Here is a 60948-nt window from a genome sequence, read left to right as displayed (position 1 = left end):
AATTGTCAAGTTTTTAAACTAATCATCCTTCTCATTAACATTCAGGATGATTATGTCCATGGTTGTACAATAGGTAAGTATGCATTTTGATCTCAGAGGGCCCTCATATAGTGGCATAATGTATTATTATCATTGCCTCCACTACCTTTCCTCATACATGCATACCACCTTTGAGGACATGATCGACATGAATTTTTGGAGATCATTGTACTTCCTACGATGCATGCTGCATGTGCATCCTCCAGATAAGGAAAAGATGATATAAAGAATATTAGGGCCATCAAGCCTTGCTAAAGTAGATTCTAGGGACAAAATGTAGATTGGGTGGGAGAGGATGTTAACCCCATTTTGGGATTAACTTAGCATCTCTCCATTACATATGAGAGATAGCATTAAGGATAGAATGTAGATTAGGTGGGAGAGGATGTTAACCCCATTTTGGGATTAACTTAGTATCTCTCCATTACATTGAGAGATAGCATAATAAATGCCATGAAAGGACACTCTAAATGTTGTAATTATGAGAATAGTTGGCTATGCCACAAAACTATGTAATTTATAAGCATATAGCTCATCCTTTATTAAGTTTTGGGCACCTAAGTGTGAATAAGGTCCAGTTGTATAAATAATATTATTCTTGTAATGCAAGACACAATCCCCCTTTGTTCCCAATTGATCCTTCTCTTATATCCTTGCTCTCTTGTGTCTATGGTGTGTCTGAGAGAGAGTTGAGAGGAGCAAGAGCTACATTTCTAGTGCATGTTCCTCTTATGCTTGGATCCTTGAGTGTGAGAGTAAAGAGGAGTGAATGTTCATGTATAGAGAATGGCGACCTCATTGGTCACAGATCGAGGAGGAGGCAAGAGAGTGGTGCTAGCTACCACTAGAAAAGCTTGGTTCTACTAAGATACAAGATTGGATTTTGGCAAGCTCCCAATGACGTTGACCTCATTTTGCGCTCATCTCCGAGCCACTAGAATTTCCATCAACAAGATAATTCCTTGCAGAAATATCAGGCATACCAAGGGGTTCAACCACTTTCTCTTTGCCTGTATGTGATGTACCAATTACATTTCTAGGACTAGTATTATGACGCGGCCTGTCACTCCATGGTCTATCAATAGAACTGCTAGATGAGGACTCTCTTGGTCCACTCAATGACTGTGATTGCTGACTTGCATTCTTTGCAACCATATTTCCACTTACATCAGCCCCACAACATCTTTTTCAGTAGCATACTAGATACTCATCTCATCAAATACAACATCCGTACTTACCCTCAATTCATGTGTAGCAAGATTATAACATCTATATCCCTTTTTCTCAAGGGAATACCCAATAAACACACATTTTTCTGCCTTTGGATCCATCTTAGTACGCAGCTCATTTGGCACATACTCATATATATGTAATACATCCAAAAACTTTCAAGTAATATAAATCGGGTTTCTTTGCCAGTAAACTTCTCCTATGGCGTTGCATCATGTATGGCTACAGTAGGAGTCTTGTTCATGATATAAAATTTTATAGACATAGCCTCAGGCCAATAGCTATGCAACATATTCTTCTCTTCTACCATCAATGCCCGTGCTATCTTTGCAATGTGCCTATTTTTCCACTCAGTAGCTCCATTTTTCTGCAGAGTGTATCTACATGTAAACTATCTCTGAATGCCATTCTTCCTCAAGAAATCAAAGAACTCATTGGAGAAGTATTCTCCTCCTCCATTTGACCTTAGGCACTTAACATGCTTTCCTGTTTGCTTTTCAACCATCACTCTAAATTCCAAAAAATGAGGGCTTGCTCATGGGTTGAAAGATGTCCTAGGCTAACACATAGCTGTACATAGCTGAAGGGATGCCCTTAAACATGTTGCCTAGGAAATATCCAAATATATGTATAAATTTGATAGTTCCACGGACTCATATAAGTTTGCAAGTGTTTAATCAATGTTGTGACGCTTTTGGAGATATTGACTGCCTGTCTAAGGTTCATGCTTTCACATTCTACTGCCAATCAATGGTTTACAACACTACAGCCCGAGATAAAAGTCAATCTCAGAACTTTCAAGGCAACTTTCATCCTCCTCAGGGGGGGTGTTCACTTATAAATATGTAAACGTAGCACGTGGGTTCAAGAGAAGGGATTTTTAAGATCCCTTTTTTACACCTTTTTTACGTACAAAAGGGTACCATCTAAAGAGGCTACTCACATGTTAAATAAAAAAAGGGTATGTTTTATTCATGAAAAATTCATAGATAAGGGATTTTTTAAAATAGGTGTTGAACACACATGATACACGGGGTGTTGAACACACATGATACACGGGGTTTATTTATAGTGAACCCCTTGAGCTTTCATCTATGGGTTCTAGAGGCAACGTCAGTGGTTATATGCATCATGTGAACTTTACTCAATTGACTGGAAAATTGAAGAAACCTTATGATATTTTATCCTTTGGGTTCTATGGGTAGTAGAGGCAACGTCAGTGGTTATATGCATCACGTGAACTTTACTCAATTGAGTGGAAAATTGAAGAAACCTTATGATTTTTTAAAATAGGTGTTGAACACACATGATACACGGGGTTTATTTATAGTGAACCCCTTGAGCTTTCATCTATGGGTTCTAGAGGCAACGTCAGTGGTTATATGCATCACGTGAACTTTACTCAATTGAGTGGAAAATTGAAGAAACCTTATGATATTTTATCCTTTGGGTAGTGTTGGCATCCTTTCACTTCTTGCGTATTTATGTCTTTATTCATAAAAATACCCCACATGCCAAAAATAGTTGCGCGCTTATGCATGGGCTTTCCCTTTACCAAAATAGGAGTTGTTTTTACTAAAAGCTAAGATAAATTCTTCATATGTAAACCACTAAAGGAAAAATACATAAAGAACCCCAAGGGCTAATTCACATACAAACAAATTAATAGTTCCATACCCAAGTATAACAAAAGTGGGCGGCCAACACTAACTAAAATACCAAAATCATTAGCTATTCTGCCAAAGCCAAAATACTAAAAATGAGAACCTTCCCAGTAATTATTCACGCCAAATCACCACCATCATGTCCCATCCATACACTTAGTTCTAACCATCATGTCCCATCCATACACTTAGTTCTAACCATCCCTAGATTCATATATTCTACACATGGAATATTTGGAATCACCCAAGTGCCATGCTACAAACATGATTTGGTGGTATGGGACATCTTGATTGATAAAAAATGAAAACATGAATTTATTTCATGACAACTATCTCTTAGGAGTCAGAATAAAAGGTTGAAGTCATAAATGAGATGATTCCAAAAGACATTACTATTGGGGATACGTCATATGCGATCTCTTAAGGTCATAAAGAAGGTCTCTAAACTTAGGTAGGACTTAGGGTTTGTACAACCTTTCAATCAAAGAGTTTTGATCATGGACTTGTGTTAGTGGAGTTCCATGCGAACTCACATGTACACAAAAAGGAGACATGATAAAATCTCTAATTCAAACTAGGCTAGAAGAAATAAACTTCTACATGTTTTTCTTCCAAGAAATGGATAAAATCTATGGCATAAATTTCATTGAAGCTTGTATAAATACCTTCAAAAGATATTTATAGTAGGTGTCCGTCAAACTGGAGGAAGGCAACCTTTTGGTCATATTTCCTCAATTACCATATAAGTTTTTTAAAAAATAAGTCTCTAATAAGTTTTTCTTTTAATGTCTCATGATGGAAATTTTGCTAATGGTTCCACCATCTATTGATTTTAGAAGGTCATGGCTCGTGGTTTCGCAAAGGAAATAAAGGTACACCCATACATACGCCTTTACACCCTTGCATAAAAATTATGTTTAAGGTTTTGCACCACATAAATTTTACTCCACAAACTTTAAATTCGAGCAAGAAATAGAGCTTGTTCTTAGTAAGGCACCACTCTAAAAGCCTTCTGAAATTGCTCAGTTTTTGCTTTGGTAAAACTTCCTTTCTTTCTTTTTGTGGGATAACGAAGGCTTTGAGGCTTGTGTAAATATAAGATTTTTAAAGCTTACGTAGTAGATAAATTATAAGCTTTTAAAGATTCTAATATTTATAAGATTTTTAAAGCTTATATTAGTAAGCTTAAAAAGCTGCTGCTTCTACTCCCATCGGCGGGGCCAACATACATCAAAAGGGAGAATAGAGAAAGGGGCGTATAATAATATAAACTCTCTCTCTCTCTCTTTAATTCTTCCTGTCTAAACCACTAAACGAAAAATACATAAAGAACCCTATGGGGCTAATTCAGGTACAACCAAATTAATAGGTCCATGCCCAAGTATAAAAAAAGTGAATGGCCAACAATAGTACAAAATATCTCCTAGTAAATACTATGGCCAAAATACCAAAATCATTGTCTATTCCACCAAAAACAAAATACCAAAAATGAGAACCTTCCTGGTAATTTCTCACGCCAAATCACCACCATCATGTCCCAGCCATACTGGCTTTCGAGCATAAAGCTCATCAATCTCACCAACCTATAGGTTGTCCATTCAAACACATTACACATTAGCAAGACATGTTGAAGTCACACAACAACACATAAGTATTAAATCCAACACTCAGTTCCAGCCATCCATAAATTTATATGTTCTACACATGGAATATTCAAAATCACCCAAGTGCCATTCTACGAACATAGTGGTAATGACGCGTCCCCAATTAGCCATAGAGGGATGGATGCCCAAACTATAATAGTATTATCCAAATTCATGAGCCTCATGATGATGCTTATACATAAGGTTTATGCATGAGGCTTATGAATAGGCCACATGCATGAGACATATGCATAAATCCTCATGTATAAGTCTCATGTATAAGGCTTATGCATGAGGCTTATGCATTAGTCATCAGCCTCTATGGATAGCCATTAGAGAGCTATGCATCTCTCAAGAGGTGGCCATATGCCTCCTGCATTTATAGTCACACAAGGCTAATCCCTAAATCTTGTGCATTAGCCCACGCGAAGAAGTCTCATGCATGAGGCTAGTGCATAAGCCTCATGCATAAATCCATATACATAATCCTCATGCATAAATCTTATGCATAAGCTGCATATATGGGGCTTATGTATAAGCTTATGCATAAGATACATACATGAGGTTTATGTATTAGGCTTATGCATATGGCTAGTACATAAGCTTCGTTTATGTGGCGGCTTATGCATAGTCTTATGCAGGCTATGAATGCATAGCCTTGTGCAAGCCATGAATGCTATGCATTTTATGCATGAGAATAAGGCTTATACATTAGTCGAATGCTACCTAGGCATGTCGGTAGCTACTGACATGCACCAAGATCTCCCATTATGTGTCGAGTGCTGCCTAAGCATGCCAATAGCTATCGACATACCTAGGTAGCTTCCAATGTATGTCACATACTACCTAGGCATGCTGATAGCTACCGACATACACCAGGATCTCCCAATGGATGTCACATGCTACCTAGGCATCCCAATGCATGTTGAAAACTATCGGCATGCACTCGAATCTACCTAGGCATGTCGGGTGCTACCCAGGCATTCTTGTAGCTACTAGCATGCACTGGGAGCTCCAAATGCATGCACTAGGAGCTCCTAATGCATGGCAAGGGCTAATTAGGCATGTCGGGTGCTACCAATGCATGCCGGGAGCTCCCAATGCATGTCGGTAACTACCAACATGCACTAGTGTGATGTTACACGTGAAGAAGAAATAGATATCCCAACAATCTCTGTAAGTATATTGCCTCAAACTGTATCTTACCTTTTAAGAAAAAAATAGTTACCTTATAACAACATAAAATAAATGTTCATTTGTTTGTATGTCTAAATCTTGAAGTAGAGGACTACCTCCCTACGCAAAATGAATATGATTCTACATTACAATGGGGGTTGGAATCTCTTTTTGAAATGGTGCAAGACGAAGGATGGATTCTTATTTCTAGAGGCCATGCTTGGCAAGCATGGCAAGCAAGTACATTCCTAAAACCAGAACCTCTTTGTTTTTCCAAAACTAATTTTCACTTATGTTAGTTTTATTGTGTTTTAAGATCATGTTACTATAAACCATGTTACTACAAATGTTACAAATTTGCAAGCTAGAAGAAATGAAAATGTGAGAGAAAAGTGTGGAGCTATAAGGGATAGTAATAATAGAAATGCGTGAGATGTGGACACCTCGATGCAGCTCCTAACTCCATAGATTTTCATTATGTTTTATTTTGTATATGACCTTTTTGGACTCATACATTTATGTAATTTTGCCAAGTATTATAATATAACTATAACATTTGCCAAGTATGAATTGAAATTATCTTTTTTTTTTTGCATTTGTAAAGTTAAATATTATATATATATATCGATGACGAGATGAAGATGAAGATGAGGATGATGATTAGTCATTCCTTTAGCTTTATTTTGTATATGGTTAAAGCCTTTATCAATATTTTGTAATCATTTGAACTCGGTGAAGATATGTTTTTGTTAATGTTTTTGTCCTCTTCTTTCTACTATCTCTTTATTTTAACAAAATATGGGACAAACAACTTTTTTTAAAAGCTGGGGTAGACTGGGGAGTTTGTGAGAATTTCCTAGTCTATCGGAGCGTTTTTTTTTTGCTGGTTTATTTTCACTACTAGGCAACATTTATAACAACAAAATAGCGTTGCCCAGTAATGTTATTTCATTTCTCAGTTGCTAGGAGTAACACTCCCGCTATAGTGAATATAGCAATGTTTGTAGCAACGAAATACCCCGACATGTGCCAAGGCTTGTAGTTGTAATAACGCTGCTATAATGTCATTCTATTATAGTGTCTTATGCATGTTCTTTATGCGCATAAGAGTATACGATGTTGGAGCTTTATGCATAGAGATCTTAGAATAAATTTGTTATGGTCTTATGCCCAAAAGCATAGAGATCTTATATCTATTTTGTAGTTAGCATACAAACTACGCATGAGAGCCTTATGCATAAGAGCATATGATTTCTATGTATTCTATTTGTATCTAGCATAGAGATTACACAAAAGAGATTTATGAATAAAAGTATAAAATCTCTATGCAGTCTTTTTGTATCTTGTATATAGTGCTTATGTATATGAGCTTTTCTATAGAGCATATTTTGAAAGAGTTTGGGATAACCGCCTTCTCTCCCTCTCTCTGATTTCAAGAAAACTCGCAAAGAGAAGATTTTTGTGATGGATTTCCTACATGATACATGGATGGAGGGTTTTCGCTCTGGAATTTGGGCAAAGTAAAAATAGAGGAGGGCCTCACAAGAGGGTACACATAGAGAAGGTGTTTTGATGAGGGCATGTAATAAGGAATCCTTTGAGTTTGGGGTGAACTATACGACGTGTGCTTCATTCGCTAATGACACGTACAAGGTAGGAGGGATTTTTGTGATGGATTTATCTCGTATGCCTCGATGATTTTAGTGGTAGTACAAAGAGAGAAGGAGGCTCACATCGTGAAACTATATTTTTAATGAGGGCATGCTCTAAGGAGATGGATAAGGAGGGGATTATGTGTAGAGGAGGCCTAAGAGGTTGAGATGTAGTGCAATTGAGACAAGGAGTAGGATGGACAGGAGAGCACATGAAACATGATTGTGTAGTGGAGGAGGAGGGTGGGGGTGGGGGTGGGGGTGGGTATAAGAGTAAGTCTAAGATCTACACCTTAGGTTAATAATCTATGTGACTAAGTTCATACTATTCTTAGGTAGCAAGTAAGAATATATTGTGAAAAAATGTGATATTAAGCAAGTTTTAAAACCTAGTTACACAAGCGAGAATTTTTTAGCCAATTACTTTAGGAAACAATGTTATAAGGAGGACTTCATGGCACTTGTAGTTTATTCATGAGAGTGTCTATAAGTTGGGGGCATGTAGTTTATTCACTAGTGTGCACAAGTAGAGGGTTTTTGTGTGGACTTTTCTCATGGGAGGGCAAGCCATAGATTTTAGTTAGAGTCCAAACAAGACAAGTCCTTACAAGAGAGTACACATAGAATAGGTGTTTTGATGAGCAAATGTACCTATTCAGGAGGGAGATATGGGTAGAGGAAGCCTTAGAGGTTGAGGTGCGGTGTAGCATGGAGACGAGGGTACAAGGAACTAGGGGTATATACATCAGTTTAAGAGTTGATGCGACAGAGATCATACTCTCAATTAGAAGGTAAGATTATATTCTACAGATGTGATAATCAAATTTTAAACACAATTGGCGACATTCATAATCTGTGAGCCCATTTAGTATTTTGTAAGAAGATAATGTCAATTATTGAAATGCCAATTGTAGTTTATTCACGTGTGTGTCTCTCTAAGTTGGCGGCATGTCACTAGTGTGCAGTCCAAAACTCCTTCATTTGATCACACGTGCTATACTTACATGTTTTTAGGTGAACCCCCTTAGACAATAGAGGAGGGTGGAGGTGTGAGAAGGTGTGGTAGAGCAGTCCAAGGTCTACACATTAGGTTTATGATTGAAGTGGGTGTGGTAGTGCAGCCTAATGTGTAGTCTAAGGTCTACACATTAGGTTAATAATTAAAGTAGCCAAGTTGATAATACTCTCATTTATCAAGTAAGATCATAATTAGAAAAATACAATAAACAATTTTGAAGACCTAGGTACACAATCGACAAGGTTGATATTATCAACCCATGTAGTTTTTAACCAATTCTCTAAGAAGTTTTAAGACCTAGTTACATAATCGACAAGAAGGTTGATATTATCAACCCCTATAGTTTATTATGTAAGAAAACAATGTCACTTTTTAAAAGCAATTTATTATTTAAATGCAATTCATACCACACATTCATGCCACTTCGACGTTATTCATGAGAGAGAGTGTAGAAGTTGTCGATGTGTGGTTCATTCACTATAGTGACAAACTTACAAGGTAGGAGGGTTTTTGGTCATGGATTTATCTCGTATGCCTAGATGATTTTAGTGGTAGTACAAGGAGAGAAGGAGGCCTCGCATCGTGAAACTATTTTAATGAAGACGGATAAGGAGGGGGGTTCAGGTGTAGTGCAATTAATAATTGATGTGACTAGTTTATTCATGTGTGTGTCTCTCTCTAAGTTGGCGGCCTGTCACTAGTGTGCAGTCTAAGAAAGGGTTTTGCCGACGCTGGCAATAAGGCTTTCCACCTCACCCTTGTCGATGCCGAAGGCTGTCTCTAGGACCTCCTCGGGGAGGGGTGGGTAGGCGTCGAAGAGAGCAGCGGCAAGCTGCGAGGTGCCCGGGTTCTGGCTATTGAGGGCGGAGATGGCGAGGGCGGAGTGGTCCTTGTCCGGGTTGAGCTGGAAGTGCACAAGGCCGCGAGGGAAGACAAAGAGATCTCCGGGGGCGAGGATCTGCTCAAATAGGGTATTGTTTGGCGTGGCGGTGACGAAGCCCACCTTGAGCGTGCCCTCTGCCAGGAAGAGCACCTCGGTGGCGCGAGGATGCACGTGGGGCGGGTTTAATCCCTTGGGGTCGAAGTCGATGCGGGCGATGGACAGGCCCTGCGTGTTGAGAGCAAAGAAGTTGGCTGCACTGGCCAGGTTGACGGAGACGCCCAGCCCTTTCATAGGCTTGGAGCGATGCTCAAGCATCGTGAACTTGAAGTCCGCGGCCTGCACATCAATGGCCGGCTTGCAGGTGAACCCGTTGAGGGTGATCATGCTGGTGTTATCCGCCACACAGAAGTCCTGCAGAGGGTCTTCATCCGCGGCCCTGACGTCTAGTATGAGCGGAGACAGCATCACTGCCAATAGAAGCAAGCTGCTGCTGGCGGCTGCCATGGTTTGTGGAGTGTTGTGGGGAATGCGATGATGCGATCAGGAGGGAAAGCTGTGAGCGCTGGGTATGAGTATTATAGGGCACTACGTACTCCGATCCTCACGCGCCTGTGGTATTTATGCACGACGACGTCCGCCTCTGGAAAGAACGATTCTTATCCGCTCCAAGAAGGAGTCCATGTGCATGCACGCAGTCGACGTTTCCGCTGTCTGATGACCTGCCGGAAGGGAGGATGTCACAGCGATTGACGTAGTCTCCTACCGCCCGTGTCAAACCGATGTTGACATCCGCATTCGAGAACCTTGTGATGATCGATGACTGGGCACTGCTCTTCTCTCCTATGTCACCGGACATCCGCCTCTGGAAAGAACGATTCTTATCCGCTCCAAGAAAGAGTCCATGTGCCGCTGTCTGATCCCGTGCCGGAAAGGAGGACGTTCAGCGATTGACGTAGTCTCCTACAGCCCATGTCAAACCGATGTTGACATCCGCATTCGAGAACCTTGTGATGATCGATGACTGGTCACTGATGTCCCGGACATCCGCTGATACGCAGCACTCTCTCCTTCACTTGGTCGAAGTTCTAGACGGGTACTCGGCCTTCAAATTCTACGCCGCAAAGCTAGTTGGACTCTGTCTCGCCTTCCTTTATCTTGGATGTGCTGCTAATAGCCTGTAGTGGCACTACGTGAGATAGACGTAACTTGCTAAATAAGTAGTCAAGCTGAGATTACACTCTTCTTCCCAACGAAAATCCCCCCTTACTCAACCTTCAAAGTCTAGGCTTGCTTGCTAAGCTAACTCAACCTTCAAAGTCTTAGCTTGTAGCTAAGCTAATGCGTTAGCGATTGAGACCACATGGGTCACACATGGGGCTTGCCTTCCTTTTCTACGATGAACTTTTTCTATTGGGTTCGTTGAGAGAGAGAGAGAGAGAGAGAGAGAAATGTGGTAGTAGGTAAGAAAGACCTACCTTCTCAAAGTATGTACATGAGTATTCATGCTTAGATTAAATTTTCTTATACTTTTCTTTCCAAGGACAATCCCCCCTTTGAAGTGTACAACTCAACCTTCTTCCCAAGGACAATCCCCCCTTGGAAGTGCAACTCCTCTATTTCTCTCCTTATTTCCAACTCACTATTCTATGTGTGTTTTGATTAGCTCTCGCAATCGTTTCCAACTCCCCTTAATGAAGGTTAGTCATAACAATGAATATCACTTTCCTATGAGTTCTTGTAAATACTTATTCTTTGTATGAATGGTTTATTAATATAGAATAAGAAAATTTAGATGTTGAACTAATTATTTATCTCAAGATAAAGTATAAAAAATATCAAAAAATAAAAAAACAATAATAAGAATCTTGTGTGTGTGTGTGTGTGTGTGTGTGTGTGTGAATAAACATGTGTGTGTATACACATGCGTGCACACGTGTGCCTGTGTGTGTGTGTGCACACACATATATACCTAACTTCCATACTTTCACCTTATTCTATGAGCATACCCTTACACACGTAGAGACAAAAGGCATGTTTTATGGAGAGGATATCCCATTTGTGGTGTACCAGTTGAAACCCATTCGCAGTGCTCTCAAGCTATTATAGTGGGTGTGAATCTAGTAATTGAAAACCATTCATTAGGCAAAATTTGGACTAAAAAAGGGGCCCTCTAAAGAACTACCATGTAAGCTTTTTCTTCAAAAATGGGATCATGGTTAAATTTTTGTAAATCAAATCAAAACTTGTTGGAGATTGTATATTGAGAATCTACTCTTCGAGATCTCTCCAATGATATATAGCATGATGGGGAATTTTGCATATTCAAGAAGTTCCCAAATTGGTGATGATGTGGCATGTTACAATTTTGCATATTCAAGAAGTTCCCAAATTGGTGATGACATGGCATATCATGCCACATCATCACCAACTCGAGAACTTCTTGAATATGCAAAGTTTTCCATCATGCTATATATCATTGGAAAGATGTCAAGGAGTAGATTCTCAATCTACAATCTCAAAAAGGTTTTGGTTTGATTTGCAAAAATTTAACCATCATCCCATTTTTTAAGAAAAAACTGACATGGCAGTCTTAGGGGGGGCCCCTTTTTAAGTCCAAAATTTAATGTATTATGCTCTAAATATATAAACGGGTTGTCAGAGCGGACTAAAATCAATAGTCCAAAACCCTTTCAAGTTCCCCTTCTCTTATAAACTTCTTTTCAACTAGTTGCCATTTGTCATACTCTCAATCTGTAAACCGATTGTCAACAAGTTGGAAGCCAGTTGACATTTGTCATGCTTTCAATTTCCTTACAACCTATTATATGGTTATCACCAGTTTGAAACCTATGGTAAAAACCCTTATAGGTGCCCCAACTTATAAACTGGTTTTCAACCAATTGAAAATTGTCAACAGATTGCAAAGCTTTCTGTTGAGAATCACGTGCTTTGCTTCCAACCTCGAAATAGGCTAATTATCGGGTTCAAACTAGTGGTTGGACATTGATTGATTAACTACCATGTGTTAAAGCTATTTGTTCTTGTCTTCTTCTAATCATTTGAAATATGTGCTGCTACTAATGAATTTCAAAATGTGCAAGCTACACTTCAGCACCGTCTTTTAGTCTACACCATAGATGGTGGCACCGAGACTATGACCATGGACATACGTAGTCATGTCATGGGGACACCTCATGTATATAGGCCTCTAAAGATACACAACAAATCCCTTCTCCACACAATTCACCAATCATCACTATGATTTTACTCCCTAGATTCTACTAGCATGCAACCTCCATCTTACAGTTCCATATGATCAAACTGTGATTTTACTCCTTAGCTTCTACTAGCATACAACCTCCATCTTAGCAATTCCATATCAGTCATCTCACTATGAGTTTATTCCCTAGCTTCTACTAGCATACAACCTCCATCTTAGTAGTTTCCTATCAGTCATCTCATTGTGAGTTTACTCCCTAGTTTTTACTAGCATACAATCTCCATCGTAGAGCAAATCTAATGAGAATCTCCCTTTGTGTAGGAGCACATGGGTGTTAGGCTTTTCCATCTATTGTATCACTTCAATAATACAATATTCTTATCTATCTTTGTTATTGTGTGTAGTTTGATTTTTAAAGTCTTATGTTGTGAAATATCCTACTCCTTTTGAGTTATTTTGTATAGACCGCAAGTTGTATCCTCTTACATTTTCCATTCTTAGCTTAGTATGGATTTGAAGAAACTTACTCAAGGATAATTCAAATGGTTAGATTTTGTCCTCTGAGTGGAGTGATTTAGTGACATCTTTCTAATTTTAGTACTTTTGGGTATAGGGAGGAATTGGCCATCTCATCCAAAAGTCATAGGCCTAGTAAGAACTATTATAAAAAGATATCTTAGTGATATGGGACATCAAGGTTTGATCTCTTGATATCTCTATGTTTCTAGCTCAAAAATGCCTTACATCCTCTCCCATGGTGGCTAATTAATATTTATTCTTGTACCCTATACAGAGAGGTTACCTCTCTTGCACCTTATATAGAGAGGCCAACTCACTTTTACATGAGAGAGAAGAGAAGTTTCAGAAATTCTAGGCTTGTAACAATGAGTATTAAGATCTAATGGTTGTGCCCTTGGTTGATTGGTACATTAGTGATTTGCTAACTTTGTGATGCATGTTAGCATGAGGTATCCAAAAATATCAATGTGCACAAGGTGCTACAAAGTGGGCAATGTTCCCCATAGAGGCACGTGAATCCTTGACTCTAGTAGTTATAGGAAATTATTCCTATATCTTATGGGTTAAAGACCATGGACATGTAGTAGGTGAGGTATGAACTTCCGAGTGTGGAGTAGATCATTGATAGGTAGTAGGTGAGGTATGAACCTCCAAGTGGAGTGGACGTGAACTTCCTTATGTAGAGTTTGTGCATGTGTGAAAGTCCTCCTCAAAGGCATTAAAAGAACAAAAAGTGCTATAGATACATGATATTCTAGGTGTTAAGATTATCCCTTTTCATTAGCTAAATACTAGTAGTCTAAAGTTAAATTTATAGCAGAATTAATTCATAATATTGTAACTATCTCAAGAAATCCTCTGAGGATGCGAAAAGGTTTTATGTAGTCACATATATGAGAAAACTTTTATATGAGTGGCACATCAAAAACACCTAAAATTTGATAACCCTAGTGAAAATTGATCAAGACACATTTACATACAAATACAACTTGTTGATTCATAACTTTTGTGGTTATCTGTATGTGATATCTAGCTAATCTCCAGTCTAGGTGTTAATCTTATCACTTTGCATTATAAGCTTCAGACTAGTAGAGGCATGTGAATCCTTCACTCTAGTAGTTAAAGGACATTCTTCCTATATCTTATGGGCAGTAGACCATGGTGGATAGGTCCTAGGTGAGGTATGAGCTTCCAAGTGGAGTGGAAGTGAACTTACTTATGTGGAGGTTGTGGATGTGTGAAAGTAATCCTTAAAGGCTTTGAAAGAACAAAAGGGGCTAGATACAAGATAGTCTAGGTCTTAAGATTATCCCTTTGCATTAGCTTCATCCTAGTAGACTAAAGCTAAATTTATAATGTAATACATAATCTTGGATGAGAAATATTTTATGTAATTGACACATCTGAGAAAGCTTTTATATGAGTGACACATCGAAAAGACCAAAACTTTGATAAACCTAATTAAAATTGATCAAGACACATTTACATACAAAGTTAACTTTTTGATTCGTAACTTTTGTGGTTATCTATATGTGATATACATATGATCTCCAATCTAGGTGTTAATCTTATCACTTTGCATTAGCTTCATACTAGTAGTCTAAAGCCTCGGGGGGGTCACTATATGTAAATCCTCTATATCACGTGCGTTCAAGGCCTATTTAAAAAGTCCCTTATCTGTGAATTTTTTAGTGAATATAATGTATCCTTTCCTATTCAAATCTGTAATTTTTTTTAAAAATATAATAAATAAATCTCCTCTGTAAATATATTTCTGTAAGTTTTAAATATTTAAAATGTCCTTCTGTTGAACCCACGTGATACTTACATATTTATACGAGTGACCCCCCCGAGTCTAAAGCTAAACTTATAATAGGCTTAATTCAAAATCTTGTAGCTTTCTTAAGAAATCCTTTGAGGATGAGAAAGGTTTTATTGACTCACATATGAGAAAACTTTTATGTAATACATATGAGTGACACAACAAAAGACCCAAACTTACATAACCCCTATCAAAACTGAGCAAGTTACATTTATGTATATCTATCTATTCACGTATACAAATGTTAACTTATTGATGCACAACTTTTGTGGTGATCTCCATATGCTTGCATTTGGGATTTAAGGACTGCCTTCTAGCCCCAATAGTTTTCAACATTTGTGTGTGCAAGAATGAGATACCTATGAATAACCCTTATATTTTTACATGGGGAATTAATAACAAGTTGCATTGTTTAGGTCGACTAGGTATTTTTATAATCCCAAAACGTCATTCAAAAGAGTTTTATTATATTTATATAGTGCCCAACTTGTGTCACAACTATTGCTCCATGTCCTAAGAAACTTTGGGCACCTATTAGGCTCCTAACATACCCCCAAGCAAGTCATACTTTGCCTTAAACTTTGATTAGAAGGTATCTACAAGTAGGAAACATGTTTGTTCGGTGACACTCACATGCATGATACATGTAATATTCCCTCATAATAAACTCATAGCACTAGGGAAAATCAAGCACCTTTTCTCCACTTTTCCAATCCAACATTTGTAGGTTGAGCTCCATATCCATCATCTTGATCTCTAAGCTCTCTTTCTTGGTTAAGAGATCTTCTACAAGACATGTAGCCTCTGCATCCTGTAGCCGCATCATCTTCTGTAGTATTCGATTGGAAAAGAATATCTGAAAGCTCCTAAAATTTGATAGGCTAACATCATCCTCCTCACGGGGTTCAAAGATATCTACCTAATATGGAATATGTTGACTCTCGGGTTCAAGGATATCTACATATTAGAAATATATTGGCTCTCATGTTGTGATTGTGATAGTTGTATCGTGAGCAATGTTACCTCTTTGAAAACACCTTCCTCTAGGAGTACATTACCCATGAGTTCCTCTGGTGTTGGAAGCTCTCAATATTGGGCTAGGAGTACATTACCCATGAGTTCCTCTGGTGTTGGAAGCTCTCCCTTACTTGCGCTAATGCTCTCAATATTGGGCTATAAGAAATTCTCTATTGATATTTGGGGTTTCCAAGATTGTAACCTCCCTTACCTAGGCTAATGTTCTCAATCTTGGGCTATAGGTAATTTACCTATTGACCTTTGGGGTTACCAAGATTGCAACCTCCCTACTATACCTCTCCCTTAATTGGGCTAATTCTCTCAATCTTGGGCTATAGGAAACTTAATATTAGACTTCTTTTTATTGGATATGGGGAGTTGTTTGCACCATTCTTCCTTGAGGAGTGGACTCAAGGGAGGAAAATAGACCATGCTGAGAAGTAATGTGCTTGGGCTAGCACTACTATCAAAATATTGGACATGATGATACATCAGTGCTGACATGCATACATCATGTAAAGAAGGATCATACTTGTAGTGCACAATGATGCCCATTCATGCCCAATCATCATGTCTATAGTTTGTTGACTCCTTGTTTTCATCACTTAGTGTGATGATACATTAGCCACATAGCCATGCCTACCTCTTTCATCTTCTCCATCTCCATCCTTTTGCTATATTGTTTTGGTTTCTAACAAAAGTTCCATTTTTGTTTTTTACATAGTCTTATCACCCCCCTTCTTGGCATCCTTAAAAAGACAAGGCTAATTCTTGCCACTCTAAAACAAGGCTTTGCCTTTATGTTTTTGACTAGAAGTGAATGCTTGATCTCCCACATGCATACTAGTTTGGTGTCATCCAGATTACTCTCCTTGCAAGAGTACTACAACCAACTCATAAAATATAAGGACCACTAGGGCCATTTTGGTAAAAAAAAGGTGGCCTTGTAAAAATTGATTAGAGAAAGGGTTTCAAATTATGGGCCAAATTTGGAAGGTTTTCCTCTAGAACATGCTCCAAATACAACAAAGATGGATCCCACCACCTACTTTCTATGAGCTAGCATCACTCTTCTAAGGAAAATAATAGGGGCTAATAATCGCCAATTGGCCGATATCTTAAAACATTCGCCTAAATTTTGGCCATTTTGAAGGGATTTAGAAAATATTTGCCCAATTTTGGACATTTTAGGGAATTTCAAAAACATTTGCCCCATTTTCTATAATTTTAGATTTATTTAGGAGGAATAATCACCAACCCACCTACACTTGTATCTTCATAAGGTATCTTATTTTTACCCTAATCACTTCTTTCATAACTACCTTAAGAATATCCCCTTATTTAATGTAACTTCTTTCTCCCTCTCTTCCTTAGACCCACTTGTAATTCTCATGCATAAGTGGGCCCAATATTTTGAGTCTATTATATTTCCCTCAAAAAGTATAAATTTACTATCTAAAAATCCATGACTATTGAAAGCCTCTTTGAGCTCTCTCTCTCTCTCTCTCTCTCTCTCTGTCAAGCTATCTTGGTGATCCTTTTCTCCAACATAAGATGGTGAAATTAATCTTCTTTTTTAAATTTTATGTTTAGCAGTAGAATTAGTCTCTTATATTCCACTATATGCTCTCTTTTAATCATTTAGCAGTAGAATTAATCTCTTATATTCCTCTATGTGCTCTCTTTTAATCAATCAAACCTTTTATTCCTCTCTTTTTCAATCAACCAATCCTTTCATTCATTTTTTCTCTCTGTAGCACTTTCACTCTATTCCTCCCTCTAACAACATTTTTAGAATCAATTTCTCTAATGGTAATTAATTTTTCTTCTCCTTTTGCGCTTCTCTTTAACTCACTCAACATCACTATAATCTCCAATTCTCATGGAACCCTTGGAGGGCCTTAATAATCGACCAGCAAAGCAAAGCTTCCATATCAACATCAAGCTAGATAAGGAGTACGCTTCATGTTGTCGAAGTTATCAAAAGAGGGCATTAAGAGATGAAGATGAGGTGCAGAGACTATGTGGGCAAGGAAAAAAACATCAAGAACTTTGGGTAAATGGGGTATTATATCCAACAAATCTTCCAAAATTGGTAAGTCTTTAGCATTCCAAAATTTACATGATTTGGTGCGGTTTCTTGGTGATGGTAGACATGGCTTGTTAGGTTATTACAATAGACTAAATCATGTAGCTTACGATGCTAGCACATATAGAATCCAAGTAGAAATGATGATGGGAGTAGCAAAAAAAGCTATTAAAGGCTTGGAAAAAACTATTCATACCCTTACTCATCAACAACAATAATGTGCAAGCATAAAAAATAGGAGAACTACAATCATCTCTTTCCTTTCACAGTTAAGAAGCCCAAACACTTAGTTAGGGAGATGAAGTGGGTTGATGCATTGAAAAAACAAGGAGTTAGGGCTAGCTATATATAGCTCCAACAAAAGCAAGAAGATTTTTATCAAATCATGACAAAAGGCAAGCATCTGCTATATGGAGACGTAAAGAGTTGTGTGAGCACACCACTAATCAGGAAAGCAATCGCAATATGGCCAACACAAGGATGAGAGTTTGGACAAAACTTGACAAGTTCATTATGCTTCTATGGAAAACTAAGATAGATGCCTCCTACACAAATGATTATGAGAGTTCCATAGAAGTATAATGAATATTTCACTTGAAAAGTTCATTCTGCTTCTATGAAAAACTAATATAGATTCCTCCCACACAAATGATTATGAGGGTTCTATCTCACTCTTTGTGATACAATCAAGCAAGAATGGGCAACAAAGGATATCACATTCTATTTGGCAAGAATAGCATATATCTTTAAGTTCAAGAAATATGTACATGCTAACGTTTTCTCCATACGTCATAATTTCTTTATTTTTTTATAGCATATTATTCTTGCACATGGTTCATACTTTGTTAAACAAATGGGTCTAGTGGCCATATGGAACACTCAAGGAATAGAAAAGTCCCACTATCACGGACAAGCTACTTCCGTGCAGCTCGCCATGGTGGAAGTGAAACTAAAAGCAAGGCCTTATGTGAATTATTCAATTGGTTCTATCTGCATATTGGCCAGCAAATGAGGAGAAAATTTGGTGATTCCTATGTTACTGCAATCCTTGCATCTTCCAATCCAACTACATATCTCACCTAGGCTCCCTATGACTTCCAACTTCAAGCTCTAACTAGTTGTAACCAACTTTCCATACATGGTTATTACAACATTTGTGTGTGTTTTTCTCTCGATGTTTGCAGATATCTGTTTCCAACATGCAGCTGAATTATGATGCAAACCATTTTGCAAAATTTCAAAACAGTTCAGCACTTGCTCATTTAGCCTTGTAATGCTACCGCACATCCCCAAGCTAGCATATCTCTATTTGCATCATCTCGAAGCATGGCCATTGAATTGTATTGAATGGGATTTTTGTTGAGTAATTTAGAAAAGATTCTCAAAATAAACATTTTTTATTGCTTTTGCATCCTCACTGCTTGGTTCATGGTACAACTGTCTCCCCTTCCCCAATCGCATATTCTAGTGCTACATCTCATAATACCATAGCAAGGTGCCTTCATGCTGTATATCAGTTCAATGTTTAACATAACTCTCAAAACATTTTGTAGCATTGTGATTTTGCCCCACTGTCAAACATATCTTGTGATTTAGCATATCTTGGGAGTAGTGCATTCCAAACAACAACATACCAAGTAAGAAGCAATGCATTTGGAATACCTATCCTTGACAATAGTTAATCACATGGCAGATCTTGTTCAAACTCTACCTCTTCTGTAGGATCAATCTCTCTTCAAAAATATCCATGATAACATCCCCCTATTTTGGGGTTACACACACACACACACACACACAATATGAAGGTAAACAAGGTTGTAAATGTAAGTGATTGAAACTAGAAGTAAGCCCTCTATATTTATATGTGAAAAATAGTTGAGATGGCCCTCTTTCTAGGAAAACCTTGCAATTACTGCTAAAAAGAGACTACTTGAAAATACAGTTTTACAAAAGAGTGAGCTATATGGGTGGATGCATGGTAAGGTGATACACTTTGGACCAGTAGAAATAGCGGTTTTTGGGGTGTGGTTTGCAACTTGCAAATGAACTTTGAGAATTGGAAAAGAAATGAAAATAATTTAAAAACTAAGCAAATAAAATGTACATAACTGAAAAGATAGTGGGGGATAACTGAAAGAGGTAAGGTAATTATTTTTTTTCGCATGTATTCTGTACATGCACTGTGTCATTCAAAAAACTCAGAGTCAACAGATCTCCTCTCTCTTCTCTCCCCCATTCTTAGCTGCTTGAGAAAATGTCTACATCTTCGACCATGGCTAACTCAAAGGGCAACGCCGCAAAGATACAAAGGTTACCCTCTCTCTCTCTCTCTCTCTCTCTCTCTCTCTCTCTCAAACACGCACACACAGAGCACGAGACCCCTCACAAAGTTGTGCATGTGTCTATGTATGTTGTGTCCGTGTCTATGTGCATGTGGGACCTCTCACAAAGTTTTCTGTCGGAAAACTAGAGCTTATTTTATTACGATCCTCTCACTCAAACCGCTCATCAACCTCCTAATCAAGCTCCATATATGTTGGTGATCTTGATCTCAATATATAAGAGACAAGGAGAGTGTGGTTGCTTGTCTAACCAATGTTTTCTACATGCCAGAAGAGGGCTCCCACCAAGTTTTACCACCTGAAGTTAAAGACTGAGCCATTAAAGACAGAGCCATTGAAAGACAGAGTCATTGAAAGACTTTTATAGGACTTCAGAGCATTTTCCAAAGTGTATGATCTCAATCTTGAGGGGGGAGGATGCAAGGCATTTGACTCCCAATGAGGTTCCACCAAAGTAGCCACCAAAGCATTAGCTAAGAGTGTTTTCCATGCTCCCCCAAAAAAGACAAGAAGGTGATGTTGCATGAGCACTACCTACCCTTGTATACATTATATAAACAAGTTTACCGAGCTACACCCTCAAACTATTCTGTGGGCCCTCAATTTTCCCAAGGCTATGTTACCAGGTCTACACTAGTCCTATGAAGTGGGCCATATTTGCTGAGCAGGTTGTTAAGAAGACAAGTGTTGATGGTGTTTGCACAAAAAGAAGAACTCAGTGGATGTGCGAGGCAAGTGTACAGTCGATGTCATCTATGAGCTGTTGTGTAACACTATCTCAGGATGCATGCACTCGGTTGGCACAAGGTAGCCCCTGTATGACGCAGAGGTGGAGGTCTCATGTCAAGTTCAGACATTGTTGGATGACATTCTACTCAAGACTAAGTGCATCAAAAAAGTTGCATTACTGACTCTTCATACAGTGACGCCAAAGGTAAAGGGGGCAAAGTGCATCTTGCATCACATTGGAGGTGTAATTGAACACCACACCATGATGTGTCCATCAAATAACATGGCGTTCCTGTTGGTGAAATTACTCCTGGCCAATCTCTAACGTCCTTGGCGAACCTGTGGATAATCTTGGTCCTGTAGAGAGTAGTACAACATTTCCAATTCACAGGTTTGCCCCGGCATTTACCCAATTGGTCGTCCTTCCTTATGGAATCTAGTAGATAATCGATTAAGAAGTACTTAGTTTTTTTGATAGTTCCTTGATTAAACATCCAGTTCTTGTACTTGGTATCGAGTAACAATCTTGTCACGAAGTTTGAGTAGTAGATTAGTGCGAATTAATCATAGATCGAGTCTTATCAATCAATATCCAGTTTCTCGTGCTTTGGGTGCTAATCATTCGACTGCTACCTAGCTAGATAATACTATTTTGTTCAAATAAAAAAAAGATTGTTGTTACGTTATCTTTGTACAACCTCTATTAGCGGCCCCTAATGCATAAGAACAAGCAGAGTGAAAACTTCAAGATAAACTTTGTGTCACTAGAGAAGCACTTGAAAAAGCAAATATATGTACATGTGTTTTCTACATATGAAGAAACTGTTAGAAATATTGCATCTCATATGGGAATATTTATTGTCTTTCTGACATTTTATTTGTTTATCGTCCAAACTTTGTGGAGTCGGGCAATTCCCATTTGTGTGTATATAAGTGACCCATGTCCCCCATTGTAACTTCACCTACTCATTGCTAATCAAGTCAAGCATTGTTCGTCTATCTCGATCCCTCACTCTTGTCTCTCTTCCGTCGTGTACTTTGTGATTCCGCTCATGCAAATCTGACATGGTATCAGAGCTTTTGGGTCATTGATCCTCGAGCACACGTAGGAGAAGTTGAGAGCAAGAGTTGGAGAAGGTTACATCCATACAAGGTGGCGAGGCGGCCTGCGTGACGCGACCCCAAGACAAAACCGGGAGATCAAGCTTGCGTTTCTACTTGCAGGCTGTATTGGCGGGCTAGAACATCAAGGCAACGCAGCACAAAGCTTTGCAGCCATTGTGGGGGCCTTGTAGGCGGCAGAGCTGAGAGTCGGTAGCCACCAAAAGGTTTGTAGCAGGCAGTACAGCAGTAAGAGCAAGATCGTAAGAGCTAAGTACAAAGCAAAAGGAGGCTACAACCTAGCAAATCAGGCAAAAGAAGGTGGCGTGGGCACAATGCCGAGAAAGGAGGAGCAAAGTGGGCAGGCAAGTGAGCTTGACTGGCTTGCGTTCTTCCTACAGCAGCGCGTGCTTGAAGGAGAGCCAAGCACTGCCGACAAGCAAACAAGGGGGCAGGGGCTACCCAGAAGTAGCACCAGTATGCAGTACAATCGTTGCCCCAAAACTTAATTGCACTGGAACTATTGCTGATGGGCGGCACCATCATGTGCAATTCTCATGACAGAAAAGAGACGGCAGAGCGGTGCGTTCCTTCTCGATGCTCACGATCTTGTTGGCATGCAACTTACATTCCAAGAGCTTTGTTTTTTCTCATAAGCATGAAGGTCAAAAGTCTCCCTTCGGAGAGATCCCATTCCCATGCGAGCACAACTTGAGACGTGAGCGGGTGCTCGAGATGTAAGAGCCGGTCACAATGGGGCAAGCCATCGTTGACATAGGCTTTAAGACTTGTTTTTTTAGGCATCATTAGAACTTTGTGTGTTTCTCAAAATGGGTAAACAAGTGTTGGGCTTGTTCATACCAATGGACAGGATTGCACAATCCAAATGTTTGCGATTTGGATTTAAGGACCATGATCGTCATGCTCAAGCAGTTTCCAGAGGATAGTTTTCCTAGTTTTCAATTGGTCATCTCGGAAAGCATGGAAGAGCTCGATGCTATGGACATACGACAAGCCATATGGACCAGGGTTCCCATATTATTTGGGTAGTAGTGACACCCTTAATCTCCATCAGGCTAGTGGAGCAGAGGGAGATCGGGAGGAGTTGATCCTAGCGCATAACCATAAGAGGAAATCCCCTCACATGCTTTAGCTAGAGAGAGGCACGTGACAGGAGAGGGGGATAACTAAAGCTCCCATTAGATGCATTGGACTCATGTGTTGGAGTTCAAGGAACATGCATCTGGCAAGGAACAAGCTTGACAACACTATGGACGTGATTTGTTCGCAATTCATTGTTAGCAGACTATGGACAGGATGTGTTTCAAGTTCATTGATTAGAAGGATTATGGATAGGATGTGTTCTTAGTTCATTGTTTGGAGGTTTTTGGACATGATGTGTTCATTGTTCAATGAATGGGGAATCATGGACGTGGAAGTGTCTACAATTCATTGTTCTATGTGGCAGCTAAAGCTCAAGATGGCATTTTGTTGAAGACAAGTTGTTTGGTGCATTTTTCGAGGTGTATTCGGTATTGGCCCCGATATTGAGGTGTCCATGGTTGCATCTACATCGACTTGGCCTTCTTGTCTATGCCCACTATGAGCTATAGAGGGGGTGTTAGAAATACTGCATCTCATATGGGAATATTTATTTTGTCTTTTTTACATTTTATTTTTTTATCCTCCAAACTTTGTGGAGTCGGGAAATTCCCATTTGTGTGTATATAAGTGACCCATGTCCACCATTGTAACTTCACATACTCATTGCTAATCAATTCAATTATTGTTCGTCTATGTCTCTCCTCACTCTTATCTCTCTTCCATTGTGTACTTTGTGCTTTCACTCATGCAAATCTGACAGAAACTCCATGCCATGTTCATTGCCTCTTTGTCTATGTTTGTAGGCCGATTTAGACCACAAGAATGAGGCTGTGGAGAAAGCATCTGCTAGTAGAGGTTTCTTGATGGGTGTGAAGTTAGGGAACTCTACCACAATGATTATTCCACAACCGCTAAAGATTCTTCTATATGAGGACAGTATGCTGATTATGATGAAAATTTTCCCAGGGTGTGGCCTTGGATTTGAAGCGGACCAGTCTGTTGTTGGTCTATTTATATTAACTGCATACCATGTATTTTGCTACTGTTATGTATGTGTCAAAGGCAAGTGCATTGCAGTTGGTTGTACAACGCCATACCCAAAGAAGTAAAAAAAATGGTGGTAAGGAAACCACTTGGTCATGCCATGCTTGAAAAGAAAGGTAGAAACCTATACTCTTTAATTGGTTTTATTTGATAGTACTGCTTGGATTTTTTAATACTACATTTAAGCACGTGCTATATGCCAACCCATTGGAAACCGGTTGAAACCCATTCGCAGTGCTCTAAAGCTATTACAATGGGTGTCAATCTAGTGATTGAAAACCATTCATTAGGTAAAATTTGGACTCAAAAAGGGGCCCTCTAAGAACTTCCATGTCATCTTTTTCTTTAAAAACGAGATGATGCTAATTTTTTGCAAATCAGACCAAAACTTGTCGCAAAGATTGTGGATTGAGAATCTACTCTTTAAGTTCTTTCCAATGATATATAGCATGATGGGGAATTTTGCATATTCAAAAAGTTTCCTAATTGGTGATGACATGGTATGTTACAATTTTGCATATTCAAGAAGTTCCCAAATTGGTGATGATGTGGCATGTTACATGCCACATCATCACCAATTTGGGAACTTCTTGAATATGCAAAATTTTTTATCATGCTATATATTGGAAAGATATCAAAGAGTAGATTCTCAATCCACAACCTCTCCGACAAGTTTTCGTTTGATTTGTAAAAAAATTAACCATCATCCCATTTTTTAAGAAAAAGCTAACATGGCAGTTCTTAGAGGGCCCCTTTTTTAGTCCAAATTTTGCCTAATGTGTTATGCTCCAAATATGTAAACTGGTTGTCAGTGGTGGTGGACTGAAACCAATAGTCCAAAACCCTTTCAAGTGCCCCTTCTCTTTGTAAACTTGTCTTCAACTAATTGCCATTTGTCATACTCTCAATCTGTAAACTGGTTGTCAACAAGTTGGAAGCCAGTTGCCATTTATCATGCTCTCAATTTACAAAATGGTTATCAAAACGAGTGGTTATAAACCCTTCCAACCCATAAACTAGTTTCAAAGGGGTTGGAAAACAAGGGTTAAAATCCATTATAGTGGCCCAGTTTATAAATTGGGTTTAAATTAGTTTTTAAGTTAACAACCAGTGTTTATATAACTGGTTTTCAACTTATAAACTAGTTTTAACCAATGGGTTGGAAACCCTTACAACCTATTACATCGTTATCAACCAATTGAAAACCTATGGTAAAAAACCCATAGAGATGCCCCAACTTAGAAACTGGTTTTCAACCAGTTGGACAAACCATCAACCGATTTGCAAAGCTCTTTGTTAAAAATCACATGCTTTTCTCCCAACCTTGAAATAGGCTAATTATTGGGTTTAAACCAATGGCTAGAAATTTATTGATGAATTACCATGTGTTAAAGTGATTTGTGTATGTATTCTTCTAATCATTTGAAAGATGTGCTGCTACTAATGAATTTCAAAATGTGCAGGCTACACTTTAGCACTATTTTTTAGTAGGCAAGGAGGGGCAGAAGTAAGACATGAAGATGTTGATCTGAGTGAGTTTGTGGAGGATAGGCTTCATTTTTTGGATGCAAAGGAAATCCCAAAGCAAATGTCTCGTGTGGGAAGAATGCCTGCTGAGTGTTTTTTGATCTCCATCATCATGCTTTCACATGATGAGACCACACTATTGATTCAATAAGTGTTATCATTGTTGGCTTAGAAGAAGGGGAGGGAGACATCAACAAGGAACCAAAGAGCACCACTCTGAGAACTAAGTTGAGTGCAGGAGACCTATCACCCATGAGGCATGATGGAAGCTCTACAAGTGGACACAATCACACTGGCACAGAAACATGGCAAGCATGTACTAACTGCATGACTCATTATAGGATGCCAAAAAGGAAGGGTTGTGTGATGATCAAGGTGAGCTAAATGTTCAACTATCACCCGTGAGGCAAGAAGAAAGCTCTCCAAACGAGCAAGCTTTTACTAACCATGTGGCAAAAAGGAAGAGTTATGATGATCAAGGTGAGCATTATTTATGAGTCATCTAAAAAGACCCCTCAAAGACCCTAACCACTGTCCCTAGTGTGCTGGCCACTTATATTTTCTTTTTCTTGTAGTTGAAGAAACTTCACCGATGTGACCTTGCACCAACTAGCAACAAACAGGAAGAAGAAGAAGAGAAAGACTGATGTTCTACTGCCCTCAAGGGATGTGAAAGAGAAAAAAGATGGTATACTTCTTCATGAGAAACACAACTGCAACAGCTGGGTTTGTAGAGGGTGAGAACAAAGAATCCAGAGTTAGAGATGATTAAGCATTATGTGAGAATGAGAACAAAGGTACTATTGGGCTGAAAGAAGCCAAACATTTAGTTGGTTGAACCTCAAAACCTAAGGGACACAAGCAATGCATGTAGACATCTGTAGTAGCAAAACACCCTCTTTTTTGCTCCTTGATACCACGATTAATATATTTCAAGATTCATTTCGCTAGTATCCCTCCGTAGTCCTCTTTTTTTGTCGTCTCTACTCTTCTATAATTCTATCTGTGCATTGTTTCCTTCTTTTATCCATGTCTATGTGTATTATGTTGCTCATGAAATTTAGTGCTCAGTGACTATGTATTATGTAGCTTCGATGATTCAATTCTCTTGAATATTTAATTGTATGTACATAAACATTGTCAAAATGAAGATTTTATAGATTTGAGGTAGGGGGTTAGTTGAAAAAACATCCTTATTGAGATTGAGCTAATTCCTAAACTGGAAATGAGAACACTAGCTTTGCAAATGAGAACATTAATCCTAAACTATAAATTCTAATTAATCCAACATCAACACATGGAGACACTCAAGTACTCAGTAATAGTAGTAGAAATGGTGCACAAAGAAGAAGACTTAAAAGAATCTCAATACTTCGAGTCTAATTTATACATACATCTAGTTTTTTTCTATCATTGATTTCATCATATACTGTATAACCATACACCGTACTTTGCAAAGACACATAGTTCATTGTCAATATGGTCAAATCAAGGCATGGAGAAATCACATTACATATGGCAAGAATAGGTTACTTTAAGCACACTAGACATGGTGGAGGCAAGAATCGATCCAATAGTCTTCTAAAGTTACATCAATGGAATTACAAGAAATTGTTTCATAGAGCACAACAAACATTGAAGTCCTCATGATTGACATGTGCAATACAATTGATTAACAAAGAAAAGCAAAAATGTGCTTGGAATCAGTCATCTGCAAAAGAGCTCCATGAGTTGTGGCATCATCCAAGACTCAGGGTTGGGAGGAGGTGGGCTTAATCTTCTTCAGTGGTCTTCCTTGAAGTCCTCATGATTGACATGTGCAATACAATTGATTAACAAAGAAAAGCAAAAATGTGCCTGGAATCAGTCATCTGCAAAAGAGCTCCATGAGTTGTGGCATCATCCACCAAGACTCAGGGTTGGGAGGAGGTGGGCTTAATCTTCTTCAGTGGTCTTCCTTCTTATTCAACTTCGTCTGTCTGGAGATCTATTCTTGGCAGTTGCACCTCTGTAGGAACAAACCGGCTCTTTTTTTTCCCTCATTAGATATCTTTTCCCATAAGAAGGCAATGTCTTTGGTTCATTAATTCATGCTGCAAAAGCATGAGTTGAGTATGATAGGTAGTAGGGGCATATTAGTGCTTGACATCCATGCCCTTGACCAAACACCCATAATGCAAATTGTTTCTCCACCAGCACCACTTTCTCAGCATTTAAAGAGACATCATATCCACCACAAAACCTAGAGAGTACTTTCAATGCGAATAAAGGAAATTTTGAATTGTTTTTTGAGAACTTTTTATGAAATATAATGATATGCGCATCAAAATTGTAATCATCATGATTCAAGTCAGCTTATTATCAATTATAAGAAAGTGTCATAAATTTTATGTACCTTTTTGATGATTCAAATGTCTTATATATTCAATGAGACCAGCATCCTTTAAACCCCCAATTGATTTTGAACTACTAGCACTGAATGATCTTAAGCCTCCTACTCTCTTCAAAAAATCAACATCATATACAAAAACTTGGAAGTAATGTGATACGTTTAATCGACAAAATGTACATAAATCAAATACTAATAGCTTAAAAACAAATCAGTACTGTTACCTATTAATTTTCATCACCCTCAAGCATGGATCTCATCCACAAAGGGATCATAGACTTACTGTCTTCATGTACAGTAGATGCTATATATTTTCCCATATCTATCAAACCAAGATGGTCTATAATTACTACAGCCTCCTCCTCAGAAGACAATTGGGTTTCATATGTCCTAAACATGTCCTTTAATATCTCCTTTTGCTACCAGGAAGATACTTGGAGTCCTAGACTGCAAAATCAACTAGGAGGTGTTTGTTAACTCCTTGCTCTACCCACCCCATGTCTGCTTCACTATAATTTGCTAAAGCAACCAAGCAATAGTCTTCACACATATTAAAATGATGCAGAATGTCTGTTAATAATACTTAATAAAATTAGTCTACCATAGTAAAGCTGGGAAAATAAGGAAGTGACAAGTCGCCCTTTTCATTCTCATTAGGTGGACTAGCTTCCAATGGGATTATACTCATAGGTGCTGCATCGACTTCGACAAGGGATGTACTAGCTAGAAACGTCTCCTTTTTTTGCCTCTATTCTCTCCTCTGCTAGATTGATAGCCACCTCTTCCTCAACTCCATCATCCTCGATTGGAACTTGAATGCTTGGTAAATTCTCTATCTAGGGCTCAGAGTCTTTAGAAGGAGATGTAGGTAACAAAGAAATCCATAATTATATTGGAGAAGGTGACACTTCTTTGTGTGTATTGGGAACTTCTCCTCTACTGTACTGCCACACTTGGGGATATTTTTAAGACAACGGATGATCCTTATTTTTATGACTTTGTCTGTTGCAAAATCAAATGGATGAACATATTGTTCACCAATCATAAGTCACGATATTTCCAAAAACAATCTCTTCATAATCTTGCTCCCGATCATCGAGAACAATCCTAGAAGTCTTGATGATGTTCTCAAAAGGAAATTCTTCTTTGAGCATTAAAGACAATTCATGAGCATGGTGGTGGGCACGTGCATTGTATAGGAACATATATATCTTTTCTGCGTAAGACTCTTCCGCCTCATCATCCTATTCCAAGAGAATGTCTAACTCATTTTCCAACATATCCAAAGAAACATTTTAGTCAATTAGGACAAGCACTCTTAATATACAAGGGGTTAGTACCAAGCGATACGAGGCTTAGGTGATGCGTCCCGGCCCCTTGTCACTTAGTACTGAACCCAAAAATAAAAGAAAACAAAAGGGGGCAGTATCAAGTGATTAGGGGCTAACGTGATGCCTGCGAGTCATTAGGGAAAAAGGGAGCTCATTTTGGGGCCTTTTACGGTTTGGAAAAATAAGCTCTCAACCAATGAACAGAGGGCCAACGTAACGTTGGAAATTCACAAAAATAAAAGAAAATAGATAAAAGAAACAATATTTTATGTAGGTACAAGCGTGCTACATTAATGTGGAGATTGGTTTTTTATTCTCACAAGATCTTTGGACATGAAGATAGAATCTAGTCTGACATTTTCTCTGACAAGGGCCTTCCCGCTTCCACCTCCCTTTGAACTTTGAATTGTTGTGCTGCCTTTCCTTCGAAAGGTCTACCATTCTACACCACTACCTCATTGTGCAGTAACCTCTTCTTTTCCAAAACTGCTCCCTTGATCCAGTTTGGCTTAGAGTAAGATGTTTCTTATCAACTATCTGTCTGCCTACTTTCTCTTACTTGAAACTTCACTTTGTTATCTTGTTTACATTACTTTGCTGTGGTTACAGATTCACAAGGTATCCATGGTGAATAAAAACTATGGTCGTTCTTGTGGAAGACGCTCTGTGGATGATAATGCTATGAAGGCAGAATTATACCACACATCCTTACCCCGTCGACCTGCTTCTTCTATTTCTTCGGTAGAGAATTCAAGTACAGTCAAAACGGAAGGAACTTGGGAAAGGTTTACTGTTTCGAAAGGAGCATGGGTGCTCATGCAACCTAGTAAAAGAAAGAGACCCCAGACAAAAAATATTTTCTTGGCATCATGGAAGGGAAGAGTACGAGATTTTAAAATCACCAGAGGAAAGATATCGGTGAAAGAAGTTTTGATTCAGCATGTGTACATGCATAAAGAACTTGTCTTGCGAGACTATCCAAATGATCTTCCGCAACACAGGCCTAATTGTATATTTTTCTATTGTGGTTTTGTTTTTTATGAGGTGCATGGCTTTTTAAGACAAAGCTTTCTTTCTTTGCTTATTGATATTCTTGTGTTATTTTATTTCAGATTTATACCCTTCATCGTATGAGACATGGCAAAACATCGATTGTATTCTGGGATTTATAGATGTTTTGCATGGATCGATAGGAGAACAACAATACGAAGGTCGATGTGCAACAGAGCTAGCTCAATCCGGTATATTTTTTACTGATCATTTTTATCAGTTGCTGGACAATGCAAACACACATGGTGTGTTAAGAAAACAAGACCTTCCAGCATGGAATTCAGTGGATTGGCCTCTCCCACATTTTAGTGTTACAGAGGCATATAGAGCCAAGCTTTTCAAAGAAGTACAGAAAGCTCTTAGGCCCAATATTGCCACAAGGATAATAAAAATTTCTTTGTGCATGCCTCTCACAGTTTTTGTAGACTTGTTTAATACCTTTCCAGTGAAGGTTTCAAAAACAATGTTCACAGTTAAAGCAACAAGTCTGGCATGCATGCCACAATTTTTGGATAAAGGTTGGGATAAGAAGACATGTAGTTCAGTGTTTTGTGAGGTTGTCCAACCTTCTATGCAACTGAAGTACATGGTTGCATCACAAAATTTCATTTTTTCTTTTTATTATAAGCGCAGTCGAATGCTAGGTACAAAACTAGTCCCTATGGATCAAGATGAAGATTCTTTTGGTGCAGAAAATAAACTTCTTGATATTGATGTTGTTGAGAATGGTGATGTGCTAGTCAATATCACATTAAGACAATGCTGCTCCCTAGCTCAATTGCGCAATGACATTCTATTTGAGACAGAAGGTTCTATTTCAAAGGACTTTTTATTTATCTACAACAATAAGAAGGTATACCATGTGACTTATCCTAGTCTCATTAAGCACTGCTATTAGTTTACTTTACCCTATTGTTTCATATTGCTTTTTTGCAGGTGCTCAAAAGAAGAGAGAGATCAATAAAATGCAAAGACATTGAAAATTTTAAAATTGAGATAACACAGACTCCATAAACAAAGGTATTATATTCAGAAATGTAAAATTCTGTACAGAAGTGTTTAATTACATATGTAGAACATATTCTTGACAACAATTTTCTATTTATCTACAGGTTGATCTAGAGGCTGCTCTACATGGTCCAAGCTCACCGTATCATCTTTATTTGGAGAATCTACTTTCTGTTGCTCCATCTTGTCGTGTACAGTCTCTTGGTGCTGCTCCATTGTCTCCTCTACTACCCTTGGAGCATCTGTTTGCTGTTGCTCCATCATTTCCTCAATAACATCAGCAGCAACAGGTCCTTGTTCTTGTGGCTTCTCCTCATCAGCACTAGGTCTTTGTTCTTGTGGCACCACATCTGCATCATCTGTGTCATCAAGGTGTATGACACCTTCTCGGACTTTAGAGCTCTCACCTAACTCGACAGTAGCTGGTACAATAGGTTTGGGGAAGGCATACTTTAAAAACTTCCAAATTATATCAGCTCTGAAACTATACACATAGCTCGAGTTGAAGCTATCTTCTCTCATCTGCAATGAGATATGATGATTTAGAACACTTTGTACCAATATCAAATTTTTTGAAGCTAAATGAAAATTATTTTTTCTTACAAGCTCTGGCTGTCCTATCTCAAAATAGCTTGAAAGTATATATTTGGCACTAATCAGCACTCTCCAGCCCACAGCTACTTGAATCATCTTGTTGTGGTGTCTGGATAGTTGGAAAGATATGTTAGAAACTGTTAATGTCTGAACAAAATAAAATTATTCAATAAGTTCAAAGGCATAGCATGAAATAGACATCAGTAGAGGGAGCAACTTTCTACCTCTAAATCTATTGGCTCTATTGAATCCAAAAGATTGACATTAGGAGGACACTGATCCAATGCATCTAGAAGTCTTCTAATACAACTGCAATACATATAATTCAGTTAGTGTGCATTAAATCCAAATAATGAAGTTTAAAGTTAAAAATAGCACACAAACCACTTACAATTTAACCTCTCTGTGTGTGTTTCTAAGAGAGTTGAATAAAAAGCATTGCTTCTGCTGGATGTCAATAGAAGCAAAGCTCCAGTGGTCACTGCATAAGGAAAAAAGCATTAAGAAATCAAAGGCTACAAGAGTACTCAATCTTGAAGGAAAATCCCAAAAGAAGCAGCCACACACATACTTGTTATGGTATGGAAGTAGCAAAATATCAACATGATCAAAATCACAGTGTCTGAACCAATTGGAAATATCCATGGGAGTTTCCTTTGGATCTCTCAACTTGAAGGAAATTGCAGGATCAATAATATAAACTGTATGCTGTACAGCATGGTTCAGCCAGCTTCTCATCATGCTACATTGGACAAAACAATAATTAAGGTAAGGTGTAAGGGAGGAGGTACAATAAGGATTGTTTTGCAAACAAATGTAAAATAAAAGACACTTACTAGAGCATTGCAAGAATGATAGTATCTGAGCAATACTCATTCTTATGAGCCAATGCTGCCAAGCATGCTCTTGTCAAGTCAAAATTATTCTCTGAAAAATCATCTTCAATATGGACAACTATGTTAGGGCCCAGCTCCTGCAACCTTCTCTGTATCTGTAGCTCCATCTGTACAGTCTCCACATTTATAGCAGACTTGGATTCCTCTATTTGCTGCTTCAGTGACTCCTCATAAGCAGCTTTCCCTCTGGTGCTCATTGAGTGGGTCACTTCAACAACCTTCACCTTGTCTGCCTTCAATTTCCTTGTAGGTGGAATTAATAATATGTCTCTCATTTTTATGTCCTGCCATTCCACAGGATGGACCAGCTTGTCATACCTCCACCTCACTCTGGACAATGTGTTGAAGTCCTTGGCCATCAGAGTTACCCTGTGAGCATGGGCTGCTACAAGCATTGCATCTTCAAAGTACTTCTCCAGGTAATCCTCTGCCATTTCCTGTAAGGAAAGAATGGCAGTCCTGTTCCACCTGAAACCAAGGTGCCAGCTATCACAAATTTCTCTCACTAGCCTCTGGAAAGGTGCCTTGGGGATTGCAAAGCCTATAGCTTTTTGCTGTTTCCTGATCTCCTTTAGCACACCAGCAGAATGCTTTAACCTCTTGGACTTCTGCTGTAGCATGCTCATTGGCTTCCCCTTCCTGCCATGTGCAACTCTTCCTTTTGTAGGCACACTAGATTCCTTGACATCAGCCCCAGCTGCTGCTGCTGCAAGCCCTGGCCCCTTGCCAGTCCTCCTTGCAGTTGCCTTGGTTCTTGCCATCACTCTGAAAAGGTCCATATAAAACAATAGTAAAAGATTAGAAACATGGAGAACATAGAATGATTAAAGAAGGTGATGACAACTTGGATGAAGCAAAATTGAACAATTTGCAACAAAAGGCGATTATGAAGATTTGAAATTTGTAACAGCTCAAAATCGCGTTTTTCTGCAAATACTTGAAACAACATGCTATTGCATTCATATGATGAATTCTCTATCTTTCCAACTATAAACAATATGTATTGTGTCTATAGAAGAACTATGCAGGCTTGAAATGGGTGGATGAAGAAGCATTTTAAAATTTGCAACAAAATGCGATTTGAACTATTTTGAGATTTCTAAAATACCCTCCTCGCGTTTTGCTGCAAATCCTAGAGACAACATACTTTAGCATGCATTTAGTCATTTCAGTGTGTATGCAGCTTGGTGCAACATGGATTGAGCCTATAGACATCAAGAAGTGATCAAACTCTCATTCAACAGGGCCAAATAAAAAGTCTTCCTACTTCTACATGCAGTGGAGAAAATCTAAAAAATGCATATAGTATTTATCATAATATGTAACCTACATCACATCAATCAATTCCTTACCCTAATATACTATTAAACAAGAAGAAGAGGAAAAAGATTTTCTTACTAACCTGGAAGCTATCTGCAAGTGTTCTGTGCTGATGATGAGTATCCTGTGCTGGGTATGAATCTCTGCTGCTGGTCTGGATGCTGATGGTCTGGAGTAGAGAGGTAGAGATGCAAGAGAACTGAGTTAGGAGAGTAGATTATTACAAAATACAAGTAATGGAGTTATTAATACCACACGTGTGAGATATAGTCGTTTTTTAACACGTGTGGGTCCCACCAAATCTTTTGGGATTTTAAATTTGTGGGTCACTTTTTGCCTTGTAAATTGTGCCAATCATGATTTCATAATTAGATCCATTAACACTTTTCCCTCCCCGTATTCCATCCCTGCCAGCACCCTCCCATCATCCTCTTCTCTCCCACCTTGACCACTTTCTACCCAACACACTCCATCCACTCTGCAACCTGTCTGAAGACTACTACCATTACCAGATCTCCAGGTTACCAGTGCTACAGCTCAGTTTTGGAAGAGAGCAGGACAATCTCCAGGGCTATTCCATCAGTATGGAAGAGGAAAAGAAAGGTCAGAGATCTATACCATTTCCAATGTTTTCTGACATATGTTTCTTCCATCTGTAGAATTCTTAAATCTCAGTGCCTAGAAATCTGGCAGATCACCCTAGGATTTGATTAGAGATGGATATGAGTAGGATATAGAATTTTGCAACAAAATGCGATTAGACAGGTTTATGTTTTCCAAATGCTCCAAATCGCGTTTTGCTGCAAATTCTGATATTTGTTCTAGTTTTTCTTTTTTCTCCTTCTTTTAATCTCTTTTGCATTGGGGAATTCCTCCTTGCATCATTTACTGTCCTGAACATTGTGAGATATCCCTAGCATTAGATTGGAAGTGGATGTCAGTAGAAATTCAGAATTTGCAATAAAATGCGAGGAGAACACTTTACATTTTTCAAATGGATCTGCATCGCGTTTTGTTGCAAAGTCTTGTGTCTCTTTTGGTTTTTACTGTTTGCTCATTGTTTTGCTTTCTATGTCCATGGAGATGTCTTTCTTGATGATGAGAAATGTTTCTGCTTTGGAACAGTTGATCCTCAGGCCCCTCCTTTCAAGAGGAAGTTGGACTTCTCTGCTGCTATACTCAGACCACAGCAATCACCAGGTGATTCATGTGTGCTGATGAAGAGTTTTGTTTGGTGATATCCTATACATTATCTGATTGCATATGTGAGCATATAGAATTCATGTTATATAAATTTTGCTTCAGGCAAAAGCAAGAGACTAGAGCAGAAAGCTGAGTCTTCCCTTTCAAAACAAAGGGAACCAGAAGAGGACAAATCTCCAGATTTGCTCCTATTTGACTTTCTTCACAAGTGCAAGGCTCAAAGGAACTTCCACATATACCACAGTATTTTCAACAGGGAGTTCACTATGAGCTCTCTTTTGGACCATCACAGAGATTTCCTTTCAGACCATTGGGATACCTTCAAACAACTGACAGAGGCAGGAAGGATTGTGGAAGGTGAAAAGGTTTTTGTGCATTTAAATCATATTGTCTCCATTGACAAGCTGAGGTACCATGTGAATAGAAGGTTTGACAGCCTGCCTGAGGAATATAAATTCAGTTGTAACTTGCACACGAGAAAGTGTAGAGTGCTTGAGGAAAACATGGCATTCCTTATGTACATTGTCTTCCAACAGCAATCTCTAGAAGAGCAAGGGCAGGAGACTGAAGAAGAAGATATATCTATAGCAGAGGTAAAAGAGGATATTCCTATGGCAACAGATATAGCAGAGCAGGAAGAAGATATCAACCTCGAGGATGAGGGGCTGCAAGTGGCTGCTCTTGACCTTGTTCAGCTAAGGACTGAGACTCTTAGGGCAGCACAGCCAGTTGAAGACTTTGATGTTCAGAGCAGCAACTATGCAGTGCCCATGCTTCCAGGTGTCTTGATTGGTGGTAAAGATTATGTTTTCCTCCATGATATAGAGTGTATGTTCAATTTGAGGGAGGACTATGCCATTTCCCTTATTGCCCAGGCTTCAAGGCTTGACAAGGAGGTTGGCATAGAGGATGACCATTCACTGCTAGCTTTGGAAACAACCTTTGATCCTGCAGAGGCCCTTACTATTTGTTTCAAAGAGGCTGAAAGTTTCCAAGAGCCAGATGAAGCTGCCTTCCAGCTCACCCAGGAAGCTATGAATCTCTCATCACTTCATAAGGAAAAACTTAAAGAAGAGGCTGGACTGGAGGGGAGAGGAATAAATCTTTGGAAAGATGAACTTCTTGTTGCTGATGAAAATGAGAGGGTATGATATTATTACTTCAAATCAAATACTTTATGTTGTGTTTAAATGTTTTGTAGTTATGTATCATTGTCTCACTATAATCTTTTGATACATGGCAGCTACAAATTGAGGATGACACATTCCTCCAGAGATCAAGTGGAAGCAGGCCAGCTGGGTTTGGCAAAATGTCAAGCCTAGCTCATTATATTCATGATCTAGGTAGTGCTAAGATCTTGATTTACCATAGGCAGTTGAGCAACAATGGAGAAGCCATTGTTTACTTCTTTAAATGTTTGTCTAGGGTATTAGGTGGACATGATCTTCCATGGCAAAAGGAAAAGATCATTTTAATAGAGAGGTTGTCCGCCATAGATATATTTGGGGATTATGTGAATAAGCAGGCCTCTAGGGCCTCTTACTTTTTGTCTTACACTTCTTATGCATTAGCATGTGGTGTTAAGGAGCCCAAATGTCTAGAGGGCTATGGAAAACACAAGCTCATAAGGTTTCGAGAGCCACCCATGATTGCATCAGGCCACACAATCCAAGAAGAAGAACATGTGGAGATAGCTGAAGACAAGGATACCCCTCTCAGACAAGCAACAGAGGCAAGCATTGATAAACAGAAAGTCGACATCAAGCCAATAAGGAAGAAAAAGAGTCCAATCAAGTTCAAAAAGAGAGTTCCGACTCGCAAGCCTTGGGAGTAATAGGATTTAGTCATCAAATATAGCACAAACATTATGTTGAAGTTGAACTGATTTGTACAAAGTCTTTGATCCTCATCAGTTCCTTGTCCTTAGACACTTCAGTACTCTTCCCACACTCAAAAGCTTCTAAAAGTGTTTGACACTCAGTATTTTATTGGTAAGGATCAACAGTATGTCTAGCATAATTAAGTAGTATTGATTGAATTTTTTGTGTGTTAATATATGGATGTATTGATGCTTGTTAATATAGATCACATGTTTCACAAAAGACTTACTTTTGATGGAGTCTCAAAACATATAGGCATTACACCAAGAGTCACTTGTTCCATAGAATAAAAATCTATTGATTGAGTTTGAAAACATGTGGACATAACACCAATAAGTTACAAACTGCTATTCATGTTTACTTGTCCATTTATGGTTTCTAAATATCTTCGAATCCCTCCACTGTCTATGTCTCTCTGCTGCCATTGAATTGTCCAAAGTTTGTCTTCGTCTTTACTTTTGGGCTAGAATAAAAGCAAGCTTGACTTTGGAGCTAGCAACTTTTCTTTTAGCATGCAGCCTTTGTAGAATGCCTCGGTAAAACCATTGGAAGACTTCCTTCAGACTATTTGCCTTTTGACTCCCTCCATAGTGTTGTGTGTGTCTGAAAAATGCATTACGTGCCATGTAGTGAGACTTCTCCATGCCTTGGGTAGACCAAATTGCTGGGCATCCATACTTTTTGACAAAATAGGGAAGGTGGTTGTAGATGATATGCTGTTTTCACAAAGACATAAGAATGCATAGTAAGTTATAAAAGAAAAGAGGATCACACTTAAGTAAAAAAAAGAAGACATCACTTTACCATGTAGTGAGTTATATTGCAGGCTGTCCATGCGTCTTTCATTGACTTCCCAAAATGTTTTATTGCCTCTTCAAAGTTCTTGTAATCACTCTTTGTCCATGTTACATTGTCACAGAACATGAAGAGTTGATCAAGAGACCTCCACACCTCTGCCTTCACATTTCGTGCTTCCCCATCTGCCTCATGATCTTTCACGGCATTATGGACTTGCTTCCACAATCCATAACTAATCCTTGAAACTGTTTTACCTTGCCTTACTTGCTTACTATTGTGTTTGGGTCGAGACAAGAATCTTCTTGCCTTAACACCACCAATAGAGGGCTTGATTGGTACCTCCTTGCCATTGCTAGACTTTTTAAAATCCTTTGTGATATGAACATCACCTCCATGCAGACCTATATCGGATAACACTTTTTCCAATGCATGAAGAGCATCCTTTCTATTTCTTTCGGGACGGAGTTTCCAAGCAAATCCAATATACAAAAATACCAATTTCTCAATAATTCGACATAGAGCATGCAATGTGCATATGTGAACATTACATAGTGGAATGTCAAGAATGGCCTTGAAGTCAGGGTCAACTTTATCTCTATTAGGTGCTCTCTTCCACCATTTAGAATCCATTACTTGCGCTGATTCTTTGCAGTAAAGACAAGGAGACTTTGAGTTACCTCCTTTACTAACGTTATACATGCACTTAAGTGTTTTAAGATCCCCCGCCATGTGCCACTCTACTTGAAAATCACCTTTTCCTGCAACATGGAGATTCTCTCCTTGCACCTGTCTTTTAATTATTCTTGGTATTTCCGTGTGGTGAAACACCCAATCTAGTGTTTCATGGTCTTCTGTCTTTACCTGTGATTATACAAAACAAAAGTCTTACTATAAAAGATTTGAAAACATTGACTAAAATCAAGTACGAAATAAAAAATGATCATACCTGGAATGAGCCCAACCACCATATGTGTTTCTCCGACTGCACACTAAAATACTTCGAACTCGCTTCATTCAATGATGTATCAAGTGCTCCATTCATCAATGTGATAGTAATCCTTTCCATTTTCTTTTCCTTTACAACCTCACACTCATCCAGTTTGATAACAAATTTCAAAATGCCTTTGCACTCTTCAAATGTTATTCCATAAAACTCGACCATTCTTCTTTGAAGTTGTTGTAGATCTACAAATATATTGTTCCAAGGGTCATACACGGTGGTTCCTTTAGCACCATGAAATATATCTTCAATATGGATATATGGTCCAATAAACTCATCTATACTTTCATTCAAATGACCTCTTATCTTCCACACTGTTGCTGGATTTGGCAGTAAAACTCGTTTAATCCTTTGATCTCTCAAAGTTGAGGATATCGCATGGAAAATCTAACTATATCCCTTCCTGCTAACTCCACTAACATCAAGAGCCTCTTGGATTGTAGTACCATCAACTTGATTATTGGATATAAAGTCCTCTACAACATTGCGTTTGATTGTTTTGTATTTTTTTTCTTCAATCAAACCTTTTGCTACACCACAAGAAAGCAATCCTTTCATTTGTTTAACTGGAAGAAGGTTGGGATCCATATTTTCTTTTGCAGGCTCCAATAATTTCCTATAGTAACAATATAGTAACAACACAATATGCCTATATTATTCAACACTTCCAATCCTGTTTTGCATTAATGGACAAAATACATAGTCATTTGAGAGTATTTTTGAGTTTAAAAAATAAAAAATTACAAACTAACCTTGCTTCCTGAATTCTTCGCTTGCATCCACCAGTCCCAGCCTTCAAATTTGCAATGTTTTTAATCTTCCTACTTCGTTGTCTGTCTCCAAGCATGGTTCTCTTCCTTCTTGATCTTGTTAACTCTTTTTTACTCTTTGAATGCTCCTCAATTTCATTCTGCAACTGCTGCTCTAATTTTGCACGAATAGCTATCTCTTGAATCCTGGCTCCCTTTTCTTGTAGGTACATTGTTTTATATGTTTCTGCAAATGCAGACTGTGCTGAAATATAACCAAGAAGTCCATTTTGTCCATCGCCCGCAAACCTCAATAGTGTGGTTGGATTGACAAATGGAGGTGTAGAGTTTTGTACTAGACATTTTGGATATATACTTCCATCACACCATAAGTCAATATGTTGGAGCCCTTCTCTTCTCATATTTTCCCGTTGTTGAGCATTTAGCACCGTATCCTTTCGTCTTTTTTGTGCTGGAGCATACTGTTCTTCTAAGTCGATGTGAAGATGATATAATCGCTTCTTCTGAGATTGTACTTCACTAGTATCGGCCATTTTTGTGCTTCTGAGGTTGCAAAGTTGGCTTGTCAATCTCATAGTCTTTTTGTAACATGAATTGTGGAAGTGTGGCGGTATCCATACAATCATTAAGTTCAGTGATGGATTCTTTATGAGAGGCCTGCACACGTTGTCAAAAGAGATGCGAAATCTTCGAGAAACAAAAAAAATTAAGGAGATATTTAATGCAAAATCGTGTTAGTTAGACAAAAGATTATCTTATTCTTTTCTGAACTGACAGTTCAGTGGTCCTTACTGACAGTTCTGAGCCACGTTTCCATATTTTATTATTTTTGAGATCTTTTAGGAGAGAAATAAATCGAAAAATAGTGAATTTCTTACAGGGCCCCAAAATGAGCTCCGTTTTTCCCTAATGTCCCTACAACTTGGTACTGACCCCTTCTGTATAAAAGTAGAGAAAAGGGGGTTAGTACCAAGTGATAAGGGGCTTATGCAATGCCTGTGAGCCCCTTGTCACGTACTGACCCCGAAAAGAGGATCAGTAACAACAAGCTATAAGGCACTACAAGAATACCTACTTTGGCAATGGCACGATCTATGGTGATAGGGAAGCTTGACACCAATCAAGGTAGAGGTTAGACGGTGGCTCTGCAGAGCAATGATGGTGATGGTGATGACGATGTTGAGGGACGACGCAAAGGGTAGAGAGCTCGACACCAAGGGTTTAGGAAGGGTAGAGAGCTCGACGCAAATGAATGTCGCCAAGGAGATTCAGGCTGTTATATTATACCCACATGGTGGTCTTAGCACCACGCGTGTGGTGTGTCCTGATTATAAGTGGCATTATAAGGTCTCGCACATTTTTCAAAATCCCCTTATTACATGATAAGGTCTCATGCATTATAAGTGATATTATAAGGTCTCACGCATTATAAGGGTGAATGTTTTAAAATCCCGTTGTTACATATAGGGAAAAAAGGGCATAATAGAATTAACCCTTCAAATAAAAGTTTGGGGTCACCATTCAAAAATGTGCCTTGTATCTTGTGTATGCATCCTTGTGTATGCATCACAGTTTACAAGGATATGGTTCATTAAAACATTATATAATTTTTTTCTTTCTATAAGGTTGTTGGCAATAGAGGTAAATTTTTTTCTTTTTGTAAGGTTGTGTGTGTGTGTGTGTGTTCAAAATGAATTTTGTGAGTGTTTTTGTGTGTGCATTAGAGAGAGAGAGAGAGAGAGAGAGAGAGAGGGAGAGGGAGAGGGAAAAGCATGCATGCAGTTTGATTAAAAGCTTCAGTTTGCTTGTGGAGATAAAAGAAGAAGAAAGGGTGATGTCGATGCAGAGGGAAGACACGAGTTTTTGTGTGTACATTAGAGAGAGAGATAGAGAGAAAAGCATGCCTACAGATTTGATTAAAAGCTTTAGTTTGCTTGTGGAGATAGAAGAAGAAGAAGGGGCAATGGCGATGTAGAGGGACAGTGCGTAGGGCAAATAAGGCGATGGCAAGGAACTCGACACGAATGAATGAAGCTCCCAAGGGACATAGGGGTTATTATAGACCAACATGGTCCCGTACCACATGGTCTTTGCACCACGTGTGGTGTGTACTAATCATAAGTGGCATTTATAAGATCTGACACATGAATGACTTGTCAAGATGGTAGGTACTCACTCCTTTCCTCTCTTTTGCATGTGTTTGATTTATTTTACCTCTGACAAACTAGTACAAAATAGTATCACAGTGCCCTATTACTTTTTCCTCATCATGACTACATCTGCCTCCTCATCGACCCCCTTAAACTCAACCAACGCCATCGTCTCTACATCCATTGCATCTGTGGCTATTTTGAGAGTTTTTAACCTAGGAAAGAGGATTTATTTAGGGTTCAGTACTGTGCGATAAGGGGCTCTGGCACTCCACGAGCTCTTTGTCATCATAATAACGACCTTATCTTAACGTATCGTTGTCTATTAGGGCAATGTTGCTAACAGGGTCTGCACCAACTAATGAGGCGCTCATTGGCAGCCTATTGGCCCCATATTGCTTAGTGTATTGAACCCCGTTAGGGCCATGTTGTTCATGGGGTCAGTACCAAGTGTTAAGAGGGTTGTTGGAATCCTGGAGGAGGCCCAATATCACTTGGTATTGACCCCCCTTAGGGGCATGTTGCTCTCACGGGGTCAGTACCAAGTGACACAAGGCTTGTTGGCATCCTGTTGGCCTCGTGTCACTTGGTACTGACCCCCTTGCAGTCAGTTTTCTCACGAGGTCAATACCAAGCGATAGAAGGCTCATTGGCATCTTGCAGACCCCATTTTGCTTGGCACTGACCCCTTGCGATCATTTTTCTCACGAGGTCAGTACCAATCACAGGGTCAGTACCAGGCAACATGATTCTCTTTGGCATCCTGTAGGCCCTATATTGCTTGGTACTATATGTAAACTCTCTATATCACACGTGCATTCAAGGCCTAATTTGAACCCCTTATCTATAAATTTTTCATGAATAAAACATACCCTTTTGCTATTCAATCAGTAAATACCCCCTTCAAATGGTACCCTTATGTAGGTAAAGAATGTGTAAAAAAGGGATTTAAAAACCCCTTTTGTTGAACCCATGTGCTATGCTTACATATTTATGAGTGACCCCCCCCCCCCCCCCCCCCGAGGCTATGAATATGAATTGTTGCATTTGTGCCATAAGTGTTCCATACAATTACTACAATAACATGATAACCTACGCACTCTCAATGATGTTGGATCGTGCTAAGAGTATGTAGAGACAGAATGTAGGGATCTTGTGTTTATTATAGCCTTGACATTCCATGCCTCATCTATCTATATCACCCAACTTTATCTCCCAAAAGACTATACTAAAATATTGAGCTTGTGATGCATATGTGGCGTATGTAATATGCACAAATTTGAACACTTGGCTTGAATACCAGTGCATTGACTATATCTCATTTTTTTCCTTGAAAGAGTAATTCTCAGCAGAGTCTACAACAGATATTACAACATCTTCAGGAAAATTGGACAAGCATTCTTTGTATTGCTTAGCTTGCCACCTATACACAAAATTATGTTTGATAAACTTTCTAAGCTGATCATTGAACATTTGATTCATTGTCTTGCATGACATTTCCTTGTGTATTAACCAGGGATTTCACTGACGTAAACGAGAACATGTTAATAACATATGTTAATAACACAAAAAATCTTGTGATCACATGTTATATTCACAAAGCTTTCACAAGGGCCTAAAAAAATTATCTTTGTCGGGCATAAAAAGTTTTCTTAGGTGGCCATTGACCTGCTATTATGTGAAGATGGTAACATGAGAACATGTGAATAGCTTATTCCCATGTGTAGCCAAGCTTTTAAGGGGTTCCCAAATGGCAAGTGACCTGTTATTTTGTGAACGGTAACATGAGAACATGTGAATAACTTGTTCACATGTGTTATTATCACAAAAAATCTTGTGATCATGTGAATATTAAATCCCTGGTATTAACTCTTTCCTCTTATTTATCTTGTCATCATCAGTGGTTTCACATTCTATGTCCTGAAAGATCTTCACAATGATAAGCCAACCAACATATTCATATTCAGCCAGCCAAATTGCTAGCCACAAACAGTGCAACTCCCCATCAGACACTTCAAAACATGGAACATAGTACCTTCAACTTTGGTACATAAGATTTACTTCCATGCAATTCTGATGATCTTGTAGGACTTCTCTACAATCTTGCACCCACTTGGCTGAGAACCCACATTACAAATGACACAATCACATTGGCATGATTTGCCATACGCATTAGGAATTTTTTGAGGTCATTTTTGGGCCTTGTAAGGAAATTTGACCGGAATATTCTCTCCATACTCTTCAAAAGCTATCCATTGATATATAAAACGATAGGGTTCGGAGAAGGGACAAGATAGATACCTAGCAGATTCCTTTTTGACTGGGGAAGATTCACGTAACTCGGAGAAGGGACAAGATAGATACCTAGCAGATTCCTTTTTGCCTGGCGAAGATTCACGTTACGTGAATCTTCCCTAGGCGGCAAAAAGGAATCTGCTAGGTATCTATCTTGTCCCTTCTCCGAACCCTATCGTTTTATATATCAATGGATAGCTTTTGAAGAGTAGAATCTAAATATGTGAGGTCCGACAAATTTGGAGTTCGTTTGCAAAAATTTTATCTGGTGTCCCTTTTTGGAGGGAATATTCCGGTCAAACTTCCGTACAAGGCCCAAAAATGACCTCAAAAAAATTTTAATGATCCTCTAATCTGGTTCAAGGCATATTTTAATAATGATGAACACGTGTTATGCACAAGTGTATTGATCCTTAAGCTTGCGCATAAAGTATGGCTTTAATTTATTGAAAGCTCGTTTTGATGCACGGTGCCTATGGATGCATCTCCTTAAACAACAAATATAGTTCAACTTGCAATACAAAACCATCATAGCAAGTTAAACATTTGATTTGAAACTTGTTTGTAGTTATAGGTTTCTAGGTATATGCAGCTGGTTTATCAACCAGTATCTTATTGGTTGTTTAACATTTGTATCATATTGTTTCAAAATTGGTGTTGTCTAAAGCAAAGCTGATTTTTACCTTATATCTAATGCATGTTGCATTAATGTTCCAAATGGTATCATCGCAGTACAAAACATTGGTATCATATGTCCACCCCAAGTTGTCCTTCTGGTGTTTACTCGTTATCATACCAGCGTTCAACTAATATAATACGGGTCAGAAAATTTGCTAAATATAAAGTACATTAGAGGAGACCTTGCTCTTAAGCCAGTATGATAGCAGTGTTTAACCGATAGGCTGGTCTTTTCCCTATGGATAGTGTTAGTTACATACAGGTATCATTCCATAACCGGTATCATATTGGTTTAGGATTGGAATGATACTAGTGAAAAGGCTGTTAAGTTTGTGCTTGTTGCTATAGCCTAGGTTGATGTTGCTTGCCCCAAGACTCTCTCCCTAATGAAGTGATAGTGTACCTCAATGTGTTTTGTTCGCGCATGGAAAATTCAGTTCCTGGCCAACTGTATATTGCGAAGGTCATCACACAATATATGACAACCTTTCTCGTCACATTGCCAGCATAGCAGTTCCTCTATACTTTGCAAGGAATCTCCTCTGTACTCTGCCTCTATACTAGATAGGGCAACTGTGGGTTGCTTCTTGCTGCTCCATGTCACACCAGCACTCTCCAATAAAAACATAAATCCATTAGTAGATCTCCTATCTGAGATGCTACCTGCCCAATCTGCACCCATATAGCTCTTTTTATACACCTACTGCATAAAACAATGCATAATCAACAGTGTCCGTCAAATACCTAAGTGTACGTCATACACAATCAAGATGTGGTTGTGTGGAACCTGCATAAACTAGCTCTCTAAGCCAACAATGTAACTCAAATCAGACCTGCTAATCGTGACATAGATCAAACTCCCCACAATCTTCCTGTACATAGTGGGATTCTCCAACACAACCTGCATGTGCACTAAGCTTGCCATTTTGATCTTATGGCACCAAGATTGTCTTACAACCAACCATCCCATACTTGGACAACATGTCCAATACATACTATCTATGTGGCAAGCCAAATACCATTAGGTGTGCGAATGACCTCAATGCCCAAAAATTTATGCAGATCTCCCAAATCCTTCATGTCAAACTTCCTTTCGGGAAGACTTTTCACATGCTCAATCTCTTCCAAGTTGTCACCCCCAACAATTAGATCAACTACATAGATGGTGATTATCACAATACCCTTATCACTCTTATATAAGCACATACAAAGAGTGATCTACATCTGCCATATGAAAACCAATAGTGACAAGATACTCACCAATCTTGTCATGCCATGCTTGTGGAGCTTGCTTCAGCCCATACAAGGCCTTATGAAACTTACATACATACTCTTGGTGATGTGTATCCTCAAAATTAGGTGGCTGATCCATATACACTTCTTCTTGCAAGAACACATTTTTTACATCCATTTGATGTAACCAACCTTTAGCTGTAGCCACCCGTAATCACAACTCTCACAATCGCCATATTTGCAACCGAGGCACATATCCTTTGGCTACCAATCTAGCCTTGTACTTGCTTATGCTACCTTCACTATTGTGGTTCACCTTATACACCCACTTACATCCAATAGCTTTCTTGCCTTTAGGCAATGGCACCAAATCCCAAGTCTCGTTTCTAAACAATGCATCCATCTTCTCATCCATAACTTTCTCCTAATACATATTTCCAATAGCCTCATCAAAACATGTGGGCTCTACAACCTACACAACTTTTGCCATGTAAGCATGGTGATGTGCTACATAACCATCGTAAGTCAACCTCTACACATGATTTTTGACTCTTCTAGATCTTCGTACTTTGCATTCATGGCTTCCAAAGACTTCTTTACACCAGGTGTTCTAATTACTGGAATCTCAAGCTCCTCATCAAGTCTCATCTCCAAGCCACTAGACTATCCACCATCAACAAGATAATTCCTTGCAGAAATATCAGGCATACCAAGGGGTTCAACCACTTTCTCTTTGCCTTTATGAGATGTACCAACTACATTTCTAGGTCTGGTATTATGACACAGCCTGCCATTGCATGGTCTATAAATAAAACTGTTAGATGAGGACTCTCTTGGTCCATTCAATGACTATGATTGCTAACTTGAATTCTATGCAACCACATTTCCACTTACACCAGCCCCACAACAATATCTTTTTCAGTAGCATACTAGCTACTCATCTCATCAAATACAACATCCCTACTTACCCTCAATTCATGTGTTGCAAGATTATAACATCTATATCCATTTTGCTCAAGGGAATACCCAATAAACACACATTTTTCTACCTTTGAATCCACCTTAGTACACAACTCATTTGGCACATGCTCATATGCAATACATATGCTACTCATCAAATACAACATCCCTACTTACCCTCAATTCATGTGTAGCAAGATTATAACATCTATATCCATTTTGCTCAAGGGAATACCCAATAAACACACATTTTTCTACCTTTGAATCCACCTTAGTACACAACTCATTTGGCACATGCTCATATGCAATACATCCAAAAACTTTCAAGTAATAAGATAAATTTAGGAATTTTGGGAATTATTCGAGTCCCATTTCTTGTAGGATTGGTTGGAAACTCGGTATTTTTGTGTAGTTTGAGCTAACATCTATTTGTTGGTGCACTCTTTGTGCCATTAGATTATATGTTGACACAACTATTTGGTGTATTTGTTTGTAGTTGTATAGATACATATGTCAATGCAACAATATTGGAAGGACAAGGGAAACATGACACTAAACCTAATTGAGATTATACAACACCTTTCATATGAAGAAGATAATGTTAAATATTATCTCCACTTTGAGACATTGAAGTAAAAACATGGGCTTTATTTATTTTTCCAAAAGAATTCTAAATATCACTTAAAAAGGAACCTTAGAAATGAGAGATCTCTAAAGGGTGTGGTGTTAGAAACAACAAAACAAAAAGTAAATCTCAATGACAGTACAATGTGTTAAGTTTACGATTGATTCACAGATAAAAACCCATCTTAGACACTATATCAAGATTATAAATTATGATATATTGCTCAAATTTGAGGGACATTGAAGTAAAAACATGGGATAATAATGCCAAAGAACACTTGGAAAAGGAACCTTAGAATTGAGGGATCTCCAAAGAGTGTGGTGTTTAGAAACACCAGAAGAAATAAAATTTCAATGAGATTGTTAGATTCAAGTTTACAATTCATTTGAAGACAGAAACCCTTCGTAGACACTTTGCCAAGATAATAATTGAGTACAAATTGTATCTCAAACATAGCGTTTTCTCATGTATTGCTCCAATACATACAAAGTTTCTCTATCATAAGCTGCTTCATTTACTAAAGTGTTGCAAGTATACTCCCATTTGTTCTTTGCATAAATCCAACCAAGTAACCATGCGCTAATTGTTGTCTCCAAAAAACTTTGAAGCTCCTCTATATTTTGATTCCACATCTTTGGAAAAATCAAGTAGGTTCTGGGTGTATTCCACATTACATTGTAGAGGGTGTCATAAAAAATTAGCGTGTTATTTCCATCCAGGTCATGAAAAATTCTCCATGCTACATCCATGTTTTTGTGGTATACAAATCGATATCCAATTAGAAGATCCGTCTTTTGACATGCTGCCTGGCCTGCTACAACCTTAAACTTTTGATGGTGCCGAGGAAAGCACAACTCAAGAATGCGTCGAGTCCTTTGTAGTCTATTAGTACTCCAGGTCCATACCTCAAACCATTGCATACAAAAATCAAGGAAAGTGAATGCATCTTTGCAAATCAAATGCCAAACACTTGTATTCTCTTCCACAAGATGCATATGTTTGGCCCAGTCTGGACATACATCACCATGTTGCATCTCAATGGTCTTAAGTAAAACACCATTGAGTTCAAGTATCAATACTCTTCTTTGTTTCCTTATTGTATCTGGGGGTGGTGGAACTCTTTTGCTTCTAGGTACATGAGTCACCAATGATTGGTGCCACCTCAAAAGTAAGTTTTATGTACACTTGAAATCAAAGCTATATGCTTCAATATATCCTGTTGAAAACAAAATGTATGGTTAATGGACATTCAAAATTTTAAATAAATATATTATGTGCCAACAACAACATAAATTCATCCATGATATGGATGGTCTTAAACCTTCATAGACAAACGCTCCAATACCTCAGAAGTTCAACCAAAAAAATAAAAGAGCGAGTATATTGTCAATGCTAAATTTTATCAAATTTATTGAATATGATGTATAAAAGATTTTCACTGTTGAGATAATTGAGTCTATCCAAATTAAATTATAATATTCATAGCCTTACATCTCGACAAGGCAATATCTTCAATAAAAAACAAACACATCTTCATTTGCAATCGAATTGCAAATATTGACAAAAGAGATAATCAAATGATAGTAAGTTTGGAGGCATTTGATTGCTTGATACAATAGTATAAAGATTTGGCTCGTATAATCCAAAAATTAAACCCATCTAAGCACATTGTTTTGGCTAAAGCCTAAGTCTATCTTATGGGCTTTTAGTACAAAATGATATTTGTGCAGATCCCATACTTCAAACTGCACGTTTAGACCTCAGAAATGGTTTCTTTCGACCTACAGCAACAACTAGTATGGGTTAGGTTGGAATCTGATTATAAAGTCAATGTTTAATGAAACCAGACATTATCCTACCCATAAGCTCAAGTAAGCCTTTTGTAGCCTTGATATGTATGCTTTTGCCTTGCTGCTGCAACTCCACTTATGAGATGACCACGATCATATCCCAAGCGAGTAGCATAAGCAATAGCATGTTGATCACTCAAAATCCTTCTTTTGTACACACTTTTAACAAGCTTAGCTGGTCCTTGGATAGTAATGGTACTCCAGCTTTGGATGCCAACATTGCTAGATCCTTGCTTATGGATTCTACTTCTCTTCTTTCCCCTCTTTATTGAACATACTTTAGATTATCACCATACAATGGTAAGTGTGAAGATGAGTTTTCCACTTCATCTGAATATTCGTTGAGCTCTTCTCGCAAAAATTGGGAGGTGAATTGGAGCCATTCTTCCAGTACATCTTGAAAATCGATAAATAAATTATGACCATGTGTGATAGGAGATTGACCTAGCCGCTTAAGCAAAATAATAGACCTAATGTCATTTGTATTATTTAGATTTAAAAGGTAGGGTAGAAGATCATTGCACAGTACGTAGTCATGCTCTCCTTGAAAACTTTCAGGGATAAGACAGTTGTCTTTTGGATTAACACATCCCTTGAAAGGGCTATCATCAATAAGCAATGTATTCTTCTTATTGCAAATATCTTGGCACTGATTCCAAACCTTGAGTAAAGGTTTAAACATAGCCTCAACAGTAGGCTTATCTGGCCTATACACTTTTCAAAGATTATGGATATAACATTCTTCTTGTCCCCACACCATAAAGAAATGATATTTCTTATGTGCATACTGTTCAAGAGTGTTTACATAGGCACAAACATTCTTGTGTAGCATGGTGGACCAAATACCAACATGAAAGTACTGGCAAATCTCATCCAAAAATTTAAAACACCCGAGGCGAATAACAACTGTGGTGCGACCAATATCAATTCGAATACAATTTGTTTGTGGATGCCTCTTCTCTTCCATTAAGATCAAGTATAAGTGCATGTTTCTTTATGGTGATTGCACGAGGAATATTTTCTACATACGATACAAAAGAATGATAACACTTTAATGTGTTTACATACTTAACAATGTTAAAACAAGTGATCCTATATTATGAATGAGAGCTAATTACAACAAAACATCCACAAGTTTACTTTCGTTTCATTCTCCCATACTCATCTATGAACGATGGCTCCTAGACTTGATTGCATTTCCCTATTGATTGGTAAAGATTGAAATACTAATCTATCTCCATCTCTCTCAAAAGAATATAAACTTCCTAGAGGCCTACTCTTTTGTGTATCGGAACGTAGCTCCTCAACACGTTGCTGTATTTCTTGCGCACTTAACTTGTGATTGTTAGAAGGAGCTGTACCTGCAAAAACATCTCTCGCTGAGAACCATACTTTTTAACACACAAAATTGCTAAATAAATCATCTTAAATAACATCCTATTGAAAAAGATGTACCTTTAGTTTTCTTGGCACCTCTGCCACCGCAGAGTCCTTGATTTCAACTATTCTCTCTTTATTCGTAGCATATGTAGCCTCGTCAATTTCTTCAACACCCTCTGCCGCCACAGAGTCCTTGATTTCAACTTTTTTTCCTTTATTTGTAGCATATGTAGCCTCATCAATTTGTTCGACAATCTCTTCTTGTCTCTCCTTGGTTGCAAAAGTCTCTTGAAGCTCTATATTAACTTTATCATGAACTTTATCTTTATTCTCACTAACCTCAACATTAACTTGCAAATCAGGAATGTCCTTAGTCTCTTTAGTCGTCCCTAACAAAGGATTGGCTGTAGCTCCTCAATTGATTATACTCATACTCCCCTAGCTTATATGTCTCACACACCTGTTCCCAAGTCATCTTTTCCCTTGTCAGATCAAAATAGAAGGTGGCTATTGCATCTTTGAGCACTCGATCTGTTTTTAGCTTCCAAGCCATCTCCTCCATATCCATTCTTTGATGGGTTTGCTTTCCCTTCTTAAAGCAATATTCTATTGTCAAGAAGTGCTGTTTGAATGTCCAAAACTTCACTCTTTTGAAGGCCTAAAATGCACCTAAACAACTTTGGGCCTATCATGACTGTTCCTGGTGCCTGCTGAATTTGCCCACTCTTCAAAGTTGGAAGTTTGGGATTTTGATCAAGACCTTTAGTTTGAGTTTCGCCCTTTGTATTTGGTAGCAAGCCTTTTGCATATAGCCTCATGATCTAACCCAATTCTGCCATGCATCATCATCACATAGAAGCAAGTGTAAATCATTTTTGACAAAATTCTTATGTAGTGTGTGCTCCGTGGTCTCCACAAAGGCCTGCAAAGTTGCAAAGTAAGAAGTTAGCCCCCTTACTATAGATATCACAAAATATTAGAAGGAATCATGCATCTATGGGTTTTCAATCATTTGGAGCTTATGTTCAAACTTGAGTTTGAGCCTCACTTGCCAATGCTAAACTAGTATATAATGGTGATGCTCGATCTTAGGTTTGAGTGTCACCTCCGTATACAAATCTAGTACTTGCAAGTGAGGCTCCAACTTAAGTTCGAGCCACAATTAGATATGCAAGTGCTACACCATCACAGAGAGGTGAGGCTTGAAGTTCAATTTCAAACCAAACTATTAAGTTTATGCAGTTGAGAAGAAGCCTCACATGCATCTTTCTTATGCTACTGCTACACTTGAAACTATAGATCCGTAAAAGATATTATGAAAAGTAAAGAAGAAGTAATGTATGTCTGATTTACCAAGATATAGCAAAGAATCAAAAGAGTACCTTCCAAGACTCGTCCATCTTGGGTTGATTGACACCAGGCAAAGGTTTACTAGGACGACCGTTTACATGCCATTGTGCTCGAGCTTGTAGAAGTTGATCGAGGAATGGCTCCTTTTGCATTGACTTTATAACAGATAAATTTGCATCCTTGGAAATGTCACGTGGACGGGTAATTTACAATTATCTTTGATCTCCTGAACCTAAATTGCTGATGCAGTTGAGGGGTCACTTTAGCCATATTTAGAGCCTGTAACCTTTTTGTAGCACTAATGGAGTGTTGACCAGAGATAATCCAATATTCGAGTTTATGAATATCTTCTTTTGCCAGTTTATCAAGGGGTTGTTTCGTAGCACGATTGCAGGGCATCAAAATTGCAAGTATCTCCTCTTGCTTTGGGTCCACAATAAAGTCTTGGGTCAAAATACGAACCCAATCCTTATTTAACCTTCTATACACATAGTTTGAAGGAGCAGGATAACATTTCATCACATCAATGGTGAAGACCTCATTTAGACCAAAGGGATAATATCCCTTCTTTATTTCTAATGAGATCATTGCTTTGCTGCCCTTGTTTGGAGTCTCAACCTCCATTAGCTCATCATCGGACGCATCTATCTCCTTTGAACCACCTGCTGGTTTTGTCCCTTTGCCTCTTTGAAGAGATTTCTTGAACCTTTGTAGAGTGCTTTGCCTTTCTCTTCTTTGCAAGTGCTTGCTCCTCTTCTTGCACCTGAGAGCCTGCCATGTCTTCAGCTACTATTGTGCTTACATCAAGGACTTTTGTTTTTTCACCCTCCTTTTTATGTTTTGAAGAAGTTGCACCAGCATTTCTAGATGCTTCAGGTGCACTGTTCACTATGGCCCTGCCTTTTTTCTCCACAATTTTCCCAACTTGAGTGGTTGTTGTCTCCTTTTCAGGTATGGAGCCTTCTTTGCATGCCTCACCGCTTTCACCAGGTCCTCCACATTATCCACCCCTGAGTCTTCTTGATTGGAAAAGTCAATGATCTCCAGTCCTAGCTTTACAATAGAATTGTCCTTTCCTAGTTTACCACCAGTCATGTCTGCTGGGGGAAAAGTGTCCAATGATAAGCAAAACTTATTTGCTTTTGTAGTTTCTCCTTCTGGCAATACATTACATGTGAAGCATGGGTTTGCTCTTGCATCCACATCATCCTTAGCGCCTACCACAATCCCCATATCTCCATATGATGTATCACCTTGAGACAAAAACAAATGGAGGACTCCTTTGAAGTTTGCACTAGCATCGTAGTAGCTATCCACAAACCATTTTACTCCTTCTTGGTTACTCAATTTGAAGATTTTATCCACCTTAATTCTAGGAGTGACACTTTTAGCTTGAGTTGTTGTTTCGAGAGCATCCAGAGTAAAGATTGGTGCACCATGTGGTTGTGGGGTAGCGGATGCTCTGCTAGCTTCCATTCCTGTGAAGCACAAAAAAAGTTTCAAAACCTTAGAAAAAAATGGATTTAAATGCTACATATCAAATCAAAACCTATCAAACTTAAGAAACTTAATGCATGCTACAATTATTGATGCTTCACTTAGTTTTCTTGAATAGCGGGAGCCTCACTTGCATTTACTTAATCCATACAGAAGCTCGACTTAAGCTGGAGCCTAGATCTAAGTTGTGCACTCATATGCTAGGGGTACGCTAGCATAGAGAGGCAAGGCTTAAACTCAAGTTTGAGCCTTAAGACGAAGTTCCATGTATGGGAGGCTTGAACTTAAACTGGAGTCTAGGTCCAAGTTGTGCACTCATATGCCAAGGGTACACTAGTATATTGGAGCCTTAAGGCCAAGTTCCATATAGGGGAAATCCCAACTTAAGCTAGAGCCTAGATCCAAGTTGTGCACTCATATGACAGGGGTACACCAGCATATAGAGACAAGGTTCAAGCTCAAGTTCGAGCCTTTAGGCCAAGTTTTATGTAGGAGAGGCTTGAACTTAAGCTGGAGCCTAGATCCAAGTTGTGCACTCATATGCTAGGGATACGCTAGCATAGATAGGCAAGGCTTCAACTCAATTTGGAGCCTTAAGGCCAAGTTCCATGTAAAGTTAAGCATGGAGAATGAGCCTTAACACATAAGTTCCATGTAGGGGAGGTTCAATCTGAAGTTTGAGCCTTAAGACTGGTGTACACTAGCATCGAGAGCAAAGGCTCCAACTCAAGTTCGAGCTTTAAGGCTGGGGTGCACTAGCATGGAGAACGAAGGCTCAATCTGAAGTTTAAGCCTTAATGCCGGGGTGCACTAGCATGGAGAGCAAAGGCTCAAACTCAAGTTCGAGCCTTAAGACCGTGTTGCACTAGCATGGAGAGCAAAGGCTCAAACTCAAGTTCGAGCTTTAAGGCCGGGGTGCACTAGCATGGAGAGCAAAGGCTCAAACTCAAGTTTGAGCCTTAAGGCCGCGGTGCACTAGCATGGAGAACGAAGGCTCGATCTGAAGTTCGAGCGTTAAGGCCGGGGTGCACTAGCATGGAGAGCAAAGGAGCAAAGGCTCAAACTCAAGTTTGAGCCTTAAGGTCGGGGTGAACTAGCATGGAGAGCAAAGGCTCAAACTCAAGTTCGAGCCTTAAGGCCGGGGTGCTCTAACATGGAGAACAAAGACTCAATCTAGGTCGAGCGTTAACACATAAGTTCTATGTAGGGGAGCGAATGGGGGAAGGCTCAAACTTAAGGTGGAGTCTATATCCAAGTTGTGCACTCAGATATGTGACACATATACCATGTTTATATAGGGAACCCTTGTCATTTAGATTATAGATTGTGCACAAAGATCAGTTTTACAGGTTCTCGACATATGTGAAGATACAAAAGAGAGCAACAAGAAGTGCAAACAATCTACGACGAGCAACGATTGACAAATGGCACACTTAGCGTGCAATCAAGTAAGCGTTTATATTGATATAGGCAATCAATTAAAGAAGGACTTACTTGTTATGTGAAGTATTCAATTAGATGAGGGAACACAGGAAACACAGATGGGCGCACGAAAGTCTCTGATGTCGCACAGACGTGACGGATGCTTGAAGTCTCCGATGGTGTGTAGGTGTGATGGTTTTGTAGGAAACTGAGGTTGGAATAACGTAGACGTGTCGATTGCGGGAGGAAAAGAACCTGTTTGAAACGCAGGAGGACGCAGGGCTGAGCGAGTACTTCAGAGACAAGAAACAGAGATGATTATTGCATACGATGGCGATTACGAGCAGTGTACGCTCACCACACAGAATCGCGTTCGCTCACAACATAGAATCGCTTGTGCTTTGGGTGTAGAATCGCGTTAATCGTGTTTAGGGTTCTCAGGTCCTTTGGTTTGGTTCAAACGCCAGGTCAATTTTTTAATGGAAGGGAGGTGTGAGGTCGGTCATCTTTTTTTTTTAACGTGGATGGAATTTCAAAGTCGGGCGCCGAGCAGGTAGTTGGGGGGAAATTTGAAATTGGGGCTCGGGCGCCGAGCGGGGGGAAAATTTGAATTTGGGAAAAATTTGAAATTCAAATTTCAAATGGAGAGGGGGCAAATCTGCACGAGAGGGGGGGAATTTGAATTCAAATTTCAAATGGAGAGGGGGGCGGTGGTTGGGCGGGCACTGTAGAGGGAGAGAGGGGGGGCAGGGCGCTGCGGCGGCGAGGGGGGCAACTGGCGGGCGCTGCCAGGCGAGTGACTGCGAGAGAGGGAGAGGAGGCTGGCACTGCGAGAGAGGAGGGAGAGTGGGCTGGCGATGGCGAGAGGAGAGGGGAGGCGGGGCGGCTTTGCGAGAGAGGGAGAGGGGGGGGACGGAAGAGGGGGCTAGCGGCTGCGAGGGCGTTGCGGCGAGCGACTGCTGCGAGAGAGGGAGAGGGGACTGGCACTGCGAGAGAGGAGGGAGAGGGGGCTGGCGATGGCGAGAGGAGAGGGGGGGCAGGGTGCGAGAGGGGGGTGGGGCAGCTCTGCGAGAGGGGGAGAGGGGGGTGGAAGAGGGGGCTGGCGGCTGCGAGAGGGAGAGGCAGGGTGGCTCTGTGAGAGAGAGGGGGCTGGCGATGGTGGCGAGAGGGGGCAAGGTGCGAGAGAGGGCTGGCGATGGTGGCGAGAGGAGAGAGGGGCGGGGCAGCTCTGCGAGAGAAGAGGGGGCGATGGCGTCTCGCGGCTCTGCAAGAGGGGGCGATGGCGGAACTTCTTGTCAATTGATATAGACAATCAATGGGGGCGGGCACAGGCGTTGTCATGCAGAAAGAAATTTCGATTTCATTCCCCAAGTCCAAGCCCAAGCCCAAGCCCAGGCCCCAGGTCCGAGGTCTTTTGATTATAGTTAGTTTCACTTTTGTTTATATACCCTTCTTCACCCACACCCCACTTGTTCTCTGGGATTATTGTAGCTTGTGTAATAGACAAGGCTCAAACTCAAGTTTGAGCCTTGAGCTTGAGCTTGAGATTTCTTCTTTTCTTCCCTCTTTCCCCATACACCCAAATATACTTTCAGCTTTCTACAACTTTACTTTCAGCTTTCTAGAAGCGAACTAGCATCCGTGGGTGAGACTCAAACTTTTGTTGGAGGAGCCTACCCTTCTAGCTAACATATGCAAACTAATATATTATGCAAGTGAGGATTACTTTAACTGGAGCCTCCTAACAAACTAACATATGATGGTGAGGCTCATGAAGCCTCCTACTAAAACAAGCTAGCATATGCAGGCAAGGCTCAATCTTTAGATGGAACCTAGCCTCCTAGCAAACTTGCATTGATAGGTGAGATTCAAAATTTGGTTGGAGCCTGAACTCATGTTGAGATTGAATTACATTTATAGTTTTGTGTGTACTACCGTAAAAACATCGCTTCAATCTTTCTTCTTGAGATCTTGATTTTCTCAGGGATTGGAGGGTCTAAAACAAGGTGCTTCAGTGTTTCTCATTGATGGTTCTGCAAGGAAGGCACGCGGGGTTATTCATTCCATTGATGCATCTCAAACATGTTGTTTTCAATTCATTGATGAGACATGTGCAGCAATACATGTTGAACAAAGCTTTGATGACACATTTCTCATTCCATTTGCCACAATGGATGCAAGAACAATGTCTCAAGCAGTTGGAAGCATCATCAAATGGCCATTGGTCAACCTTGTTATGGACAAAGACATTACTAATACCAAAGAGAATAATTTTGCGAAACTTCTTGTTGATCAAGAAGACCACTTTATAGATAGGGAGAGCTGGAAAGAGAAAAGTATCATCCTCCTCTAGGATGACAACAGATCTACAAAACTTGGCAATGGAGTAGTATTGCTGGTCCACCCATACGAGGCTATAAATTGTAGAGAACTAGGGGAGAGTAGCTTGGGTGTCATTATAGAAGGATCTTTGCATCCAAGTTCAACTTGTGTTTCAGGTCTGAATTTGGTTAGTTGGCCGATCAGGCAACTCACATTTGAGAATGGTGAACCATTAGTGAAGGACACAGAATCTTCTTCTATTGATGAGGGTATTCAAGATCACTTCATGCAAAAAAATATTGACAGCCTAAACAATTGAACTGATGAAAAAGAGGATGATGATGTAGAGGGCAATGATGGCGATAGTTCTGATGACAGACACCATGATGCCATGATCACTAACTATGATATCATTGAAGGGACAAATAAGAAAAGGAGCTATGTCCATAGGGTAAGGGTAATGAAATCTTGTGAAAAAATGTGATATTAAGCAAGTTTTAAAACCTAGTTACACAAGCGAGAATTTTTTAGCCAATTACTTTAGGAAACAATGTTATAAGGAGGACTTCATGGCACTTGTAGTTTATTCATGAGAGTGTCTATAAGTTGGGGGCATGTAGTTTATTCACTAGTGTGCACAAGTAGAGGGTTTTTGTGTGGACTTTTCTCATGGGAGGGCAAGCCATAGATTTTAGTTAGAGTCCAAACAAGACAAGTCCTTACAAGAGAGTACACATAGAATAGGTGTTTTGATGAGCAAATGTACCTATTCAGGAGGGAGATATGGGTAGAGGAAGCCTTAGAGGTTGAGGTGCGGTGTAGCATGGAGACGAGGGTACAAGGAACTAGGGGTATATACATCAGTTTAAGAGTTGATGCGACAGAGATCATACTCTCAATTAGAAGGTAAGATTATATTCTACAGATGTGATAATCAAATTTTAAACACAATTGGCGACATTCATAATCTGTGAGCCCATTTAGTATTTTGTAAGAAGATAATGTCAATTATTGAAATGCCAATTGTAGTTTATTCACGTGTGTGTCTCTCTAAGTTGGCGGCATGTCACTAGTGTGCAGTCCAAAACTCCTTCATTTGATCACACGTGCTATACTTACATGTTTTTAGGTGAACCCCCTTAGACAATAGAGGAGGGTGGAGGTGTGAGAAGGTGTGGTAGAGCAGTCCAAGGTCTACACATTAGGTTTATGATTGAAGTGGGTGTGGTAGTGCAGCCTAATGTGTAGTCTAAGGTCTACACATTAGGTTAATAATTAAAGTAGCCAAGTTGATAATACTCTCATTTATCAAGTAAGATCATAATTAGAAAAATACAATAAACAATTTTGAAGACCTAGGTACACAATCGACAAGGTTGATATTATCAACCCATGTAGTTTTTAACCAATTCTCTAAGAAGTTTTAAGACCTAGTTACATAATCGACAAGAAGGTTGATATTATCAACCCCTATAGTTTATTATGTAAGAAAACAATGTCACTTTTTAAAAGCAATTTATTATTTAAATGCAATTCATACCACACATTCATGCCACTTCGACGTTATTCATGAGAGAGAGTGTAGAAGTTGTCGATGTGTGGTTCATTCACTATAGTGACAAACTTACAAGGTAGGAGGGTTTTTGGTCATGGATTTATCTCGTATGCCTAGATGATTTTAGTGGTAGTACAAGGAGAGAAGGAGGCCTCGCATCGTGAAACTATTTTAATGAAGACGGATAAGGAGGGGGGTTCAGGTGTAGTGCAATTAATAATTGATGTGACTAGTTTATTCATGTGTGTGTCTCTCTCTAAGTTGGCGGCCTGTCACTAGTGTGCAGTCTAAGAAAGGGTTTTGCCGACGCTGGCAATAAGGCTTTCCACCTCACCCTTGTCGATGCCGAAGGCTGTCTCTAGGACCTCCTCGGGGAGGGGTGGGTAGGCGTCGAAGAGAGCAGCGGCAAGCTGCGAGGTGCCCGGGTTCTGGCTATTGAGGGCGGAGATGGCGAGGGCGGAGTGGTCCTTGTCCGGGTTGAGCTGGAAGTGCACAAGGCCGCGAGGGAAGACAAAGAGATCTCCGGGGGCGAGGATCTGCTCAAATAGGGTATTGTTTGGCGTGGCGGTGACGAAGCCCACCTTGAGCGTGCCCTCTGCCAGGAAGAGCACCTCGGTGGCGCGAGGATGCACGTGGGGCGGGTTTAATCCCTTGGGGTCGAAGTCGATGCGGGCGATGGACAGGCCCTGCGTGTTGAGAGCAAAGAAGTTGGCTGCACTGGCCAGGTTGACGGAGACGCCCAGCCCTTTCATAGGCTTGGAGCGATGCTCAAGCATCGTGAACTTGAAGTCCGCGGCCTGCACATCAATGGCCGGCTTGCAGGTGAACCCGTTGAGGGTGATCATGCTGGTGTTATCCGCCACACAGAAGTCCTGCAGAGGGTCTTCATCCGCGGCCCTGACGTCTAGTATGAGCGGAGACAGCATCACTGCCAATAGAAGCAAGCTGCTGCTGGCGGCTGCCATGGTTTGTGGAGTGTTGTGGGGAATGCGATGATGCGATCAGGAGGGAAAGCTGTGAGCGCTGGGTATGAGTATTATAGGGCACTACGTACTCCGATCCTCACGCGCCTGTGGTATTTATGCACGACGACGTCCGCCTCTGGAAAGAACGATTCTTATCCGCTCCAAGAAGGAGTCCATGTGCATGCACGCAGTCGACGTTTCCGCTGTCTGATGACCTGCCGGAAGGGAGGATGTCACAGCGATTGACGTAGTCTCCTACCGCCCGTGTCAAACCGATGTTGACATCCGCATTCGAGAACCTTGTGATGATCGATGACTGGGCACTGCTCTTCTCTCCTATGTCACCGGACATCCGCCTCTGGAAAGAACGATTCTTATCCGCTCCAAGAAAGAGTCCATGTGCCGCTGTCTGATCCCGTGCCGGAAAGGAGGACGTTCAGCGATTGACGTAGTCTCCTACAGCCCATGTCAAACCGATGTTGACATCCGCATTCGAGAACCTTGTGATGATCGATGACTGGTCACTGATGTCCCGGACATCCGCTGATACGCAGCACTCTCTCCTTCACTTGGTCGAAGTTCTAGACGGGTACTCGGCCTTCAAATTC

General features: G+C 39.5%; 1 protein-coding gene and 2 pseudogenes across 1 annotated transcript; all 3 read right to left on the bottom strand.

Moving 5' to 3' along the window:
- Nucleotides 1–9131: 9131 nt before the first annotated feature.
- Nucleotides 9132–9809, bottom strand: LOC147626447 (germin-like protein 8-6 pseudogene; annotated as a pseudogene).
- Nucleotides 9810–32203: 22394 nt separating this feature from the next.
- On the bottom strand, nucleotides 32204–32851 carry LOC147626446 (uncharacterized). Its single transcript, XM_086816926.1, has 4 exons — nucleotides 32763–32851; nucleotides 32583–32672; nucleotides 32416–32500; nucleotides 32204–32300 (listed from the first exon to the last, which is right to left on the bottom strand). Exons 1-4 carry the CDS (start codon nucleotides 32834–32836, stop codon nucleotides 32250–32252), a joined length of 300 nt encoding a protein of 99 aa, XP_086673052.1. The 5' UTR covers nucleotides 32837–32851; the 3' UTR covers nucleotides 32204–32249.
- A 26811-nt stretch (nucleotides 32852–59662) lies between these two features.
- On the bottom strand, nucleotides 59663–60340 carry LOC147626445 (germin-like protein 8-6 pseudogene; annotated as a pseudogene).
- Nucleotides 60341–60948: the final 608 nt, after the last annotated feature.

Source organism: Cibotium barometz, chromosome 22 (assembly GCF_041138505.1).
Source record: "Cibotium barometz isolate CiBa-2024 chromosome 22, ASM4113850v1, whole genome shotgun sequence".
Taxonomy (NCBI): Eukaryota; Viridiplantae; Streptophyta; class Polypodiopsida; order Cyatheales; family Cibotiaceae; genus Cibotium; species Cibotium barometz.
This window is presented reverse-complemented; position numbering and strand designations above follow the sequence as displayed.

Bases quoted from the DNA above. Each gene is read 5' to 3' on its own strand.
- LOC147626446 (XM_086816926.1), bottom strand. From the start codon at position 32,836: ATGGATATTTCCAATTGGTTCAGACACTGTGATTTTGATCATGTTGAT. The intron at 32,673-32,762 runs GTATGTGTGTGG...TTCCTTATGCAG, and splicing joins CTACTTCCATACCATAACAA to TGACCACTGGAGCTTTGCTT. The intron at 32,301-32,415 runs GTAGAAAGTTGC...CCAACTATCCAG, and splicing joins TAGAGCCAATAGATTTAGAG to ACACCACAACAAGATGATTC.